Source organism: Ostrinia nubilalis, chromosome 22, assembly GCF_963855985.1.
Source record: "Ostrinia nubilalis chromosome 22, ilOstNubi1.1, whole genome shotgun sequence".
Taxonomy (NCBI): domain Eukaryota; kingdom Metazoa; phylum Arthropoda; class Insecta; order Lepidoptera; family Crambidae; genus Ostrinia; species Ostrinia nubilalis.
In genome coordinates this window covers 5195893-5267981 of record NC_087109.1, presented here as the reverse complement: position 1 = coordinate 5267981, position 72089 = coordinate 5195893, and the positions used below count along the sequence as shown (strand labels likewise).

The following is a 72089-nucleotide window of genomic DNA, read 5'->3' as shown; positions in this document are numbered from 1 at the left end:
GCAGCACAGGACCGGTCGTTGTGGAAAACCTTGGGGGCAACTTTGTGCAGCACTGGACTGCACTATTTTTCTATAATCAAAAATGTCAACTTTCTACCTATCACAGTATAGGCTGCTGACCGACGATAATAAAAAAAATCCCAATCGTTGGTACCTATAGAATGGGTAGGTACAGAACCTTATAAAATTTGTTTAAGTTGACTAGCTTTTGCCCGCGGCTTCACCCGCGTGAAATTCCGTTTGTCACAGATCGTCATAAATTATAGCCTATATATTATTCTGGGTTATAAAAAATAATACTGTAAAGTTTCATCAAAATCCGTTCAGTAGTTTTTGCGTGAAAGAGTAACAAACATCCAGACAAACATTCGCATTTATAATATTAGTAGGATATTTTTCGACATGTGAATACATATTAACATTTAAATACGGCACGTGTAAAACAAAAAAGGTATGGTTACAGATGATGGTAGATCAAGCTAAACCCTGCACCTTATGCAGTTGTATTAAGTCTCATTTTGCTACGAAAACGTATTTGATCAGATTTATTTTATCTGTCCAGTTTTTACTTTAGTAAGCTCTCTAATGAGGGTGGCCATTATTCCGCCCGTAAATATGAAACCCGGTGTTTACGTTCTTTGCTGTGAACTGACTGCGTCTTCAATTAAGACTACCTTGCTATTGCTGTTCGATTTTCGACCTAATTGTTGTGGATATTAGACTGAATGGGAACGAAGAAAATGAATATAGTTAATGCGGTCATTGGAACAAAATGATAGGAGAGAAAACGATGTTTTTTGGGCGTAAACTTTGTTAGCATTAATTACCTATACCTTTGAAACAAAATCGAGATTTTCAAATAGATTTCATTTCCTGAATGCTCATTTGAAAAAAGTTATTCAGATATCCATGTAAAGTAGCAATAAAAATTAAAACCCTTACTAATAAAGAAAAGTTAACGACTTTTCAAGAGGAAACTGCTATTATTATCCCTGCTCGATGGACTGACGACCTTAACAAAAGAGCAGACAGTGTGCTTTATAGCACTCCTAAGTGATGAATGATGATGATGAAAACGGATTATCTATACTAATATTATAAAGAGGAAAGATTTGTACCTATTTTTGTATGTTTGTAATGAATAGGCTCAAAAAGTACTGGGCCGATTTAAAAAATTCTTTCACCATTCGAAAGCTACATTATCCACGAGTAACATAGGCTAAATTTTATTTTGGAAAAACATAGGGTTATACATACTTATTTACGCCCGTATTCACAAACATTTCTATTAGGTCTCACAATGTGCTGTGCGTTCTATTAGTTGCTTAACTTAAGCAAGCATTGTTTGTGAATACGTGTGTTAGTATTTAGGCAAGTAGGGACACCTACTGCGAAAGTACCTACTGCGGAAATTCTTAGCTAAAAATTCCAAGTATAAATTGAAAACCCAACAAAATAGGAAAAATATTTTGTCCTCTGATTACTATTGTTTCTTTCAATAGCACTGTACATTGTGAAATGATTTTTGCCTGCCCTCCAGCCCGCGGCGATTCAAAGAATTCCCTCTAATTTCATGAAAGAGAAATCTTTCACGAATTCCGAATGAAAAGGCAAGTATTTTCAAACGCTCTACATTTCTGTGCCAACTTTTTCAGGAATGTAAAAGCAAAGCTTTGAGTCGTTTTTAAGCTCTGCTGTGCGTTATTAATGTTGTATTTAGTTTCGTTAGCATTTTTGGTGAGTAAAGCTGGTTTTTTAAATTCAATCGTAATCCGTCCATCATCTGTTTTATCTGCGGTTATCGATGTTTTTACATTTTCATATTGTTTATAAGACTATTTATTAAACAATAACGGTCGTAAGTCGATATGGTCAATTGGTCAATTATTGTTTTTTTTTTTTTAATCTTTGGACAATTTCACACAGCGCCAGCTAGCCCCAAAGTAAGCAACTTAATGCTTGTGTTATGGGTGCTAGCTTAACGGATATACTACTTATATACTTTTTTTTTTATGAAACATCTATGCAGCAAAAATGGTCAAAATGTACTCAGGTAACTACTTTGTAACTTTAAAGCGCTCTATAAGATTTGTGCCAAATGAAAATGCTTAAAGATCACGAACACTTCAATGGTTAATTTAATTTTTAATGTAAGCGACAACAGTCAAATGATGTTGGTGTCAGATTGGCCGAATCGAGGTCCTAGAAATGCGGGCTATAACCCTGCCACCGTTCGACTGTTGTGGTTAACCCATTCGTAACACAAGCATACGTTTAACTTAGCTGAAAAAGTTAACGATATTATGAGTAACGTATGCAAATATTATTTTAAAAAATCCGATACCTTGCTCTCCTCGCACTGTGGCACCAACTTGCTAATGTTATAAAAAAATTAACGCATTAAACACAACAATATAAATATGAATTATATTCCTTTTCTCGCAAGACTAGCCCAGGACCATACTTTTCAGTAACGAGCGGCGTTCATTCTGGAGTCGTGCGATAGAGACTATAAATAAACGGTAATACACTTTAGCGTGCGTGATGGATACTGGGCAGCGGAGATTGTCGATTGATCACAGAATAGACCCTCGTTTTTCTTTATAAAGGGCGGCATACGTGCCGTGGTGTTATTTATTAATACACAAGTATATAGCGACAATGATAAAACTCGGGTTTCAAGAAACAGAGGAATACCTAGTTTGGAAACTTACATACTAATAATCTTAAAATTATTTTTGTGGTGGTGGTGGTGGTGGTGGAAACCATAGATACCTGGGTATTTCTCATCGCCACGGTTCTCATCGTCACCTTCGTGGCGAATTTCATTTCTAACTTATTTCAACTTTTTGTAAACAAAAATTGTAGCGCTTGATGTGAAGATTGTATTCTCAGTAAATCAGTCAAATAGTGAATCTCGTTTGGAAGCTTTAACGTTTTGAATTTTTTGATGCCACGAAAGTGATTCTGTACTTCACAGCAATATTTTTTTCAAACTTTACAACTATATGTATATGACTCTTAAGTGTTTATAAAACATATATTTTGTCTTATTTTCATAGATAAATAGCAATAACATAATATAAATAGGTACCTACTTAAATACAAGATAAAATTTTACCGATTACGTCACCTACTAAGTTACAAGATTCTACGCAATTGGTTTTAAGGGTGACACTGGTGGCATTCTGAAATGCTAAAGAAGCAAAAAACGGATTATCAGTACCTCAATAAAAATATATTTTTTATTTAGGCCAGAGGGCCTCGTATTTTTGTTGTACAACTTTTAACTCAAACTTCAGATTAAATTTATCTTACAAACAGAAACACAGTCACATATACAGACATACATACAGTCATACAGACAGACAACAAAAATACGAGGCCCTTATTTATTTATTGATGTACTGATTACTACTTACCACGTATAATTTATTAGTTATTAAAATATTGTAAAAACATAAACACCAGTCACTATATTTTAAAATAAACCAAAGCAAGAAATCACTTTCGTGGCCTAAAATCACCTTCGTGTATAAAACACCACGAAGGTGATGCCACGAAGGTGATGAAAATTTTAGTTTTTTATGAATTATCCTTAAATTTGAATTTAACGGTGCAAGTTGAATACTACACAAACAAGTCTAACATGTTGAGTTTTCAATGGCAAAGTTTCAATTAAATTGTTTAAATTTTAGAGGAAGAAAATATTGTTCAAGCAAGCGACGGTATATCTATGGATAATCACAAAAAGTTACGTATTTTTTTCGCGGAACGACGATCGACCTACCTCACCTCCCCAATGGTCGAAGCGCGACTGACGTTAACCGAATAGAACGCTGTAATTGGTTGCTGGTGTTCGGTTTAACGGCAATCTTGTATTATTACTCAAAATTTTAGGTACCTAAAATCGTGTGACCAACGTATTTCGCTTTCTCAATTCAAAATAATTGTAAGAAGATATTTTTTTGACTGTTGTGTGGAAAGTATATTTTATTACGATGATTTTAGTATATGCTACACACAAATTGAATGAAAATTGTGAATGCAGTAACCAAATGTTTCATTGCAACCGAAGGTGTGACACGATGAGAATGCGAAAAATGACCCCGTTTTTTATCGTTCCATGTGATTTTTTCGTATTATTTTTGCTTCTATTACGATAAAATTTATTTTGTATGTAGCTAAATAGATATTTTATCATCTGATTTCAAAGTTATTGTTCTAACTTATACCGTTTATGAACTATTATCGTGTGACCATCAAGTTTGAGTGTAAATGAGAAGTACCCACCTACTAATATGTGTTATTTGTAAGCATTCACAACATTATTCTTCTTGTCGTGTTGACAACATAAAACCTACACAGTGTCAGCCGAAAACTCCGCTACAAGAGTAGCGTTGTCAGTAGCCTTCATTAAGTCTTCCTGCATGCAGTTGTTTGGGCACGCAGGGCACGACATCATGTGCTTCGTCGAATGGGGAACAAAACCACACTTACACTCCGAGCTATCCAAGAATCCCCTCTTGAACACATTCACAACATTCAAATCAAATATTTATACACACATCATGGAGTTGAACCTCCGACCTCTATAGATCCGGTTTCCGGAGAGGAGATGTAATAACCAATCAGATTTGTTTATTTCCACACCACCTCTCCGCTCAGTTTTGGTTCGGAAATCGGTTTGGTTATGGACACATATTTCTCCTCTCCGCTTTAATGGAAACCGGGCCGATTCTCAACCACTATACAAAAACGGCCGTCACTTTAAAAAAATGTCTGCATAAAATGGATCGTAACCTAATATAATCTATGAACAATAATTTTTTTCCGAAGTGTGCCAGAAATCAAATCAAACTTTGCTTGCCATCTATTTTCTTGCATCCCACACCCCGATTCATGGTTGAGTAGGGCCGTAGTCAGTTGAGCAGGGCCGTAGTCAGCTGAGGAGAGCCGTAGTCAGTTGAGGAGGGCCGTAGTCAGCTGAGGAGAGCCGTAGTCAGTTGAGGAGGGCCGTAGTCAGCTGAGGAGAGCCGTAGTCAGTTGAGGAGGGCCGTAGTCAGTTGAGGAGGGCCATAGTCAGTTAAGCAGGACTGTAGACGGTTGAGCAGGGCCGTAGTCAGTTGAGCAGGGCCGTAGTCAGCTGAGTAGGGCCGTAGTCAGTTGAGCAGGGTCGTAGTTAGTTGAGGAGGGCCTTAGTCAGTTGAGCAGGGTCGTAGTTAGTTGAGCAGGGCCGTAGTCAGTTGAGCAGGGCCTTAGTTAGTTGAGCAGGACCGTACTCAATACTCAATTATTAAGACCCACTTATATTTTATCTCAATATTATCACTGTGGCGCAGAACTATCAGAGCATACCCATTTCAAAACAGTTCAAGACGTGAACCAGTGAATAGCAAGTTAGTTTTAAAAGAAATATTCTTGATATCTGCACCCTTCACCCTTGAGCTTAAGAGCCCTTGTTACGTCCCTGTAGGGTCACATAAGGAACCTCAATTTGTAAAGTGAACCTCACAATAAATAAAACTTTCATGGAAATACGTATGTAGCACGAGTAAGCCACTTTTTCATGATGGAATAGACACCGTCTACACAGTAGATCATATACAGGGTGTCCCAGAATGGGAGGTAGCTCTACTAATGTACTATCCCTAAAAAATATGAAAAAAAACTTTGAGTTCGGATTTTCTTTTAAATAAAGTGCTTGTACGAGCACACTCGACATTTTATATTTCGCCGACACCGCATTTTACCGTCAACGCTTAACTCAATTGTTGTAATATTTTTCAGTGCAATAAACACGCTCATCGGTGACGGACACTTTCATTTAACATTCCGCTCCCGAACAACTTATCCTATTTGTACTCAACTACTACATTCTAACTTAACTACATCAACATACTACTACTTACCACCAAGTGTAAGGGAACTATCCCCTACATTTCTCTAAACTCGAAATGTAGTCATTATTTTCAAAATTTTTTTTACAGATAAACGAAGCGTACAGTTAATATTAGTAAGAAAAAAGTACAAATAAACTCCAAACGCAGCAATTATACCCAGATACTTAGGCAAAGCTGATTTATTTTCAATTAAAAAAAAATTGTGTCCTTATGCGCTTTTTAGGGATAGTACATTAGTAGAGCTACCTCCCATCAGTTTGATTCACCCATTCTAGGACACCCTGTATACTATGCCGTCTATCCCCAGGCGATCTTCTGAAATACAATTCTAAGAATATTCCTACATCGCTTCTGAAATGGATGTTTATATATTGAAGTACCTAAGTAATGGAGATGTTTATTTGATAGGTACTAATACCTAAATGTCTGTCTTTTAGAAACATTACGGTAATTAGCTCTAGGCGTTTTGATCTAATTAGGTAGGTAATTAACTGTTGAAGGATCGATCACCGACGATCTGAGGGCTTAGTGTGAGTTTACATCAAACATGCTCATTAGTGAGTGCGTCAAAAATGACATTAAACTAAAATTTTCATACATTTTGTTATGTAAACTCACACTCAGCCCACTGGTGAAGGTTGCGGGAGGTGCCTGGATGCGAGCGGCGCAGGACCGGTCTTTGTGGAAAAGCTTGGGGGATGGGAGGCCTTGGTCCAGCAGTGGACGTCTTTCGGCTGAAACGAACGAAGGTAATAACTAGAATAGCTGATTTAAATTGTTTATCGTAACTACTGACTTTACCTTAACTGAATTGGCGGTTAATAAGTAAAAAAAAAATGATCCGTTTCAAATATTTAGGTTAAGTAATACAGTATTCTTAACACACATTTCTTTATAAGACGTCAGTCCGGTGCGTGTTTCGGAACGAAGCTCAAGTCTTGATTCAATTTCAGACAGACTGAGGCTGCCTACTGACTAAATTTCAAAATTCCGACACGATGGATTGTCAGGATTTGGTTGGAGACAATACAAGATGGACATTTTCTAATTATGACTGGGATTTCATCGTCTGCTCAAAGTTCTGAGCGTTGTTTTGTAACAGACCTGAGACTTCTGATGATAAGATTTCAAAGTACTTTTTGTCCATTTTATAGCACACAATGGTTCTAAACCGAGACAATCGGAGTCAAAGGTGCGGATTTTCCTTAAAACAAAGCCCTATTCTGTATTGTCAGCCTTTTTCCATTGATCTGCTTCCGACAATTATTGTCAAAGATCTGAAGTCGCCATTAGCATCAAACGATATCTAAGGCCCAGAATACACCTTTATTTAATAAAACTAGTTAAAAATAAATCATCATCATCATCTCAGCCACAGGACGTCCACTGCTGAACATAGGCCTCCCACAATGCTTTCCATGTTGCCCGGTTGGTAGCGGCCTGCGTCCAGCAAAATAAAAATATAATAACTAATATAAATTGATAATGGAAGACGTAGTGTGGGCAAACCTCACTTGGTGGACCGAAAATCTGGTGAAGGTCGCGGGAAGTACCTGGATACGGGCAGCGCAAGATCAGATGTTGTGGAAATTTGTTCCACCAGGTGGCACTTACCATCAGGTGGGATACAGGCCAAGAGCTTCCTCGTTGTGGATAAAAAAATCGATTAAAGATTGATATAAAATGAACTAGTTTTTTTTTCAAAATAAAAATTGTATCACTGGGCGGACTTGTACTGGTTATCAAAAATAACTTCAAATCATTATTAGGCACGTAAACAAAATGCGCACCTAAATATATTTTTATATGTCTCATTAAATGAAATGAAAGAAATTATATTTACTGACTACAACTCTCACGAGCCTTGTACATCTGCTTATTAGAAATCTAATAAATAACATGTTGATAGTCTACCTCTTTTTTTATAAAATTAATGGAAAATAACAAAAAAGTTTTAGTTAATATAATTTATTTGCAACTATTATATCGAATCACATGAATAGTTCAATCGTCAAACATTTAATTTAAGTGTTAACTTAATTAGACAATCATAATATGTAACTACTAATACAGTCAGTTCTAAAAAGGTGACAGTAGGTACAACATTATAACTTAATTTGGAAGAACTTATTACTTATTAAGATGGTTTGACAAACTTGAGTTTTAACACGAAAAGGAATAAAGAATAAATCCCTATACTTCCTTTGATAGGAGTTAATACATAAATTGTATCATGGATCGAAAGAAAAGAACTAATTTTAGTCCATCTGTGCATTATAGACATGTCTTTGTTTTAAAGCAAAATAAAAATAGTTAAAACACACATAATTGTTTGCATGTTTGATTGAACGCGCTAATCTCAGGTCCGATTTAAAAGAATGTTTTTGTTGCATAGTCCATTTATCGAGGAAATCTTTAGGCTATGTAACATCATCCTAAAGCCAATAGGGGTGGAGCAGTAAAGAAAACTGTTGCAAAAACGAGAAATTAATATAATTCGAACTATTTTCACACGTACGAAGTCGCGGGCACAGTTACAAATCGGCTAGTTACAAATAAACTACATCATGATAAAAATGTAACCTCGCGTTAACCAAGAAATCCATAAAAGTAAATCCCATCTTAGCAACTGTCAGACCCACATCGTCTTGTAAGCTGCGATGTTGACTGTACTTAGGTAAGTATACATTTTTATTCATTCTTATCTAACTGGTGTGGCGTGTAAATAGCCACACCAGGAATAAAAAAATTGCGGGGAAGAAAGATGATGCGGGGGTCGGCTGGTGACTCCAAACAACTCAAAAATACAGCTGCATAAAACGGAAACCACCAACCTGCGGATCAGGAGACGGAGACCAGGCTTCGAGGGTCGACCCGTCGATATTTCTTGCGGTTTTGATTATTTCAATATCTTCAGCAAATATTCAGCGGATTTTTCTCATTGACTTCGTTGACAGACGTTCCAAGACAACATAGAGTTTTTTCTTCTTAATTTCTATAGAGGTTTTCCGCGAAGGTTGGCTCCTGCGAAGGTGCTGGCCCCGAATCCGATAAACAGATTAGTGGGAAACCATCTCATGCAGCTAGATAATTTGAGAGTTGGAGCCACCGAAGAAAAGGAAGAGAAGAAAGTTGGACATAGGCCCAACCATGCTCCCCGCCTTGAAGTTCATTAGGACTTCAATAAAGAAATTTTAATAAGAAAAGAAAGAAAAGGGGGAACATGACGTATTATTGCAATTTGCTAAGTATAAACAAAAACTTCAAAATACATCCAGGAAACCGTAAAGAATCAATTCCCTAAAGAAAACAAAATGTATAAAGTCCTCACATCGAAGAGCTTTAAAGTATTTAAATTAATGCATAATAATAATGCGAATAATATTCAAGAAATAAAATTAAAATTATAATTTTAAATTGAAACAAGGCAATAAATGAGTAGTTAATGTAATAAATACATGCGTTATAAGTTGTTATTGTGTAGGTAACGGATATAATTTAGTTACTGGGCGCTTATAGACACCAGTACTGGTTCTAACAGAAGCGACTCTGACCACACCATCGGAACCGGGAAAAACTTCGGTAATTACACCAAGTACCCAATGCAAAGGCGGTACATTATCATTGCCTATTATTACAACCGTACCTAGTTCGATTGAACGTTCAGGTGTGCACCATTTCTGACGAACTTGCAGCGTGTGCAAATATTCGAGGCGCCATTTATTCCAATATGATAAAACAAGCTGGTCTAAAAGTTTCTTGCGGTTGGTTAAAGTTAATTTTTCATCTTTCAGTTCTGTTGAAGGCAAGTAACGCAAAGGAGTGGACATTAAAAAATGTGCTGGTGTCAAGACGTCCGGATGTGGATCAGCTGATATCGCTACAAGCGGTCGAGAATTTAAAATGCATTCAATTTGCACAAGAACTGTTAGAAGTTCTTCATAAGTAAAAAGTTGTTTACCTACAACACGGTACATATGCGTTTTTATACTTTTTATATTAGATTCCCATATACCACCAAAGTGTGGGGCGCGGGGAGGGATCATTTTCCACTCTATGCGATGATCAATTAGCATTCGCTTAATCTCATCTTGAAATTCAGTATTATTTAATACGTTATATATTTCGTCGAGCTGGGCTTTAGCACCGACGAAATTGGTGCCATTATCTGAATACATAACAGATACTGGACCGCGGCGAGATATAAATCTTTTAAAGGCGGAAAGAAACGCATCTGTGCTAAGATTAGAAACTAATTCTATATGAATAGCTTTCGTAACTAGACAAATAAAAAGACATATGTACGCCTTTTGAGAATGTTGTCCCCTTCGTCTAGTGGGAATGAAGCTAATAGGACCTGCAAAATCAGTACCAGTATGTACGAAAGCTTTAGCATCTTGAATGCGAAATGCGGGTAAATCTGCCATTTTGGGAGATGGATGCTGCGGGTTCAAGCGGAAACAAACATTACATTGTCTACAGCGGGCGCGTATAATAGATCTGGCATTTAATATCCAATAGCGTTGACGAAGAATAGACATGAGCAATCCAGGTCCAGTATGACAATTAGCGGTATGATAATGATCGATAAGAAGTTCGACGACGCGGTCACGTTTGGGTAGAAGTGCAGGATGTTTGGCTTCATAGGGAAGGTCTGATTTAGACAGTCTTCCTCCAATGCGAATTACACCGTGAGGGTCTAAGAAAAGTGATAAGCCACGGAGATGCTTCGAAGGCAACTCACCAGCCTTTAACAATTCAATTTCTTTGTTAAAATGAACGCTCTGAATGCTTTTGAGTATAAAAATCTCCGACGCATTTCTATTGGCTACGAGCTCATTACTCGGCAACCTTTTTGTGAATTTCAGAATATAATAAAACGTGTTTAGAAGCTTATTCCAGGAATTAACGTGGTTCGATATTTGATCAATTAAGGGAGGCTCAGAAGGAGCAGCAACAATAAGCGTATTGCTTTTATCTTTAAACTCTGGCAGAGTTTCACTCTCTAATGGAGTAAATATATCGATAGGCCATTCATTGACAGGTCTTTGAAGCCAGACAGGACCATCCCACCATAATGAATGAGAAATCAGCTGAGAAGGTAACATCCCTCTAGATATACAATCACTGGGGTTCTCTTTGCCCGACACGTGATGAAAACAATGAGGCGGTAAATTTTCTTGGATTTTGGCTACTCTGTTACTAACGAAAATAGACCATCTATGAGGAGACGAATGTATCCAAGAAAGTGCTATCGTGGAGTCAGAAAAAGCATAGATTCCTACAATTGGAATGCGCTCGGATATTCTCTCTTGGACTACTCGCACAAGTTTCGAGAGAAGTAAAGCAGCGACGAGTTCCAAGCGTGCTAGCGTTTGGATTTTACTTGGTGAGACTTTAGACTTAGCACATAGGAGCCTGACAACAATATTACCTGCAGGGTCAGTTATGTGTAAATATATACAGGAACCATAGCCATTGAGACTAGCATCGCAGAAAGCAACAATGTTTACTGCGCAATCCAAGTTAACACCTATATGACGCGGAATACTCATGGTGGAAAGAGCGGGCAAATCTAAAAGAAAAGCAGCAAAACGATTTTGAATGGATTCCGGAGGTACTTCATCCCAGTCTATCTTGCTTAACCAAAGTTCCTTAACCAAAATCTTGGCAAACAGGACGACGGGAGCAACTAAGCCGAGAACGTCAAATAAGCGAGCAACCAGAGAAAGAATACTGCGTTTTGTACATTTACTGTCGACTGCGACAGTAGTGAAGGAAAAATTGTCATCAGCAGGTTCCCAGGACAATCCCAGTATTTTAAAATTATTATTACCTGTATCAGAGAAACTGACAGGTGAGCGGTGTGAGTCTGGAAGAGCCTCAAGCAGTGCGGGAGAATTACTTGTCCATTTGATAAGATCAAAGGACCCTAACTTGAACAAATCAATTAAATCGCGGGATAAATTAATTGCGGTCGGTACATCGGGTAACGAATAGACAAAGTCGTCCATGAAAAATTGAGTATTTACTACTTTAGCAGCATCAGGGAAGCGGTCGCTATGGTCGTGCGCTAACTTGCGTATCGTACGCATAGCTATATAAGGACTTGGTTTGAGTCCAAAGGGTAGACTACTAAATTGATAAGTGCGTATAGATTCTTGAGGATCGAAACGGAAGAGAATTTTCAAATATTTGCGATGGTGTTCATTCACACTTACGCGAAGAAACATTTGTTTTACATCAGCAGTGACTGCAACAGGAAATATTCTGAAGTCTATTAGCAGTAAGAATAGGTCAGACTGTAAGTTCGGCCCAACGTAAAGAATATCGTTAAGTGACAAACCAGATTGAGTTTTACAGCTGGCGTCCAACACGGCGCGAGCGCTGTCCTTTCCCGCTTTAAATACAGCGTGGTGCGGAATGTAGTAACCCTCATCTGAGTCTGCCTCGGGGGCTTCAGATAAATAACCTTGTTGAATATATTCATTTATGGTTTTATTATAGTTTTGACGTAAGCCATCCACTTTGTCAAACTTTCGTTCAAGCATTTGAAAACGTCTATAAGCTACGGAACGGGAATCTCCCAATACAGATGGGTCTTTGCAGAACGGTAAGTCGACACTAAAGTGTTTATCCTGGTAAATCACCGAGGAGGTAAAAATGTTTTCGCATTCTGCCTCATCTGGGCTAAGAAAGCTTTTAGAAGGAACCTCTTCTAATTCAAAGAATTTATGTAAACTTGATTCTATTTCAGTGTGCGGAAGTGCGGTAAAAAATGCAGTTGAGTGCGTCGGCAATTGACTAGAGCGAGCCGGTACGTCACCCATAAGCACATAGCCAAAACTAGTAAGTATAGCAGTAGGCGCGCGTGAACCTGATTCCACCTTATTCCCCAAATAAATATAAGGGAATAATTGAACACCCAATACTACATCAATTTCACTAGGAATGTTCCAGGATAAATCAGCAAGCGGTAAGTTATTGAGGTAAGTCATATCCTCTGTTATATCAACATAATTCGCGGGAAGACGATCTGTGATGCAGTCGATCACAAGAGCGTAAATATGATATTTATTATTCGGATCAGTACGAGATTCGATATCAAAATAAGTAAAACCATGAACAGGTCTCGAAGACTTGCCAACGCCTTGCAGGTAAGAGTCATGCAATTTATTAACGGGCAAGTTCAATTTATTACAACAATCTAAAGTTATCAAATGATTTTGTGAACCATTGTCAATCAAACAGCGTACAATCTGTTTATTTTTATTAGCGCGGTGCGTTGCAAATACTTGAGCGGTAGATAATAATATGGTAGAACTCGGTCTCACCTCCGAAGTGAGAGTAATAGAAGCATCATTCATATTTCGTTGAGTTGGAGTAGTACTACTGCACTTCTCTGTGCACTGTGGCGCGGTGTTTACGGCCGACATTGTTTGTGACGCGGCAGAAGTAGCGGGCGAATATTTCCGCGGTGCGGGTACGTCAAAATGAAGCAGCGAATGATGTTGCTTGCCACAGTTATTGCAAGTGTGTTGTGAATTGCATTTACTTGCAGTATGAGAAACACTAAGACAGTTAACGCAACCGCCCTTAGATTTTATAAATTCGAAGCGTTTTTGCGGGTTAAAATTGTCTCGAAATTGAGAACAAGAATACAACCTATGGTCAGCTTTGCATAGAATACACTGACTGGTCGTTTGAGTTCGCGGGTGTGGATCGTTACTAGAAACGAAAGACTTATAAGTGTTATTATTTTGCGGCGCGTCCCGATTATTATTATAATAATTATTTTTACGGGGCTCAGAGGCAGCGGTAGTGTTGGAACTACTATTATTGCGAGTTCTCTCTAATATTTTAACGCGGTCTTGAATAAAAGATATGAACTGATCACACGTAGGTATTTCTTTATCACCTACAGAAATCTCGAAACTCTGAAGCGTTTGAGAATCAATTTTCCTCAAACTACATTGCAAAATAATAAAATCTGCTAAGTTTTCAATATCTAATTGTTTGAGAGCTGCAATAGATGAAGATAACTTCTCAACAAATGGATTAAGACTCGCAGTGGTACCTACACATGTTTTAATGTCCAGGATGTTATTGACGTAGTGAACACCTAGACTACGCTTATCTTGGTACTTTTTGACGAGACTATCCCACAAGATATTATAAGTATCGCCGGTAGGAACGATACCTGCGGTCATTTTTAGGGCGCTGTGTGTCAATTTACTTATCAAATATTGCACACGTTGTGAATCCGTCAGCTGTTTATTAGAATGTACGTTAGTGCGGAAGATTTCATAGAAAATAGGCCAATTTTCAGCCTTGCCGTCGAACGAAGGCAGTTCGATTGGTGGCAGTTTAATTTGAAAGCAACCATTTTGCGTATTACTAGAAGGCGATTTCAATAACAACTTACTGCGCGCGTATTTAACGCTTGAATATAAATCTTCAAACGCGCTGAGCGAATTATAAGTTACGGTAAAATTGGGGTTAATTTCAAGTTGAATTTCGTTTATTTCATCCAGTATGTGTTCAAACTTTTCATGTAATTCAGAAATGCTTTCTGATTCCTCTAAAAACTTCTGATTCAATCTTGAATCAAAATTGGAAATATTCTTCGATGAATTGAATAAAGTATTTATTCTTTCGAATATTGATTCTTTTTTGGAAAGCAATAATTTTAATTTCGAATTTAATTTCGTATTTGCCATGATGACAAAACAGCAAAATACTATGAAAAAATTAGTGCGAAAATAAACAAATTGCAGAAAAATATGGCCGGCGGTGTATGAACGTCACGTTATTTGAAACGAAAATAAATTTAAATTATGCGGGTTAATTATTTGAAAAATAAATAAGCTGGAATATCCAGGTTCGAAAGGACCAACAAATGGTGTGGCGTGTAAATAGCCACACCAGGAATAAAAAAATTGCGGGGAAGAAAGATGATGCGGGGGTCGGCTGGTGACTCCAAACAACTCAAAAATACAGCTGCATAAAACGGAAACCACCAACCTGCGGATCAGGAGACGGAGACCAGGCTTCGAGGGTCGACCCGTCGATATTTCTTGCGGTTTTGATTATTTCAATATCTTCAGCAAATATTCAGCGGATTTTTCTCATTGACTTCGTTGACAGACGTTCCAAGACAACATAGAGTTTTTTCTTCTTAATTTCTATAGAGGTTTTCCGCGATGGTTGGCTCCTGCGAAGGTGCTGGCCCCGAATCCGATAAACAGATTAGTGGGAAACCATCTCATGCAGCTAGATAATTTGAGAGTTGGAGCCACCGAAGAAAAGGAAGAGAAGAAAGTTGGACATAGGCCCAACCACTAACTGTAGCACTTAACCGCTGAATAAATTTTGGTGGATTTTGTTCTAGAGACAGAGGCCCTGGATGTTGAGACTAAATCTAAATAACCTTTAGATTTCTTGCATAATGTGAGAATTTCGATTGATGCTTTTGGTAAATAGAAATTTTGGTCGCAGAAACCCGAGCGGAAAAACGCGAGCAAAAGCTAGGTTTTATAAACTTCTACCTTGTGTAACTTTACTTAAAATAGTTGGATTTCCTTCAGACTTGGAATCAAAGTACCTATTAAAAAGATTTCTATAATGGAAAATTTTAGAAAGAGATATATTTTTAAAGACATCCTTTAGGGCAAGGGAAATTCGTTACATTTGAAGTAAGGAAGAAGTTCAGTAATAAAATATGAGGTTGTATTAAACTAGCGTTGTTTTTGAACCCGCTGGGAATTCGAGATTTAACTCGAGTAAAATATTGTCATTTTAGTATCATTGGAACAAAATGTAGACAGTTTTGTTTCAAGTAATCATACTTACTTGCCCAATGTAATTACGAGTATGTATTGCTAAATACTCGATTCGTGAACATGTTGAAACGATTTTAATCTTTCGGGTTCCATTTCAATTAAAATCAAGGCTAAGCTGTAAGTAACTCATATTAAAAGTCAGTTTAAATCGTGTTTCTCTATCTTATCTGTTGAAACGAGAGAAAAATTCTCAAAAAACCAAAGACATGTTTACAATACATTCTATTACGATTTACAATAACTGTTAGAGAAGACAAACACTTCATTAAGTAGGTACAATAAACAAGTAGGTAGTCTTTAAATAAGTCTTCAAGAATCCTAATACAAAACCTCATTACAAAACGTTAGTATTATAAACTTGTTACATTTCAAAAATAAATTTCTAAATAGTAAAGAAACGAACAAAAAATTACATTTTCAAAATAAACAGATATTGATTCATATCGTTTAACATTTCGTTTTCGCAAATAAATAACTTCTGATGTTACAATTTTTTAAGCAAAGCGAAATATTATTTCGTTCACTCTCAATTTTTCCCGTTTGATATCCGATTACTCATCTCCAAATATTTATCTAGCTTGACCGAAAATAATTGAAGTAGAGACATGACTCAATATTTATTGAGGAAAACGTAAAAAATATAGAGTCAAAAAGTCAGATTTTACGGATTGAATGATCTTCAGAATTTTCAGGGCTCTTTCAGATTTTTTTTCTCTTTTAAGCTTCTTGTACGTAAAGACTTCTTTATAGAAATATATAAAAGGTTTTCATAATAAAAATGTGTCACAGTTACCTTAATTAACTTCAAGTAAATAAAAAAAAAGTACACGTAAGTAATATTATTAGAACTTTTTATTTGTCTACAAAACGCGCGTTTCGTAGTTAGGTAGTACGTGGGTTACGAACTCACAAAAACGTCACGCGGTGAAAAAGCGCTCTGAAAAATTCCTTTCTCCTGAAGTCAATATGGGGCTAACTCTAGAATCAAGAAAAAATAAATCCTGAAATTCAATAGTGAAAATAATCCATCAAAAAGTAGACATAGTTTTTATTAATTCTTTACAAGTTAGGGGTTACATGAGCAAACCTGTGGAAGTCGATTTATTCTTAATTTAAAAAATTTAAACAAGATATACATTTTTGTGCATCCTACCACGTTTTGCGTAAACATATCTATGTTAATTAATAGTACAAAAATATTTGTACGTCGCTAATATTTAGGAGAAGTCGAATAGTCCTTAGGGTTACAGACATACAAAAATCAAGCGGCAAATATAATTTTATTCAAAAACAGCATGAAGATGGAACTAGAATGCTCTTTCAAAGCGGCTGTCAACCTTTGTCGTGAGAGATTTACAGAAATAATAATTCTTTTTTTCGGTGACAGACTCTAGAAATAAACAATTGAAAGTCGCAGACTCCTTGAAAATCTGACCTTTCTTTTTTCTTTTCTTTATAATGGCCATCGCAATATTTCACTTATTTTTTTAACAACCTCCTTAGAAACTAAATTGAGATTTATGTATCGTACTTTTTTCAATTGGTCGTTTGTCATTTGTTTTTACCTGACTGCGCCAGAAGGAGGATTATTAAGATAGGGTTGCCTTTTGACTCTCTAACCCTGAGGATATTTTTTCTATTAAAATATGTAAGTAGGTAAATTAGCGGAAGATGTATAACAAGTAAACAAGTATTATAGAAGTATGTACACCTTTCTAAAATACTTTAAAGCTCGATCTCCCCTTTTGGGGTAATTAGGGCTTGTGCATGATTCATTTTTTATTAAAATCAATGTAAAAAAAAATGTAAAAAAATTACACAAATACTTATTTTTTTTGATAAAAAAACATTTAAAAGAAATAAAAACTGCAAATCTAATTTATTTCTTTGTAAAAGTTGTTTAGTTCAAAATATGTAAATTAATTACACTTAATTTAAGTGGAATTTCACACAAACCCTAAAACCTTTGTTCCTATCTAAAACTTAGAGACTTTCTCTCGGTAACAACATTTTAGAGGTAAGTACTACAGAAAATACACAAGTATCAAGAAGACCACACGAAGAGAAAATTAAAAGGACAATACACAAAAAATTAGAAACTTTTCAAGTACAGTACCCGGCAACAAATATTGCACATCGACCTTTGGAAAGAGAATCGGTTAATTTCGGCTTGTAGAGCGTTATCTCTGTCGCACACTACCTATATGATTGACAAAACGTCATTGACAAAACATTATTCAATGAAAATATTGTCCGAATTCTTAGTATTTCTCTTCGACAAATACTTTAACACATTGTTCAAGACTATAAAAAGTTTTTAGCAATTTAATTCACAAAATCAATTGCACACATTTAAAATAAAGTTTGTTTACACTTTGACAAAACGTCATTGTCAGTCATTGTTCAAGTGCGACAGTAATAACGCTCTACGAAACCGAAATTAGCCGATTGTCTCTTTCTAAAGGTCGATGTGCAATATTTATCGCCGGGTATTGTATACAAAGTACTATTTTTCTTTAAGCCTCGTCAACACTAGGTTCACTACACATTTCGCATTTTTAATCGAATACAGTCATAACTCGAAAAATCGTATCATGTAGTTCCTTATTGAAAAAAATACAATTTAAAAATAAGTTGTTGTAATTCTTTTTTATCGGAGCTGCAATTTGGTTCCCGGTTTTATTTTTACTTTTGCAACATTGACTTTTTCTGTACTTATTTATTGCTGTCCTAATATCAACGAGGCTTAAAATTAGAAATATATACATGATGTCCCTTTAATTTTATCAAATACTTAACCTAATCTCTATTAGAAGAACTTGTTACAAATCGCTAACAATAAAAGATTTTTATTTGCGTCATCGAAAAAACATTTTTTTATCAATCAATAATGGAAGGTCATAATAAATCATTACTTAATTCTGTGGTAAAGTGGAGCAGTGTTTAATGACACAGACAGGGTGAAATACCTACATGTCCTTAAATTTAGATTATAAATTATAACTTAAATTTAACTCAAACAATTAGTTAACAGTCAGTTTAAATTATCCGCATATGGACTCAAACCGCAGACCTTTGTTAAACTTGTTCCAAACTTCCAAATAATGTTCATTGAGATTAATATGACTTGGCCAATTTGCGACCTTTGACCCTCGAAGCCAGAGGATTACAACTAACAAATAGATAGAACAGTTTATAAAGTGGCGGTTAAACTTCCGATCGAACGATAGGTCTAAAAGTAGGTTAGGGGGCTCACAGACGAAACAACTGTTTGCTTGCGACTTTATTCGGCGACAGTCACCGATAATAACTGACGACAAATATTCAAATTAGACGACTGTCGCCGATGCATCGCGACTCTCGAAGAGTGGCGGTCACTACCGTTTAGTTTAGTCAGAGTGTCGACATGTTGTGACAGCGAGAGCCACGAGTAGGAGACAGTCGCCTACAGTCGCTGACCGTCGCCTACCACCATCTCAAGCAGTCGCCGATATAATGTCGCTCGTCTGTGAGCTCTCTAACAGTGCCTACTAAGTCGATAAATCCTTTAATCCCAAAGCTTTGAATCGGTGCTATCCGTTTCTAACTTCAGATAGTACCTACTTGAGGGTGAATAGAAGAGATGAGTACATCAAATTGAATTCGAAATTTTAGTTTAGAAGTAGATAGGTATGATGAATAGAGAAAATGATAAATCAATTTATAAATAATCCATTTCATTACTTTCTGATTGAATTATACTATTTCGGAAGTAAAAACACTCATGTTGTAAAATCGCATCAATCTTTTTTTACGACAAAAATATTTAAAAAAGACTGTTTTGACTTTTGAGTGACTTATGCCTGTTTTCACCATCCATCCCTAATTTTTAAGTGACCCCAATGAAAACAAAATTCTTGTTATAATATATTATTACCATAGGGATCTCTTAAAAATTAGGGATAGATGGTGAAAGCGGGCATAAAATTATTTTTTTAATGACGCAAATAAAATATGAAACCAACACTCATGTAAAAGTCGTAGAAATTTCTTCATTAGAAAAATATAATTAGTATATCTAATAGTAACACGTAGTATGTTAAGGTATACCTATAACCAGTTTATACACTGAACAAGCGTTTTTATATTATGTCCTAAGCTATGATAATACTGACACATAGTATTACTAACAAGTCATATAATTGTACTTAATAATAATTAATTATGTTTTGGAAGATGTTACAATGAAAACAAGTTAACGGTATTACAGTAGGTACAATGCAGCATAGCACATCTCGCTAAATAGTATTGCATCTTATCTGTATTGTAATAGGTGTGATTTTTCAGTCAGAAGAAAAAATAAGATTCAACAACTGGTTTCTACAAACATCGTATACATGTATTATGAGCTATTAAAGTGAAAAATAAAATTAAGTTTAAAATTAAATATACTTTTCAGTACCTACGAAGTACGAGTGCTTTAAGAACGGGTGCTATTACAGAAGTCTTTACAAACCTCAAACGTTGAAAGACAAGAAAAATATATTCTCTACTACTACAAAAACTTGATAAAGTTTAACGAAAAAAAATAAACAAAGAGCGCAAATATATTTTTTTCATAAGCCACATTCCTTATTTTTTTAAGAACTTAGAATAAAGAATTGTAATTTTATCAGTTCCACGAAATCTCTAGTTGTGTCTTTTTGCGTTAAGACAACAGAAAAACAATAGAAGGTCAGCAATAATATTTTTCTTTGCGATATGAAAACATGAAATTCCATGAATGAGCTGTAAAAAATTTTTGATAACTGTTTTTGTAACGAACAGTAACATGACAAGCTGATATTTTTTAATTGTGAATTATGAAGGACTTAAGTAAAGTAGTAGATAATTGAACGAATTACAATAATAATATCGTTTGAAATCTTTTAAGAAAAAACAGGTAGTAATTCAAAATGCGTTACGAAAATTGTATGAATAAAGTATCAACATAACTGCCATTAAGCACAAGCCCGTCATTAGAGCCAGCAATAAAAACCATAGACTTGTATTTTTATGGGTATTTTCTCTTTCATTCTTTTACAAAGTATAGTAATTGCCGAAAATCTAAATATTTCATACAATTTTGAGCGATTGTATTTTGCAAACTGCTAATTTAAACTTTAACAACCATACTTATAAAAAGTTACACAAGCGATTAACAGTTGTTTAAATTGACATTTCCATCGTCACTTTAGACAAGTGTTCAACACGCGAATAACTTTTAAAAGTATAGGGGGGTTTATAGAATTGGGTTAAAAACCTTTTTCAAGAATAAAACAATTGAAAAACGTGAAAAGAATCTCTATCAAATATTTCACATCACGTGTTTCAGACAAAGGACACGAAAATTGCTGGCAATTGGTCGAATCAGTTCGTATATTTCCTGATTGCTTTACCTATTGTTATTACAGCATTTCACAAATAAACAATGAATAAATTCCGCACACGTTCTGTTAATAAAACAACTGAAATGCAGATTGGAAATGCTTTAGCCTTTTACAGACAAGCTCGTCATACAATGTAGGTAGAGAAAGAAGGTCTGTGGTTTTTTATAAAGCCCGGTCTGTGAGCACGTAGAATTTTGTCCAATGACCCCTAGCTACCCATCCTTATCGCTCGCGCGTAATTATATTGCTGTCGCGACTGTGCAACGGGCAGCCGCAGTGAGTGTGCAAGCGCGACAACAACATAATTACGCGCGAGCGATAAGGATGGGTAACTTGGGGAAATTGGACAAAATTCTACGTGCTCGCAGACCAGACTATAGTTGCCAATCCAATGATATTAGCATCTCTACCTAATCTGTGAATGTCAGTTAACTTTCCTCGGGACAAATTTGACCTTCACTGGTTGGGTTTTTATTGGCGGTCAAGCTGTAGATCCTGGCTACACAGGGGTTGGAGCGGTGGGAACGAGAGGTGGGAATAGTCCCGTAGTCCCGTATAGCTGTTAACTTTTTCTTCAATTTATTACGAGTATGTTGTACTCCGCCCAATAGAACATGGGCGGGAAAAGTAAGGTTACTGATTCAACAGACAAGATTATTAAATTGATTTACTTTTGTAGTTAATAGATAGGTAGATTCGCTATTATTGTTCACTGAACATATGAATTGAAAAGATGTAAGAGAAAAAATTTAAACAAAATAAAACAGTGTGCTTAATGTTATTTTGATTATTTTCTTCATATAAATTTTAACGGTCCTTCTGTCCTTTCGTTTTTCAATTATGTATTAATATAACTTGCGTGTTTTCATGGCTTTTTCATTTGAATGTACGTGGAATAAAATCACAGGAGTTTTCCTCAACTGACGACCTTAATTGTTTTTTTACCAAAACATTTGTAAACAAAAGAAAAATATATTTAAAATTCCAGCTAAAGTACTTAGTGAAATTAAAAGTATGATCATTAATTAATTAAAAAGTTAATTTGTTTCTTGCCATGCTAACAAAAATATAAAGTTTCAAAAAATTATACTAAATTTTATCAAGTGTTAGATGAATAACATTCAACTAGTAGTAAAGCTTATTTTCATTAAAAAATATTAAAGAAACTAGTAGGGGAAAATCAAAGTGTTTTGTGTCGTAGAAGATACTTATTGATATGACATTAAGACACAAGATAGTTTTATCACTGTCAGAGGAGATAGATCGTTCCATCTACGAAGACGCGCCCCACCATTCTTCCGCTAATGTTTGAGTGTTATCGGTACACGCTAAAATTATCCATGAGTGCACACGCACACTACAATAATGACGCTCGGATTGCTCGGATCAAGCTTCCCGCACCCTACACTTCCCTCGACCAAAAATTGGTGGGGCGCGTCTTCGTGGATGACACGATCTATAGAGAAGGTAAGTGTGTCAATAAAAACTATTTTTAAATCATGACTAGAAAAATAGGAAGGAGTTCTTAACATTAAATAGATTTACACCATATTTTCCATACATTTAAAGTTCATAATCCTTGCTGAGAAAGTTTATAATAAAACGAGTTACCAGGAGCTCAGAAGTTTATAGGACGTGTAGGTTCTCGCAGGACTTTGATTTGGAGATGTCATTGATGCAAATCTTTTGGAGCAGCTCCCTGGCGATGCTTAGAGAGATGTGGGTGCGGGAGCTGGCCAGCTTCGAAGGTTTTGCTTCTTGCTGCACAAGAAATAAGACTCAAATTACAATGGCAACGAATTAAAAAGTTCAGATTGCTATGCAAATTTGACGAGGACAGAAATATTGAATGGAAATGTGAGAAGGTACGTTTTTAACTTCAATTGGATTTCGTTCGACTTGGAATTTATGATATAATATCTATTTGACAAACGGAATTATTTTTATGGTAATCACTAAGGCTGATATACTGACGGGGCCTGCGGTAGCGGTATTAAAAAGTATTAACCAATCTTGATCTTTTTTTGTTTGCTTTGCCAGCGTTTTCCACTAACCACGCCAGTGTAAAAGCATCTAAGTATAACGTACTTATTTATAATAATATAGATAAATATAGCCATCAAATACTCGTTATTTTAAGAAAAACTTTAACTCAACTTCAACTTTTTTTAACAATTAAAAACAAAAGACAATCGATTTATTCTTTTAAAAGTTTGGTAGCCTAAGGCTGGGTTGCACCATCTTACTCTAACTTTGACAAACGTCAAAAACCTGTCAAACTCCATACAAAATACACCGGTTATCGTAATAGTTACGGTCAAAGTTAGGTGGTGCAACTCAGCCTAAGAAAATTTTGAGTTGACATATTTTTGTAGGCTACCAAAAAACAAAAGAGGATCGGCTCATTCTTTTTTCTGGAACCCGGCGAGTATCTTTTTCAGTTTGCACATGCTCGGCGACCTGACCTGTTTGCCCTGCTTCTTCGCTTGCTTCTTCTCCCGACTTTCCTTGAGGCGGATCTGCTTCAAGATGCCGACTAGCAGCTCGTCCACGTTGTGCTGGATGCCGGACGAGGTCTCGATGAACTTGCTGTCTTTTGTCGTGGCCAGCGCTTTGCCCTCTGTTGGACAAAATATAAAGATTAGATCGCTGGAAATATGCAGGTATATCTTGCATCACTAGAGTTTGTTCCCACGAACACATCCCGTTTTTGCAGGAACTGTTTTTTGTAGGATCCCGTTTAGTAGTAGACGTGTTTTAATATTAACAATATTAACGTCCACACGAATATCCCGTTAGCAGCGTCCCACAAAAAATGGATCCGTTTGAATTTGTAATTTGAATTTCAAACACGCATGTTCAAACGACAGTCCAGTTGTGAGACTGGACCACACAAATCTGGATTCCCGTGAAACAAAGCCCTTACGCTACATTTTTTCGTGCAACATAAACAGTCATATAACGTTATAAATAAAACCTCTTTGTATAAAAACACTGCTTTCTTTTACTGGCCACTTTTTATTTTTTAATTTGGAATTTAATTTAAATAAAAATAAAAAGTAAAAAAACTAAAACCCAACTACGTCAAAAAACGACGCTGAAAAAGCGTAGTCACACGTTACATATATACCTACCTACCGTAGCACTTTGACAACGTGTGACTACGCCTTTCCAAACATGAAAATTACTATGCAACTACATTAGCAACTTTGTTCAGTTCAGTATTCTGAAAATCTTGTTTTATACTTTTTCAGCGTCGTTTTTTGACGTAGTTGGGTTTTAGTTTTTTTACTTTTTATTTTTATTTGTACTATTTTGGTGTTAAAGTGTATTTGTGGCGCATAATATTAACAAAAGTTAAATTGATGAACTAATAAGTAGTAAGGAAGCTACGAACGAAAAGATGTGAATTATATGCAATCAGCCCATGAATACAGGTAAAGTCACAAGCAAATGCTAGTAATATATATATATTCAAAATGTAGAAGTAAAGCGCTTTCAAATGATACCAAACACGGCATATTTATCTTAACTTTATTTTTTTACTCTGTATGTTTTGTCCGCTAGAGGACGCCACATTAGATTTTGTGAAATCCCATATAGCCTATAACCAGCGGACAATTAAGACGCTTCTAATGATAGGTCAGTTGTCGAATTCTGATAAGTAGTTTAGAAGTTACGAGGGAACACATGAACATACATACATACATACATACATACATACATACATACATACATAGCCTGTCAAAGTCATAACCCTCCTTTTGCTTTGCCGTAGTCGGGTAAAAAGAGATCCCCGTTGCAAAATATGTTAGCAAAATGTTTTCAATAAACGTAGGTATATCTCTGCGTTAACTTCGCCCAGTTTGTATTGAAATAGTTTAGCTGTCATGGTTTTGCGGTAAAGGTGCGCTACCGACGTTGTTATTGCATCCTGGAAAATTAATATTGAAATACCTACCATATTTTAGTCGAGTTTGACTAATCCTGATTATTATGAGTTGAATATTCTGAGCTATATTTCCCTAAGGCTGGTTTTAGTGTCACGCGGACCGTCCGGTGCGGACCCGCTCCGCACGGCCAATCTGTATGAACTTCTAGGGAGCGTTTTAGAGTAATGCGGTCCGGAGGAACCGCTCCGCTCCCTAGCAGTTCATACAGATCGGCAGTACGGAGCGAATCGCACTGACAGTCCGCGTGACACTAAAACCAGCCTAAGCTAGCTGATTACGAGTAGTCCCATTTGACGTATAGCTTGGAATGAGTGAGTTGAAGAGTCCAATTCAAATCAGTACTGTGTAATGACTATGCTCAATTGCTCACATGCTATTGGCAAAATTCAACCATACATTATATCGCCATAAGGACGAAAAAGAGTTGAAAGAGTTCTTCAAGAACTACAACCAAGGCCATCTATAGATGGCCAGCACCAAACCATATGCCCGTATTCACAAACATTACTATGAGGTCTCACAGTGTGCGTGGACGCACAATCGGAGAGTTCTTTTCAACGCTGTGCGTTCGATTTGCTGCTTCACTTAAGCAAGCATCATTTGTGAATACGGGCGATAAAGCTATTACTTGTTGGAATAGCGTCAGTGACATGACAACCCTCAGCAGCTGATAAATTGGGTCGACTTACATCTATCTCAATGGAAGAGGATCGGAATTTGTTTTGACTCATTTATATGCGTATGCGTCATGTTCTGCCTATTATTTGGTAGAAAAAGTCTCACAGAACTCACCATTAGTAGTGAACTGCCTTTTTTTTTTTTTTTTTTTCGACTGGAAAGCCCTAGCCAGGTCAAGCGCCATCTATGGGTGTGTCAGCATTTAATCTTATCAAGATGATGCTCAGTCGCAGTGGCGTCTGTGACATGAAAACCCTCGGTAGCTACCGGTTTGTGTCAACTTATGTCTTTATCTAAAAGCATCACTTCTTCTCCCATATGGCTAACTTAATAAAACTTAGATAAATCGTAAACAAACTCACCATTGGTCGTGACCTGCCTAGCCCTGGCCAGGTCAGCCTTGTTCCCCACCAGCACGACAGTCCGGTCTGCCGTGAACGACTCGCGTGCCAAATACGAGAGTAGTTCGTTAGCGCGCACGAAGGAACTGCGCGCGACCACAGAGTAGACCACCACGCATGCGTGAGGCTCGTACGTTGAGAGGCAGTTCTCCACCTGTGGAAGATGATCAATGTTGTCAGATGTTCTGATGAATAGGCGATAGTAGTTAGGTACTACATCAGACTAATACATTTTTGTTGTCTAGTACCTATAGTACAAGCTTTTCTTAGATTGGGACTAGAGGCGCAGTGTAAAATGTCTAAGGATTATTATTTTATTAGTTGCAAAATCGCACCTAATACAACTGAGTTATTAAGATGCAAGGTTTTAGCTTGATGTAGAGTTGTCTGTCAGTTAACAATACTCAATTTAATTCGATCCCTATGTAAAACGGGACTATTCGTTCCCACCGCTGCAACTCCTGTGTAGCCAGGATCTGCAGCTTGAGTTAAGGAATTATTAATGAAATCAAGCGTCTGGAGGCAGTTAACGTGGGATTGGCCGTAGTGGAAAATCTTAGGGAGGCCTTAGTCCAGCATTAGACGTCTAGGTTAAAAATGCAAGGGAAAGTCCAAATTTGATTGGAGACATTAGTACCAACATTATAACTCAATGGGAGACATTGGTCTTTTATATTTAGCAAAGGATTGCAAAATTATTAATTAATTTGTAGACGATGACGTCACGACTAAGCACAATAAATAAACTTCTCTAGTGCCAGACAACCGCAGCTTAAGAATAAACAACGCAAACTTTGCTTAAGTGTATCGCTCCCCTACTAAGTCGCGGTCTCAGCTCTGAAACATGTCTACCTTATCGGTTATTGGGTGTACAATAAGTGCTACCTCTATTACTTCAAGCTTGTTATTCAGGCTTTAGATATAATAGTATTATGAATCAGAAGCGGGGTTGATTTTTTAAAAAGAACAATTTTAATCACAAAATCGACCGTTTATTCAAAGAAAACCTAAACACAATATATGAAACCCTAAACACAATATATGAAACCCTAAACACGATTATTGCCACTAGAATACGTCCGTCACGTCCAAATGCCTCCGCAAAAGTGAGCGCGCGCCGAGCCAGCGCTCTTCAGGTGCCCCTTCTCATGGTTCGATGTTACGTCACGGTGGCGTGATGCTAGGCCCCGCCTCCTGGTCCGTTTTCTCTAATACGGCCTCTCCTGACGGCGAGTCGTCCTCGACCGCCTGATCCTGGACAGATGACTCTTCGCAGTCTTGGGAAGTACCGGGATCGCTGTCATCTGTAAAACAACACCATTTTAACACCTTTTTTTTTTAACCAGGTGTCTAGATACCTAAACTTCATAACAATTATCAGCTTCAAGTCACAAATGTAAGCGTGCACTCATACATTCGTGACCAAAACATGAACATTGTCATCTAATAGGTAGAAGTAGATGTATGCAAAATGAAATTATAAAACAGCAATCGAGCAAAAAGAAACAGAAAAAAAAGAGATGGTATTCCCCATAGCAAAGCTATGCCAGCCAATCATAGGCTGCCAGCACACGTCATAGGTAGCTGCCATAAGGCAAGCGCACATGGCTGCTAAAATAATTACGAAGCACACGCCATAGGTAGCTGCCATAGGGCAAGCGCACGTGGCTACCAAAACACACAGCACACGCCATAGGTAGCTGCCATAGGGCAAGCGCACGTGGCTATCAAAACACAGCACACGCCATAGGTAGCTGCCATAGGGCAAGCGCACGTGGCTATCAAAACACAGCACACGCCATAGGTAGCTGCCATAGGGCAAGCGCACGTGGCTAAGCGACTCACCATCCGTGAAGAAAGCCGCACACGTATCCGGCGTCCATTCGCCGCGCCACAAAGTCATGTGTTCCGCAGCTGCCTGCGTCTTCTTGCCGTAGGATCCGGCTAGAAGCTCCAGCTCATAGCGATGGTGCGGAAGCTGCTAGATGACCTTGTAGGGACCCCTCATGCCGGAGTCCAATTTGCCGGAACTCTGCGAACTTTTCCCAACGAATACAAAATCGCCAAGGGCAAAGATACGCGGCTGCCTTCGCCCTTCGTTGACACGTCGGTCTTGATGAGCCTGATTTGCTTCTAAAAGCTCTGAAGCTCGTTGTCGCCTCAATGTCATCAAAGCTTCTCGGTTAGCATGGGAATTTTCTAGGGCTACATCCCTCACAAGAGCCCTCAAGATAGGTGTGGTGGCTTCGACACCAATGAGCAGTTGAAGAGGTGATGTCTGAGTTGTGGCTTGTTTGGTGATGTTTAGAGTTAACTGGACTTTCCACAGAGCATCAGACCAGTTACGACCCTTGCTATTTACCTCAACACGCAACATATTTAAGACGGAACGGCAATATCGCTCGGCTTGGCCGTTTTCTTGGTGCATTTCTGGCGTGATTAAATGTGTGGCACACCCCAGCCCAGAAACCCAATTTTGAAACCCAGAACTTTCAAACATCCTACCGCGGTCAGTTACGATTAAAGAAGGTGTACCAAATAATGAAATAGCGTTTGTGAATACGCGTTTTAATTCGTCAGTATCCTGCCTATATAAAGGGTACAACAAGCAAAATTTTGAAAAGGCATCTACCAAAACCAAGACGTACTTAAACCCATTTGATTCAGGTAGCGGACCCAATACGTCCATATGAACAGTTGAAAAGGGACTTTCAGGTTTGGTCCAAGATTCTATGGGCTGATGAGGAGCCCGGGGAACTTTTTTATGTGATAGACAAACCACGCAATGGCTTACGTACTTCTTAACGAATTGTCTTAGACCAGGGAACCAGAAATGACGGAGAATCAAGTTGACAGTTTTATCCATGCCGATATGTTCGTGATCGTCGTGAAAGACGCGTAGAAGACTTAGTCTATGCCCTTTTGGGATAAAACAAAGTAGACGCGACTCTTCGCCTGTAAGACTGTACTTGTAGTACAAAAGATTGTTTTTAACAACATATCGAGATGGATCCAACTGGCCGTCTCTTAACTTTTCCATCATTTCTTGTGTTTCGGAGTCAGCTGTTTGTGCAATCTGAGCCCAGTTATTAGGTCGACGAATGTGCGACACACTCACCGGGTTACGGCTTAGAAAGTCGGCATGCTGCATTAGAGCACCCTTCCGGTATTCAATGGTGAAACGGAAGTCTTGCAAGTAGACCCACCAACGAGCCACCCGCGGTACAAGATCTTTTTTTCGCTCAGTTAATTTCAGTGAGTTACAATCCGTCACTATCTTAAAGTCAATGCCAATAAGATAGTGGCGAAAATGTTGCAATGATTTTACAATGGCCAAAGTCTCGAGCTCATAGCTATGATATCGAGACTCTGCACCATGCGTTGCTCTACTGAAATAACCGACAACACGCTTCCGTTTACCGTCATGCTCCTGCAGCAATACCGCGCCATAACCGATGGCACTAGCGTCAGTGTGAAGTTCAATGGGCAATTTTGGGTCAAATATCGCGAGTACAGGTTCTTCCGTTAAGCAAGTAATGATTTTATCACGTGCTGCATCTTGTTCTTTGCCCCAGATAAACGGTTGTCCCTTTTTAGTAAGTTTTGCAATGCAAGCTGTCTTAACTGCGTAATTAGAAATATACCGCCTAAAATAACCGGCCAGACCCAAAAATTGCCGCACTTGCCTGACATTTTCTGGTTTTGGGGACTTTACTAAAGCTTCCACCTTCCTAGGGCTCGGCCGTACCTGCCCTTGACTAATAAGCCGGCCTAAATACTCAACTTCTGTCTTTAGGAATGTGCACTTTTTCAAGTTTATTGAAAAACCCGCATTTGTGAGGCAAACGAGCACTTGACGCAATAAGTCTAGTCCTTCTTCTATCGAATCTGATAGAATTAGGACATCATCAATATAATTGAGGACCTTCCCAGTCTCCGTCAAGTGTTTTAGAGTCTTAGATATGATCCTCTGGTAAACCACCGGTGCATTAGTCAAACCATAGGGCATTTTTAAATATTCAAAATGACCCTCTGGTGTGACGAAGGCTGTTTTTCTGACGGATTCATCATCTTTAAGAGGCACCTGATGGAAACCAGTGGCCATATCAAGACTGGTGAAGAATTTACTATTGCCCAATCTATCGATATGGTCATCTATCAACGGTAGAGGGAATCTGTCTTTTACGGTAACTGCATTTAAGGCGCGATAGTCTACGCACATCCTGTCAGACCCGTCCTTTTTTTTGACGAGTATGATAGGACTTGCGTATTCAGACTGCGATTCCCGAATAATTCCTTTACTCAACAGATCATTTATTATGTCACGAACTCTCAATTTTTCGTCAGCAGAAAGCTTATAGGGGCGATAATGTATGGGGACATCACTATTTAGCTTTATCTCCATGCTACCCGTATTAACAGTTGACGTAGCTGTTCCAGTAACAAAATATTCAGAAAACTCATTAATCAGCGAAATCAAACGATCTTTTTCTTCACCTAACAATGGCGTATTTACAACGTTGGTATCTATTTTACTTATGTGATGTACCCGAGGTACACTATCCACCCTTATTAACCGTTGTGCGTTATTAGTTCGTGTGTAGACCACCCCTTTACGATCTAAGACGTCTGTTCCTAATAGTATGGGTGCGCTGATACAATTTGACGGCACAACAAACAAATCCACCTCTACAGATATCTCGGGGAACTCCATAACTTTAGTCACATAGCAAGTGGATTCTATTTCTTGGCTACCTATTCCTCGCATTAAACGGTATGTAGGAACTTTATTACAGCTTAGATGTTTGAGAACCGCTTCAGAAATCAAGGAAATATTAGAGCCGCTATCAATCAATACGTCTACGGGTACCTTATCAATTACCGCCGTCATTGCATTGCTGCATCGGGGGTCGTTTGACAAAAATTTACATTGGTCGAATCTGGGCCCTTAGAATCCACTCGCTGTTTGGCAAAACATTTATCGATAGTATGCCCTGTCTTGTTACAGTAGGTACATGACAAGGGAGCTTTATTAGACGCTACAGGAGCCGCAACAAATTTTTTAGTTTCCGTTTTTTGCCTTTTAGAACAATGTGATTTCGCATGGCCGATATCACCGCAGTTATAACACTTAATGTTCGATTTTGCACTCTTATGTTTACGGGGATCAGATTGACCTACATTCAAATTCAACCCACGAACGTTATTGCGGGTATTTGGAAAATCATTTTTAGGCTTTGTATAAACGGAAAAGAATTCTACTAATTCGCTGTGTAACAATTTAGCATTCGACGCAGTGGCTTTTACCTGCGGGTCCGTAATACCGCGAATGATTATAGCCGTTTTCAGGTCATCGGATAACCCTTTTACGATATTCAGACGCAGCAGCGACTTACGAGCGTAATCGGCGTATGAAGCAAAACTATCTGAGTTCGTATTCATTACGTCGTACAAAATATTCGCGACGTCAATGTTTCGCGGACAGAGTGATCGGAACTCTAATTTAAAATTGGACCATGTACGGTCATGGGAAACCCAATCGTTGAGCCAGGTGCGCGCATCTCCTTTGAGGCAACCACCGATGCGCGACAGGCACTCGCGATCATCCCAACGATTAAGTTCACGTCCTCGATCTACCTCCGCGCACCAAACATCGAAGTCGTGAACGTTGGGGTCGAAATTCGAAATGTAATAGTGACTTGGTTTGGCTTGTATTATCGAATTTAATGCGCTCACAATCTTATTTGTCGTTTCGCAAACGGGCTCAACGGACGAAGTAGTTTTGTCTTTAGAAACCGGTAAAGGTGGGGTGTGGCATTCACGCGCTGGACGTGACGGTTCAGATATACATTCAGAGGTAGAAAGTCTATTCTCAATCGCATTCAATCTCAGAAGAATCGTATCAAGTGCCTGATTACGGGGGCTATCGCGGTCCTTACGCGAATCGTCGCAACGCCGCCTATGAGAGCTACGATGAGGGCGATCGCGATCTTTACGTGATCTACTACGATGTCTACGCGAGCCCTCCGCTCTTGAGTTAGATCGTGACGATCGACCTGACATTATAAAAATCAAAACGGGTACTTACAAGTTATGAAAAAATATTCAACACTGCACTGCTTTAAAATAATTGAACGAAACACTTAAAATTTCAAATCAACAAAAAAAATGAAGGTACTCACAAATAGTCGAAAACGAGCAAAAATACCGATAGCGAGCGAGGCTCCGTGCGAGTCCTATCCCACTTCTGATATTATGAATCAGAAGCGGGGTTGATTTTTTAAAAAGAACAATTTTAATCACAAAATCGACCGTTTATTCAAAGAAAACCTAAACACAATATATGAAACCCTAAACACAATATATGAAACCCTAAACACGATTATTGCCACTAGAATACGTCCGTCACGTCCAAATGCCTCCGCAAAAGTGAGCGCGCGCCGAGCCAGCGCTCTTCAGGTGCCCCTTCTCATGGTTCGATGTTACGTCACGGTGGCGTGATGCTAGGCCCCGCCTCCTGGTCCGTTTTCTCTAATAATAGGATATACAGGGTGTTCCATTAAACTATGAACCGTATTAAGAGTCCGTAGTACATAATGCATATTTTATGTATTGTTCATTATACTATAGTAAGTTCCAGATTCTCCCATAAGGCATCGTAATATAGGTTCCAAATTATCTCATAAGGTAACTAGGTACGATTTAATTTTTCTATGTGGCAGGCATCCTGGATATTATTCCCCTTAATAATTATGCTTTAGTTGAATGTTACGACTCAATATTATTAAGTTTAATTTCTTAATGTGTCCTTTAAGTTTTTTTTTTATGCATAACAAGGCAGGTATTTGACCACAATCGCACCTGATGTTAAGTGGGATGCAGTCTAGGATGCAACGCAAACAGCTACATAAGCTGCATTATATTGACTTGAACACGATACTTTTCCAAATAAAATAAAAAACCTACACTACCTCAAATAACAATATTTCCAGTTAAATGTCTACCAGACTTACGTCGGTCGGTACCACTTAATATGTACTCGTACTTTCTTCCATCGAACACATACTACAAGAAAAACCACTCTTGAAAATAAAATCCCAGTTTTTCTAACTGTACTGTAACAACAAACCTCACTCTACCCCCCGCGTGCCAAACAATTACAAATGAACTTAAACTTCATCGTGGTATAATACAATAACAAACGAACTCTTTACGATTAAACTTCACCGCGGTATCATGAAAGTGTGTTAATGAGAAAATATAATCTTCTCTTCATAATGCCCCAGGGAATAAAATATGAGAATAAAATTAAAGATAAATGTTAGTGCAAGAAACACGCAGTTTGTGAATGTTTTATAGATGTTCGTTCTTTCGTTTCAGCCAAATGACGTACACTGCTGGACAAAGGCCTTCCCCAAAGATTTCCGCAATGACCAGTTTAAAAGTATTAAAAGTATAACTATAGAGAAACCGTTAGTCACAGGATTTTTTTTTCTTGGGACTCATTTATCCACCTCTATGGTGTTATTTCTACAAAACGTCGACTTTAATAGTATGTAAAATAATAGTTATATCGTAAAATGCCACTTAACCTACCTCATTTTGTTGTCGTTGGCCTTTGATTGATGTGTTTTGAAACCTCTGACCATTTGTCAAGCTTTTCATAAGGTTGACCTTGGTCAATATTTGTAGACACAGTCAAACACATCAGACTTTACATTTTTGTTGCAAAACAGCCCGTATTACAACCAGATAAGACTTCACTGTGTTTAGATTGATGTGCTGTCGTCCGTTCTTATTTGACAGTTCTACGCGACATCAACATAAATGTAAGCACTATGGCATCTTATTATTGTGATAATAATATGATTATAAAAAAAATGTAGGTATAATAATAATAAAGTACTTAGACTAGACTAGACTAGATCCAGCATGTGCACCACTTTCACTTTTGTCTTGTCGATTATGTTGCGATTAAAACGGCCTCTGCGTGTTGGATCTGTATCCTCACGCAAGCCTTATAAAGGAGCCTTAAAAACTCTTCAAATTAAAGAAGATAATGCTCCGGCAGGAGAATAAATGATGATGAGACTTACCGACATCTCAGTGCTGGGGTGATCTATGAAGATTAACTCCTAACTCTTAAGATTAGAGAGGATCATGCTCCTGCAGTGCAGACTAAATGACCGAATGATGATGATGATGATGACACTAACCGACATCTCAGTGCTGGGGTGGTCTATGAAGACCAGCTCCGACTCTTCACCGTCTAGCAGCACCGACACCGACTTCTCTCCAAACTCGTCATCTGCAACAAAAGTCGTCTTAGCTGATAGTTATGAAGAAAAGAAGAAAAAGAAAAGGGACAAAATCATACAAATTATTTAAAAAAAATACTAAAAAAGGCAACTTGCTCAGCAAAATGCTTAAATTGCACGACCCTAGTCTTCAGTAGAATATACAAGAGCGAAGGGCACAATGATATGTGTAGGTACTATTATATGTGTGTGAATGGGTGTTGAACAAGGTATAAAAAATCTGTGCTCGTGCTCAAATACAAAACTAAATAACTTTTTGTATAGGACCAACACTGTAACCTTTAAAAGAAATCCATTATTATTATGTATCCTTCAAATATCGGTAAGTGCCTTTCGTAGTAGCAAAATTTTTAGTAAAGTAGGTTTTTAGTGCTCGTGCCACAAAACGGCCTTTAGAAATATTTAAATCTAAATAATTCTATTAGAATCTGCAGCATTTCGTGTGCAATTTTGTGTCTCGTGTGTGATTTTAAATTCAAATCTTTCAAAAATATATTTTCAGGAATCGATAAAGATGAACTTGACTTGGTGAACTATAGTAATTTACGTTTAACATACCTACTTACTTATATTACGGTTAATTAATTATTTTAGTTAACTATCAAAGTTACATAGTTGAATAGCAGACAGTTCATAAAGATCAGCTAGCATCTATTGTAAATGTCTTAAAAGATACTAAAAACTTTATCATTTAAAAGTAACATAACAATTATTAACTAACTCTATTAATAACCACTTAGCATTTTAGTTTTCTTTTACTTATACTTAGTTTAGATAACAAACTTATGGATGCGTGGTCTAATGAAACCCACTCCGCGCCCACACGTTTGCTTAAGCATATAAGACAGCGGTTCCCAACCTTATTTTAATAAGGGGATTAGCCCCACAAAAACAGGAGCCTCTGAAGTTTCGGTCTGAATGAAGTCGGTTAAAAACTTATAATTTCGTAACTAAGCTTTAAAGATAGTCATCAGTCTTTCACATCACCAACTTTAGGCACTGGCCCGTTTATTGTCCGTAAGCAGTGGTAGGGTTTATACTGGGACTTGTAAAAGTGCTTTTAAAAGCCTACTTGCAAAAAAAGGAGTTTTTATGAGTTTATTTTTTGTTTTTAATAAAAGCTACCATACACACATGCTTAGAGCTTGCGAAAAAATAATTATATTTGACTGAAATTACGAACCAATATTTTTTAAGAAGCAAAGTTTATCTGGTTTAAAGTATTTCTCTTTTTACAATATTTTTGCTTATATCCTATGGGTCTTACAGGTGGGATACTCATACAGTAAAGTTGAGAGCCACTGGCCCAAGTGATTGATGGAGGAACTTTGTGATAAATTAATTTGGCGTAAGTATATTGATAAATACATAACTGTGTCTAGCCTCTGCTGCGGTAATGTTAATTAGTTATGATTAGCAAATGGTGGAACTAATTGCATGGGTGTGATGAGCACGTAATTAAATTAGTATAATAATAGAGACAAATATCGTAAGATACACAGTAAACTAGGTAGGTATCTAGTAAAATACATTAAACTAGATAGGTAAGGTCTTTTTGTTGTGGTTCTTTTCGACTATTTTAGTTTTTTTCAATACAATTTCTTCTGTAAACATACCTACTTGTATTATGTATAATCGTCTCAGATACCTAATTTAAAAATAAATTCTTACTAAGCATATTTTCAATTATTCGAAGTATTTCTGTTGAAATTGTCAAAGTATTATGAAAGTCCAAAAATAAACCGTCCATAGAGACAAATTACACAGAATGTAGAGTAGGACAAAGAATGACCCAAACCATCAATGATGGCATAAATCAATCAGAATTAAATTACCCACAATTAAAAAAATGGGTATGGATATACGATACGATATCTTGAATTACAATAAATCGTTTTTAGTTGTGAATGTTCTAAGTAAGACAAAATGTAAAATCTTGTATTTTCATAAATTGGTGGTCCCTTTCTATTTATTTTTTTTGGATATCCTATTATTTATAACACGAAATAAAAAATGCTTTTATAATAGTTTCTAGAGGAATGTATAAAATTTAAGTTTAAGTACGTAGTACTTATTATTATTCTGTGGTTTAAGTACTTGCACAATATTACTTCCTAATATAATTAGTAAAAGGAAAAATACATAAGGATTTATTTAAAAACTTACATCTAAAATACTGAAAGATAGAAAAGAAACAATCTAATTACGACTATGGTTACTCACAAAAACCAAACCATTCTTATAGCGTTTAAATTAAATTAAATAAAACATGCAGTGCCCTAACCTGAAAAATTAGAAAAGTTGGGTAATACGAAAAAGGTAAGTATAAATTCGAAGAAACCCTCTGAGAGCAAATTTCCCCGAAATTCCCCTAAAAAAGCTTTAATTGGTTATTTGGAATTGTTCATTATTAACGACTATTATTGGATCAAACATTTTGTGAAAATCGTCAATTAAAAAGTTTGTTTATTTTACCCTTGCGTGTAGGCTGTATTATTTTCAGCATCTTTTTCAAGAGTTTACAAACTATAGTGTCAGATTGAAGATTTTTAATTAAATATTTTTTGTACTTGCCTAATATAACTTTTAAAAATCAGAATTAGACATGCATATAAGTAAGAGTGCCTTTGTACAATGAATTTTTTCGTAAATGTATTGCCACCACTGTTATCTGTGCTATTATCCTGTTTAGAAATAAATTATCAGTTAGTAAGAGAGAGAGAGAAAGAAAGATAAATTGAAGAAAAAATCACAAAAAGGTTATAAAAAGCAAGCAGGATTGGCTAATGCAAACTTAATCCACAGAGATAAATAAATACAAACGGTTACAGATTGTTTCGCACGGGTCGCAAAAGTATTTTACTTTTATTATTTTACTTGGCAGTTAATAATAATTAAGGACGACGCACATTTGTCAACCCGGAAACGGATCGTAACTCGAGGCGGTCACTGCGATCAGTATTATTTGTGTGAAACTCCGTAACGTTAACGCCTCGCCTCGGTCGGTTGACCGCGCGGCAAATGGCAATACGGTGTTAATCCCTTTCCGGATTGATATGTGTGCTATAGCCTTTAGGAATCAGAGGTAAAGTTAAATAATATACAATATTTTTATTATTTGAGAAAAAAAATCTCGTTCATTTTGAATCCTCATTTGTTTAAACTAAAATATTTAAAAAATTTACTCTGAATTCGCAGTTATCGGAATTTACATTCAAACAATCCCGTAGTTATGCCTTTCTTGTTATTTTAATTTTCGGGTAGAAAAACAGTTGGAATATAAACATTGATGTTTTGGTAAATCCATCATATTCTATTATTCATAATACAGCTTTAGGGATAAAGGAATATTTTCGCTTCCTACAACGTCTAAAGGTGCGTTCATGCATAAGCGGAGCTTAGCGCGGGGCGTGTAGGTTCAGTGTAAGTAAACTCAATTAATAATTATGTTAATCTGGTGCACACATTGATAACTGAAAACTTTAAACTAACTTTGATTTTAATGAAGTGCCTAACTACCCTTTACTAGAATTTTGCTTAGTTAAGCAACAATCAAAATAAATATAAGTGAAGTAGTCAACAGACTCTAATACACTAAAGCTTAAGTGTGAGTGCGCCAAAAACATCGCAAGCACAGCGTTATTTCACTTATTATAATGAAATATCGATAGAATTTTAAATAAACGCGTCATGAAGTTAGCTTTACAAGTTATAGTTAGCCTTATAGTTGGTACACTCATAAGACTTACACTTGTCATTTGTATGGAATAGATTGTTGTTATTGTCATAATTATGGAAGCTTTACCGCTAAGGGGCTTATTGAAACCAACATAACACCATGCTTTATTTATTTAACTCCGCTTGTGCACGAACATTGCCTCTTATCTCCGTTGTTTCTGTGTATGTGTAATCCTAAAGTATCAGAAATTCCACGAAAGTACACCAATAAGGGCGACCGTGCGTAACAACCAAAACCTTGAACGTAGAACTTACCGCGTTTAGCTTCGCCGTACGTGAGCAAGCAAAAAGAAGTTTTGTTATTTACAAGAGAGTTAGCGTTAGCCAGCCAAACATATTAGATTAAGGTCAAGACTTTGTTAGCGAGCGGTAGCGGGTCAGGGTATTTTTTTTCAACGCTACAAAAATAATTTAATCATTATTTTCACAATTGTGTCATTAAATATCGCAGAAAACCATAGTCTGTAATAGCTACAACATGCTTCGATTCAACCAATGAGGGTTTTTGCGCTCACGAGTGGAGGCACTGGCGCTAGCGACTAATGTCGCCGCCTGTCACTTGCTTGTGGCTAAGACAGTGCTGCCAACTGGTAAGTGTTGGAGCAGTGAGGGAGGACTCGCATTTGCAATCACCAAGTTGGCGCCATTATCTTGTAAGGTCTAAGTATCACTCGCAAGTGGGACCAGCTGGTGATCACAATAATAAGGAAACCTATTTTGTTTTATCACATACGGCTGTATTATAATTAAAGCATGTCTCGGTCTCAAACTTAAGTAAATTTAAAACGCTCCCCTACCCCACCCGCTCCCGCCTCCGCTCTCACTAAGGTAAGCGCACAACAACAGCCCAAAGCGTCAGTGTAATCTATTCGCACGTTTCCCACTGTTGTTTCCTACGCCATTCATGTGAGCATGACATTTCCTCGTATCGGCCTTGGTCTTGATCCTTCACTTGGCTTGACTTGACCAAATATGCGTTATATTGTGGAAAGGTCAGGCTTGGAAAGATTGTATGAAAATTATGGACTTTTACTTATATGAAAATGCAAGTTTTTTTAGACTTAGTGTTCAAAAAGTGTAGTGGAGATTTTAAGTAGGTACTTATACTTAGTAATATTATGGATAATAAATAAAAATGGCAAGACAATTTTCATACCTGCATTGAAAACTTACATTTGAAGTTAGCTCTTTGAATTACTTGCTCGACAATTATTTGTATGCGTTAGAATATTGCGTTAAAAATATTATATCTACACATGCTTATATCTACAGCCTTACAATTAGACACTTACCCAAGAAGCTAAACAATGAAATCATGCTTGTTAGTAACATTATTTAACTAATTATTTGTAGTTATTTATTATAAGTAGTTTGATAAATGTTGATTGTGTATTGTCACCACAGATGAGTTTTAATACTTTTGAAGAAAAAATACTCCAAATTCTACCTTTTTACGCGTATTTACAAATACTACGGTTGGACATGTCCTTTGCTTCGAATATTCACTTGTCTCTACTTTCTGTTGGTCAGAAACATATTGAGGTAATAGTTAAATTGAAATTAATGTCTAAAAGATACTAAGAAAGAAAAAATATGGACACAAATATGAATACAGGGTGCCTACCATGAGTTTACATAATTACTGTGTAATTAGTGTGCTCGCTAGCGACATAACAGATTATACAGTGTCCCTAGAAGTTACTTTCGTGAACTGATAATCTTCATAGATTTTTTCGACGCTAGCGATGACGTTTAAAAACATAAAATCACAGTAAAGCTACTGGCCACATTACGAATAAAGTAGCGACGATAACTGTTACATCGCAACCAATTGCAGTGATAAGGAGTACGTCTAACTTAAATAAAAAAACATCAATGTCCCAATTTACTATCTTCCCTAACACCTACGAGTTTGTGGTTGGAGTTTAACCCAAACTGCTCATATAAATAGAGTTCAAAAGTTCCCAGCAAATTGAATTATCTAGTTGAAACATCGAACAAATTAACCTATATCTTAGAACTTAATCTAAATTGAGCCACATTTAGTGGCGCACGCACTTTTGGGAACCATTAATCGACAGGAAGAAAAGTGGTTAAAGGATTATATACTTTGACGGCTATCGTTTAAAATCGATAGTTGTTTAAATGGATAAACGCAGTAAGTTGTCGGTTAAAGTATCGTTAGGTTAAAGTAAATACAGCACCGCATCAAATTAAACATTTGCGACCTGTAAAACCAAAAGATGTAAGTTTATCTACCAGTAAGTAAGTAAGTGAGTAATCATTTATTTGCTGCATACAGTTACAACAATTCCATATTAATATTCATTCATAATCTAGAAAAGGAAAATGTTAAAGTAATAATCTCATAGTGGTGAATGATCCTTTTAATAACTTAAGACACTATACTTCTATTTTGGTTAATGATTAATCTAATTTTGAAACTTCATTCATATACATAGCAGTTAAGTAAATATTCCGACTGTCAAAAGTATACATATTACTAAAGTTTCAGAAGAAAAGTTATTATTATTCTCGTACCTTCCAAATCCCACGGGCGTAAATCCGAAAGTGTAATTATTGCAATTAATTAACGCGGGATGAAATAGAACTAATTTATCAGCAGTATTAATTAATTTCGGAGTCGTTTGTACTATCCCTATCCCCTTTTACCGGGTTTGTGGTGAGCTCGTATGTACGTGTCAAATATAGTACCTGAAGAACAGCCAGTCATTATAAATAAGATTTTCACTTAACAGTTTTGCTAAATTCTCTTTCTTTTTTCTTAAATGTCTCAGGTGGGAATTGAATTAACCAGCCTTCGCATGGACTGAGCATCACTGGGCTAAGGCACAACTTGTTGCTTTTGAACAAAATGGATTTTACTGTAGTAAATAAGTTACAAAGATAATTACATTACAAATGAAAAAATCCCAGGAGCCTATTTTTGATATCTCGAATGAGATTAATGTCATGTCAATCGCTTAATTGGTATTAGTGCTATTAATATATTTGTGTGCCTAACTACTAATAGCACCTTCTCAGCCAAAAGACGTCCATTGCTGAACAAATGCCAAAACAATTTCAGCAGCGACCGTTCCTACACTGCTCGCATCCAGGCGCTTCCCGCAACCTTCAATAGTTATCAAATGTGCTGTCTGTACTATTTTGTCTGTACCAAAACTACATATAATAATACTATGCGGTTTCGTTTCACGTAACTCGCCTGTTATTAATATCCCATGAGCTCCCTTTGTGATGCCTTTCTTGCTGTAATATTTCTTTGTGTTCACTCTGTATGTAATGAGATATGTAATTACACCCTGTATTTTCTCAGTACTTTTTGTAGTTTTATTTGTAAGATAAAGATATTGGTTATCTTTGGAACTACTAAAATCTATACTAATGTTATAAATGCGAAAGTAACTCTGTCTGCCTGTCTTGCTTAGCCACTGAACCGATTTTGATGAAATTTGGCAGATATAGTTTGAGTCCCGGAAAAGGACATAGGATAGTTTTTGTCCCGGTTTTTGAAACAGGGAAGCGCGCGATAAAGTTTTTCTGTGACAGACAAAATTCATTTCAGAAAGCTACTTAGTAATTATTATATTCAACTGAAACTCAGCTTCTTTTCTTACTTATTTTTTTTAAGTTTCAGTTAATACACTAGTGACTTGAAAAAGTATTAAGCAGCGAATTTTTTAAGTGACTTTTAACTTTTGTCTTTACATCTTTGAGAAAAAATTTGGGCTACAAATCGTCAGGGAAGTTCTAACAGTGCGTAAGTCATTTTTTGACGGTTTTAACATTTTGATGCCATTGGATGAAGAAAGACCGCGTGTTATTCCCACTAATCTCCTGTAAAATGCACATTTTTGACTTACGTACTGTTACAATTTCACTGACGAAATGCAAAACTCCTAATAATTAATTTCAGCAGCTCAATACAGAGCTTACACAACTAATCTGTGTTCCTTTCAGCGATTTCAGAGGTATGTGTGATTCGTAATTTGCTACATTATCTAGAAACAATGGCCCTAGGCTTAAGAATCTGAAACCTCCGCAAAGACAAAGCCTTACCTATATACGTCACAACGTGCGTAATTATATCGGGGTTGATGCCTCCGGCAATGACGTCTCTTCCTCCGCCCATTGACAGTGAACGCCTTATCATTTGTGAGACGAAATGCGTCACACGTTTTGATATAAAGCCTAGATATAAACTCTGTGCTGTGTCGCGCATTAACCAAAGCAGATATTTGTATTTATATTTATTTATTATTTATTTTATTTTACTTGTTGTATATTTGTTCAGGTTTTCAATAATGTAACAGGAAGGCGCTCGATGCAGGCCGCTACCAACCGGGCTATGTGGAAATCATTGGGGGAGCCCTTTGTTCAGCAGTGGACGTCCTATGGCTGAAATTATCATGATGATGATGTAGGTTCAGGATTGAAAAAAATCGACGTTTCTTTTCCCTCATTCATTTAAGATCTCAATATATTATTTTAATACGTAGAAGTTCTTTTTTGTTGTAAAAAAATTATACTAGTCTCTCTAGACAAGTTACAAAAGATGACGGTTGTAATTACCAAATCGTTCGCTCCGCCGTTTTATTAATAAATGTACTTGTAAACTTGAAGGGATTACGAATAATAACTGTCAAGTAACTTGTCTAGAGGGGCAGAAGTTATAAAATGAATTCCGTGTAGACGTAGAATAGTAACTCTTTACGTTAAAAGAAATTCAAAATTAAACCAAGAATCTCAAACGCATTGCTGCGCATATGAGCCATAAAAACATTTTTTTGTAAAGTTAAATTCTGAATAGACATATTGGCAAGTAGTACAACGTAGTGACGTCAGTTCGCGCTGTGCAATTGACGGCTAAGTGCCCTGTCATTTGCGGCGGATACACGCTATGACGCGGTCCCGAACCTTACAGGGTTGTCACTAACGCATTCACAAACATTACTATGAGGTCTCACAGTGCGCGTGGACGCACAGGGTGACAAATGAACCAATCACAGAGCTTTTATTCAACGTTGTGCGTTCGATTTGCTGTTTCACTTAAGCAAGTATCGTTTGTGAATACGGGTGTAAGTTGATGTTAGATGATACCGTTTGAGAGAACAAGTGTAGGTACTCGTATTATAATGAGTAAGAGCATAATAAATGATCGGTGTGATGGAGACTGAATGACGTGATAATGATCCGGGAGCCCATTTTGTTCTATCAGCAAATTTTGCTTTTGCTTTTTGGTCACGCGACCTGTCAAAGCGCAGAATAATACTCCAGATAATAAATTGACGGGGTGAGTGGACAAAGGTGTTATCTGACAAAACTGAAGAATCGACTTTTTTGCATTAGCATAGGTTTTAAGTGATGATAAAATCGACTAATGAGCTCAAAACACGCAATTTTGTTACGTGTCAAACCTGAACAAAGGTGTAATCTGACAAGCATTCATACATTTCAGGATTCAAATGTGGTATGAGCAGATTAACATTTTCAAACACTCATAACTCATTTTGTTAGTTAAGACCTTTGTCCATTCACCCCTTCAATTTTGAGACAATAATATGTGTAAAAATTCATAACCATCTAAAACCTCCTCAAAAGGATATTATAAGAATATAGGTGTGACATAACGTCTTATTCACAGTGTGACATAAGACATTACACATTCAAAGTGATAAAATATTTATCTATTCAGTGTCACTGAAGAATATCCATCGTCATCGAAACTGTTTTTCCGTGTAAAAAGCCCATGTTTTTCCTTAACGTTTTTCGCAAGGAATTTAGTAGTAAAGTCGGAAAGCAATTATGGTAGTGACAGCCCTGGCAGCCTTAAATCACAGGCGCTCGAGCCCATTCGGTGGCAACCATGGGACTATTATTGTATAGCACACTACACTTTTTGCTAGATATATTTGAACTCAGCGGTGTATTGGCTTTAGAGCAGTTTCATATGAGTCAATATTTATTGAAGCTTCTCGCCGCGTATCTATAAAAGCGAAAGGTCATTGACTTACTCACTCATCACGAAATCTCAGAAACTACAAGTGCTAGGAGTCTCAAATTTTGTATGGGGGTACCTTTTAGACCGTAGGTGCTCACTAAGACGGGATTTTACAAAATTCAGCAGCTAAGGGGGTAAGATGGGGTCCTCGCGTAGCACGCGTACGTAGTCGCGAGCAGCCGCTACTAATGTACCTATATTGTCATTTTTTTTATGTGACAGGAGGCAAACGAGCAGACGGATCACCTGATGGTAAGTGATTACAGTCGCCCATAGACACCCGCAGACCCAGGGGCGTTACAGGTGCGTTGCCGAACTTTAAGGTTGAAAACTTGCAGATGAATAGAAAGCCTTTTTCTGACTTTTCTACTTTATTTATTATCACAAGCATTCACATCACTATGAGATTCATTGGATTTCCACTAAAACCTCCATCTCCTATTTTACAGTCATTCAAGTTTTTTCGTGACAAAAGAGAATCCTTTTATACAGGGTGTTAGGTAAACCTAACCTGTAGATAGAACCTATCTCTACGTAACCAACCTCTGTATGTGTATTTTTATCATAAAAAAACGTGCAGATATAGGTGATTGGCGCTGCGCTACGCCGTAGCAAGACTACTTGCTACTATACTTTGCTACGGCGTAGCAACTACGTTACTACGTACCTACTGTAAAAACGAGTGATTTTATTTGTATTTGTGTACCTACTCGTATAGTATTTAGTGTTATTTGTACATAATGAAATTGGATAAACCTTGTTCTTCCTAATATAAATAAGTTCTGTTCCATTTGGATGAAATCTATCTAAATGGCAATTTTGAGTTACCTCAATGACCCCAAGAAAGTTCCATCAGAGTTACTGAGTTCGAAGACATTTTGCCGAGTTACCCGTCTCTAGTCCTAAAAGTTAATTTAAAAGATCGGCACTACGCTGCGCTGAAGCAAAGTAGAAAAAGTAGATTCATATTTATTAGTAAGTATAATATGCAGCTCCATTTTGATGCACAAGTAAATAAATACAAATCTTTGTGTTACACTATAGTACAATTTTGAGTTATACTTGTTGCAATTCACGAAGGCGAGTGAGCTTTACTTATCTACATGTGTGGTGGCTCGCTACTGTTCATTTTCAAAAGTTTTGATAGACATTACACTATTGTTATGTGCATGTACACGTACACACACAAGTAAAGCTCACTCGCCTTCGTGAGTTGCAAGAACTATACCTGAAAGTTCATCAGAGTTACGCAAGAGTTTTTGCCGAGTTACCCGTCTCTAGTCTCTAGAAAAAAGTTGATTTAAAAGATCGCGTTTCTACCGACCCGACATTCAACCACCGAGTTAATCCGATAATCTAACTCGATTTCCAAGTTTAACTTATTCCCCGATAGTAGGTAACCTGTTTTCATTTTGTGTCCACGCAAATTGCGTACTAATCGAGTTTATTTTAACGTCGCGGTGATGAGGGTCTGTTTTTTAGACTTTAACGCGAATTAATATTCCATTTCAAAGATTGAGTTTGGAGCAACTATAATATCTCACTATTTCGATGCCTCTAGCTCTAGGGGATTAAAATTGACCTTTAGATATTTTGATGGCTTATTCCCAAAGGTCCGTCGTTCTTTTCCCACCGAGTCCATGAAATTTTAACATATTATACTAAGTAAATGCGTTCCTCGGATCTCAAGTCGGCCGGTCCGACCCCTTCGCCGTTTGGATATCGTGGCTTCAAAATCGCAATTAAAGTAGCAATTTAACTAAGACGAAACTTCAAAATCACTGCATCGGTTATTTGAAATAAAATAAAATATTTAAAATTCTACTGTTTGACACATTTGCGCTAGCAAGGCTCTATCGAAATCATATTTTACCAATAATTTTGTTACGAAAATTGAGTTGAAGTACGCAACATTCTGCTTCCATTTCCCTCAAAGTTCTTACAACTAAATTTTAACCTAGTACCTAGTCCCTGGTAAAACTACTCATGTTATGAACTATTAACTACATCAAATTCCTCGCCTACCGCAGACAAAACTTCATGCAATCTAACCACTTTGTTCTGCAGCGTTTAACAAAGTGAATAATGAAGCAAAGGCATGCCTGCAAAGTCACTTAAAGTATGGTATTTCAGTGATAAAAAGTAGTAGAAGTGTATATTTTTAGTCCAACTTTGGAAAGTGGGTACCTACTTTTACTATCGCTTGAAATATTATGCAAAGAAGGTACTTATTAAGTTTAAGTACCGTGATACCATTTCTGAGTTTATTATTCAAAATCAGTCTTTTAAAAACCTTAATGTTATTTGTGCTTGATTAGTTATCTTTATTTTCTGTGTGTAACACTATACTATTCCACCTACCTAAAATGACGACATTATTCATACCTCATGCAATAGAATAATCAAAGACATACCCAAACTGGCGTCATACGTGTTCATGTACTCTGACGTCATGAACTGCGACACTAGCGCCGTCTTCCCGACGCCGGCGTCGCCCAACAACACCACTCGGTACTTTGGGATCTGAAACAAGACAATCATTAAAATGTTGTTCATACTGGCCTGGGCAGACGAGGAGCTTTTATCTACAGAAGACACTCTTTGTACCTTTTTTAAGGGGATTTGACTTTTCGTGGACCATCGTCTGCACATGGCTTAGGCACTGGACATTTCTACTCTAAGCGCACCAATTTTCAAACGCACCAAATGTATCGCACCAAATTTTTTGCTTAAAACGCATCATTAGGTTTGTAAAAATATATTAATCCTATTTATTATAATGATAACTAAAAAAGTATACCTACATGTAGAACTCTTTAACATATCATTGATTTACCATAGAAAAAAGGTTGTTCAGTTTCCGGGAAGGTTTCTAGGGAACTTTCCCAATTTTTCTTTTCAACTTTCTTGGAATATTTCAACACAACTTAAAATCTTTTTTCAAATAATAAAAAGAAAGAAGCGGATTGATTCAATTTTGAAATATTTATTTTTTACGACCACAAATAAATATCTGCCAGTTTCACTCTTAAACCAGTCCACAAACTAGCACAATAAATTAGGTACACAACATTAAATACGTTACCTTAGTTCACCATCAATATTGGCCCGAAATTTATTTATTTGTAATTAGGTATAAGTACAAACAAATAGTTGGAAGACTGATGAAAATATACATTTCACGAGATAAATGATTGCATTTTCCAGCTCGCTCTCTAGTTATGTCCCTAATTACGAAACAAATTCCACATACCGCTTCATTTCACTAATTAGATACTAAGTACCTATTTAAAAAATCATTTATTTCACTTTGTAAATCAATCCGCTTCACCGCAAAATCATGAAATGAAATCGTATGAGTCGAAATATACTCGTAGTTTCAGTTAACAACGCTGATATTTATAGAGCTTATTATTTATTTATGAATGCTGCTGACAACGCCACTCTTATAGCGGAGTTTTGGGCAGACACTGTGCAGGTTTGTTGTCGACACGATAAGAAGAAGAAGAATAGAGCGTTTGCTAGTATCTAGTTGTGACTTCATCATCATCATCATCATTTCAGCCATAGGACGTCCACTGCTGAACATAGGCCTCCAAACATAGTTGTGACTTAATAATAGTAAAATAAAAGAGGACCTTAAATGTGATACATAGTATTAATAGGTATTAATACTATGTATATCCATTTTATTGGCATGGAGCACATCTCAGACAAAAGTCCGACAACATTTTCGAAAAATGAGCCCATCAAGTTTCGAAAAGCACTTTCAGTTTTTTAGGCAGTTAGTTCGTTTGAGAGACTCTAGGGAAATGACCTGTTACGCACACGCGGTATGAAAAAAGAGAGCAGAAAGATGGGTATTTGGGTATTTACCTGTAAATACCTTTTACCCGTGGGTGCCGAACTGCGATGTTTGAGCTCCATCGCGAGCAAGTTCGGTGAAAAGTTTTTAATATTCTAAGCTAGGGTTGTCAATAAATAATTATTATTATTTACGGGATTGCTACCTTAATATTGAGTTTCCGATATTTCGGCACTGCATACTGTTGCAAGCGCCATGGTCACGGAGTAATTGAGGATACTTGCGGGTGAGATTTCTTAGTTTAAATTTATTAAAAGCTTTTATTTTTTTATTTCCCTCGGAAACGTTAAAAGAGTTTCATTATTTGATTTTAAGTAAATCTTATAGTTTTGGGACTACCTACTAATTTGAGTTTTACGCTCGTGTGTTAACTTTTAAACAAATATTAATGCAGAAGACTAATAATCCAACTAAGAATCTTTATAAACAACGAAAAATTTTGTCATTTTATTTTACAATGAGTGACTCTAAGAAAAAACATTAATGTAAGTCAAATATAAAGTAATTCCAAATGTGCAAAAAAAGTTGCGGGTAGAAAATACCTAGTTACTCAATAATATTCAAATAAAGACAACTTAGACAACCCTATCCGAACTGTAAGACAAAACTCTTTGTACAACAAACTTTTTAAGTGGAGCGAAGGTATTGAACATCGCTATACGCGTAACGAATATTCGATGTAAACTAACGAATAATATACGTGTATGTACAGTTAATGACACGTCAGTCTATACATTTTTGTTGCATTAGACTTAGGCTGAGTTGCACCAACTTACTTTCACCGTAACTTTAACAATAACCGGAGCTTTTTGTATGGAGTTTGACAGATTTTTGACGTTTGTTAAAGTCAAAGTTCGTTCGTACGTTCGTTTCAGCCGAAAGACAACCACTGCTGGACAAAGGCCTCCCCCAAGGATTTCCACAAACACCGGTCCTGCGCCGCTCGCATACAGGCACCTCCCACAACCTTCACCAGTTCGTCGGTCCACCTAGTGGGAGGCCTGCCCACGCCATGTCTTCCGGTTCGTGGTCGCCAGTTCGCCACTCAAGAAAGTCAAAGTAAGATTTATTTATTTATTTATTTTCCACACTTATAACTATCATTACAGGTTGACGCCTAATGCGATAGTATAACATACTTTGTTAAATAATGCTTAATCTAAACTTATATCTATAACCATATTCTAATAATCTTAACAATAACAAATCACGTATAGAGCAGCTATTGTGAACTCATTTAGAGAGCAAGCAAATAAATCAATTCGATCCGCTAACGTATTAATAAGGCGCATGGCGCGAGTGAGCGGTGCCTCCCGCAGCAGGAGCGTGTGCCTGTACTTGGTTTCGTGTGGTGACCAAACAACCGAGTTACATTCGAGGTGACTTCTAACTAACGCGTTATAAAGTGCGACGATGGCTCCGATGTTCTTAAACCCCTGAGATCTGCGTAGTATAAAGCCTAAATTGCGATAAGCTTTTTTGCAAATTTTGGTGACGTGATCTTTGAATGTCAAACTCGAAGTAAGCTGGACACCCAGAGAAGATGGTGCAACTCAGCCTTAGCCTCTACGACATGTACTTTAGATGCCACGTGTTTGTCCTTACAACCCGATTGAGCTAACTGCGCACCTCGCTGGAATGCGACTCTCCTTGTGTGCGTATTCACCCCGTCCGTACCAGAACGTCGATGTGACGGCACGGCTGCCAGGTGCGCAGTAAACGGACCGGGTTGTGTGCTTTCGTCTGTACATTATGTAGGACTACCATCATCATCATCGTCTCAGCCATAGGACGTCCACTGCTGAACATAGGCCTCCCCCAATGCTTTCGATGTTGCCCGGTTGGTAGCGGCCTGCGTCCAGCGCCTTCGTCGATCCACATAGTATGCAGAACTGACAGCCGATGGGGCAGCGAGGTTCTGGAGTGGAGGCCGCGTACCGGAATACACCCACAAGGTGGACCGACGACAGGTTTACCAGCTAGTTATTAAATTCACATTAACAATTACATAAGCGAGGCGATGCTATCATAATGGTAGTTTAATACTTACTTGGTGAGTGTGTTTAGATTAAGTTTAATTATAACACTGCTCCAGTGTTGTTATAATTAATTTAGTCTAGAAATTAGCACGTCACTACATAACTAATACCTACTCAACCTACTGCCACGCAATCTTTGGATTTGACGTCTAAATTATAATGAGTCTAAACTATAATAAGATCAGTGTGTAATTAATTTAATAAACTTAAACAAGCCTAAAATAAGTGTACAATAATAGCTGAACTATGTAATACCGAATATTCTTGTCAGAAATAATAATAAAGGTTTCTTGTCTTTTCTTATTTAAATATTTTCATAAATTATGACAAATTAAAACATGATCTTCTCTTTTAAAACCGATAGCCCCGTTGGGATTTGAACCAACAACATTTTGGCCGTCAGGTGGTGACACCATAAAAATAATTTGTTTAAGAATTTTATAGTTCTTTTAAGTAGAAGAAAACATTATAGATTCTGGAGGCCACGTAAATGGCAAGCGCAGCGTGGGATATCCACCCACAATGTGGACAGACGATCTAGTAAAGATTAGGTGGAAGGCGTTGGATACAGTACGCTTCCAGCTGGCCTATCTGGAGATGATTGTGGGAGGTCTATCTTTAGCTGTCGACGTCCAATCAAAATCGAATTCAGTACTTAGGCTTAGGTATTTTTCCAGGTCAGTCCCAAATTTAGCTTGCCCTACCACCACTTCGGGACAACATAATAATTATGGACTGGCGCTGAGAAGAAGACGTGTCGGAAGAAACTTTTTTTTTCATGCATCAGTCTAGGATGGTACATAATATCTGCCCTGTAAGTGCCTATTCACTCTCGCCTTGAAAAAGCCCGGATTATAGTGTTCAGGAAAGACAGCTGCAGGCAGCGTCTAGACAGCTTCTTTTTCAATTAATAGAAACAGGAAATACATTAAACAAGATATGACTTAAATGATAATCATGATGATTTGATAGATTACCTGGTCAAGATCGTCTTCGTCCGGCGTGGTGAGGCTCGCGGAGTCCACAGGCCGGTAGCCCGAGCAGCAGGACCCGTCGAAAGGCGACCGGTCCGACGCCCTGTGGAGTACATGTCATCATCAGTCACAGATCACTGAAACTAAAGGCAGCTGTGACAAAGGGGCGGGGCCGGTGTCGCAGCAATATGCCCAAAAACAGAACACATTGCTCGTGAAAGCAATGCAGCGACGTCATAATATAAACAGCTTACATTGCTTGCATAGTACTAAAGATTATTCGAACGTTAATTACTGATACCACAGTGGATAACGAACACATATTTTGATTTCTTTGAGTGTGTGAATTTCTGATACGACACTGACTTTCGAACTCAGCGCATTAGCTGGCATCTCTCTATGTCATCGTTATTTTAGTCTTTACAACAGGAGCTACTCTCTAATTTACCAGAGGCAAATGGAGCATGGGCCTTATTTACTAAGTACCTACGCTTTGCGCATTTGCCCACTTTTTATCCACAATGAGGAAGCTACTGATTTGCATTTTACCTGATGTAAAGTGATGATCAGACAGATGGTGGAAGCGAGCTTCACGCGATATCCTCAACTACAGAGGAACTGGCTATGCTGCTAACATTGATGATGTAGTGACAAATTTAGTTAGGCAAAATGGTGGTAGCTAGCCAGACGGACTTGAATTAGCCTTACTTACCACCGCCCAAACCGAGCAGAAAACTTTGCCCCTACTGAGAATTGAACACAGAACCTCTGGGTCTGAGTCAGGTGGTCTTACCACTAAGCCACAGAGGCGGTTACAGTTTTAGAACTTTTCGTAAAGTAATATCACCTTCACATAATTAGCATCTGCAGCAGTCTTATTTCTTTCAGTCTCTTTATGATCTATAAAAAGTACCAATAAAATTTATGGGCAGATCAATTCCCCATCAAGTCATGTCAAGCCCTCCCAGCGTGTGGCCTGCATGACGCAGACAGTACCCTTTAGTAGGGTTGCCATTCGTACGGGTTTCCCCGGATTTATCCTAGTAGGGCGTCCGGGCGGGGTTTCATTTATAGTCCGGGCTAAAAATTTCATTCTTAAAATAACCTGTTGACGTGTCCGGGGGCTCTAAAACCCCGGAGGTTTTCACGCGTCTTGTGCTTGTTACCAGATTTTAGAGATGGCAACCCTATCTTTATGTCGCGTAAAGTGTGTAATTTATCATTTATAGACGCTAACGTTTTATGCCATTCGGATAACTTGCAATTTCACTTTAAATTGGTTTATTTATGTTGTTTTAGCCGACAGGAAAATGATTTTAGAGACTTCATAAGTCTAATTGAAATGGAAGATTTTTAGTGATTTACCCTGTTTCATTTCGCGCCATTTCTGTCTTAAGAACAGGTTTTTCATAAAAACTCTTGTTTCATTAATTCATTTTAACCACTGGCAGTCAGTACAATACTGGACATTGAAATTACTATCTTCTAAAGGTCGTGGGTCCAAAAGTTGGAAGTTATCCTATAGGTACTACCAGTCCATCAAACTGGGATACGTCCTACGTCTTTTTGAGATAAGAAATAGCTAGGTACAGTGGTCAGAACCTACACTGACCGCCACCGCTCACGCCCGTATTCACAAACATTACTATGAGGTCTCACAGTGCGCGTGGACGTACAGGGTGACACACGAACCAATCACAGAGTTCTATTCAACGCTGTGCGTTCGATTTGCTGCTTCACTTAAGCGAACATGGTTTGTGAATACGGGCGTTACTCATCCTACTTAATATTATAAATGCGAAAGTTTGTGTGGATGTTTGTTGCTCTTTCACGCAAAAACTACTGAACGGATTTTGTTGAAACTTCACAGTATTATTTTTTATAACCCCTATAATTTATGACGATATGTGACAAACTAAATTTCACGCGGGTAAAGCCGCGGGCAAAAGCTAGTATACTATAATAATAATTTAGACAAGGATGTTGCAAGAACTCTATTTAAAATTATTTAAGTACCAAATTTTCCAGCACTTTACCACTGAAGAATCAAACCCAAGACGAGTGACATAATTAATTTATTTGCAGACACAAATATATTTTAGGCACGTCGATTAATCAGCTTCGCCCTAAGGAAGTCAAGGGAGCCAGGGGGATCGATCGGGGGTGAACGACCCGAAATCGCCAAGGTACAAGCCAAGGACTTGGCAAATGGCATATATCAATCTTAATAGCCCGCCAAGTCTGTGCTTCTTTCGCCAAAACTTGAGTTAAGTTAGACAGTCATTTGAAAAGTTGTGTTGTTTTTTGTTTCAGTAAGGCTCGAGAGGTAATTAATAGAGTAGAATAGATATCTTTTGTTTGTTTCTTTTCAACTGACGGCCGATGGGGCAGCAAATTTCTGGAGTGGAGGCCATGAACCGGAAAGCGTAGCGTAGGACGTCCACCCACAAGGTGGACCGACGACCTCATAAAGTTAGCACGAAGGCGCTGGATGCAGGCCGCCACCAACCGGCCATTGTGGAAATCATTGGGGGAGGCCTATGTTCAGCAGTGGACATCCTATCATCCTATGGCTGAAATGATGATAATGATGATTGTTTCGGTCCATGTGATGTGTAAGTATTAAGAGTAATTACGTATTATGCTCTTATAAACTGTCAAATTCATGATATATCAAACATTTTACATTATCGCAAGCAAATCTATTTACTTGTCAATCATGTTAGTTAGGTATACCTAACTGTTTCTGTTGTTAGTTTCAAGAAAACCTTTGTTAGTATGGTCTATTGTTTTCATATAGGTAAGCAAGTAATATCGGTTTTCAAGCTACGGCCTTCTCTATGATGAGACACTGAATATCTTAATAACATAGAATAATAATTAGTGTATTATCATATCAATTCTTGCATAGTAGGTACTACTTATTACACAATTTCTTTATGAACACAATTACGCCTGAATTTACAGATTTACGAAATGACAACTGATTAGATTTTCCACATAGTATACAGGGTGTGAGGTAAATGGGTTTTCATTAGTGATGGGCCGACTATGGTCTTTGCCGACTAACCGACTAGCCGACTAATCGGTTTTCAAATTGCCGATTAGTCGGCCGACTAATCGGCAATGCCGATCATTCTAATAACTACTTGTCCGAAGAATAATATCTAGATTTCTCAAAGGAATAAGAATATCTAGATTTCTTAAGAGATATACATATAACTTCTTAAGAAATAAGATTTCTTTAATATGAGAAAAAATGAAAAGCAACATTACAATCACCTAACAGTATCTAAGGTAGATGTCATAATTTTCGACGGCGGAGGGGTCAGGGGAGGTGACAATATGATCGCCCCCTGCTGGGCTAGGATGCGCGCGGTGATATTCTTATCGACGTCAAAATGTATGGAAAAAATTGATAAAATGGCGTGATAACCGCTTATTGCGGCGCGCATCCTAGGCCCACTGATTCCTCTCCACCCTCCACGGTGATGGTAGCGAGCTGAGGGCGTAGGGGTTCACCCACCTGCATTGCACGGACTACCACCACCGTCGGATAGGCAGGGCCCGCCATACAGGTGGGCAATTGCCGGGACGGACTGCGATAGTTGATGGCCTTGTCCGGATTCCCATAGTTCTTTACACTAAGGCGATCGACGGAGCTCAGGGGTTATTTATGTGGGTATTCCTCATCCTTCCGATGAGAATGAGAGGAGCCCCACATAATCTACCACTTCCCCGCAGGGTAGGTATGCCATTCCATGCATTTTTTTCCCCGAAAGAAAGTGTCATAATTTTTATTACACATTTGTGATGATTTCCTGGTATTTTAACTAATCTTAACTAGGTTTTGTATGAATTTAGACTGACTGTCAAAATTTTGAATCAGGTGAAACCACTTTTGACTGATTTTTGCAGTCAAACGTGGATTAGATAAACGCCCTTGGTCTACCTCATAATCATCTTGGTGATTGAGTTTTATTTCATTCACACATTTAATTTTGTAATGCGCCGATTATAATCGGCATATTTTGCCGAATAGTCGTCACTAGTCGGCCGACTACAAATGATGCCGAATAGTCGGCTTTCCCGACTAGTCGGCGACTAGTCGGCCCATCTCTAGTTTTCATACAAAATAAAATTTATGAAATCAGATTTGTATGAAAATTTAAATAATTAAAATGATGATATCAATTTTTTGACTTCACCATACCATTTATATGCATATTTTATGTTAACATGGGCTAGTGTCGGCTTATAAATACATTTACCTAACACCCTGTATATAAGTTAATATCATATCAACTTCGAAAAAAACAATCGTTTGAATAATCAGATTCCTGAAATTAGAACTGATTAAATGATTTTTTAGACTTGAACCCCTAGGGGTAGGGAATGTACGGAACCCCTTGTCCAAATCAGCCAAAAATCGTAGGATTTTATTCCGCACTCACGCAAGCGCGTCACGCAACGCGGCGATCACTCACAAATCTGCTAATCTGATACGAGTACAACACCAGCCATTTTGGATTTGTTACACTCCGAATTACGAAACGACGCTGAAATGTCGACTTAGATTGATGCTTTTGATTGGTTTATTTTCAATAGTTATACCAATAATAATGCATGATCAGAAACATACAAACAGCAACTTTTTGTATAAAAATAACTTGAAAAACTAAAAAAATCCACTGCTTTATTTATTTTTCGGTTAGTTGATACAATTTGGTCGATTCTAGGGGTAGTATTGTTTTTGATGTTGATGCAAAAAAACGAGCACCATAATCACTTTCTTTTCGAGATCGAATCAGAAATGAGGAGATCCGTAAACGAACCAAAGTCGCTGACATAGCCCGACGTATTAGCAAGCTGAAGTGGCAATGGGCAGGGCACATAGTACGCAGAACTGACGGCCGATGGGGCAGAAAGGTTCTGGAATGGAGGCCGCGTACCGGAAAACGCAGCGTGGGACGTCCACCTACAAGGTGGACCGACGACATCGTAAAGGTAGCAGGGAAGCGCTGGACGCAGGCCGCTACCAATCGATCAACATGGAAAGCATTGGGGGAGGCCTATGTTCAGCAGTGGACGTCCTGTGGCTGAAATGATGATGATGATGATGATAATCACTTTTAGAATCGGACAGGTATACTTATTTAAATGCTGTATTTATCATTTCCCTACAGATGAGACAGTTAATTTGAATTTTAAAAAATCCATTAGAATTTCAATATTTCTGTCGAATAAAACGAAGCTTACGACTTGATTCAAACTTCAAACTTAATCATTCAAGCATTATTGGTTGAATTTCAATATTAAGACAATTCAAAGATTAGAATCCACTATTGAATTTACATTCATACGTGAGTGTATTTCAGAGTAGGGACAGACAATCGCTCGTATGAATATTGTAACGCTTTGAGCCACATCACTCAAACTTAGAGTCTAAGACAAACTAACTATTAACAATTGGTCCCGAAGGTCTAATTGGCTTAATGATTCTGCAGGGGAGTAAGAAATAACTGAGATAGGTGCAGTAAGATCAGTATTGTTTAGTGTGCAGTAGTTGTTGCAGGAAGTTAGGCCAAATGGTGAAAAATTACTGTCCATTTCATATAAATAGTTACGTAACAAATAGGGTCATGTCGCCTATTTTTGTCCAAACGACGGATCACTCTTAAAAGAGGACAATAAGTAAACTATTGACAATATCTTGCTGAAACTTAACTACTTGTGAGCAAGCGAAATCGATTCGGTAATTTTCTTGACAACTTGGTAGAGTTCGCAAATTAGCTCTAATTAATACAATCATACCTACTTTTACCTATGTATCAAACTACAATAAATTTTCACATTTTTCAAAGTGATAACAAAATAGTCAGCTTGTTTAATAAATTGAAATTGATTGACATCTTAAAATTCAATCTAACTAAAGAGCCAACTGGACAAGTTGAGGCATCGTGCGCCCCGCGAATGGCACGCATTAACGTGAGTGTACCTTTATAATTTTCATTATTAGATTAGTATACATGGCAGAAGCAAATGAATGAAGCTCGTATTCGTCTAACCAAATTAGTCGCCAACGTACTCCTGGATGATACAACCCAAACATGTCAGGAGACGTATTCTGGAAACATTCAAGTTCATACTCGCATACGAATTTGCTCCAATTGCGTTATCGGTATTTTATTTATGAATAATTTTATCTGTAAGACTAAATGGAAGTAATTTGAATTATGACATAAATACTAAATTACTTTTTGCCTTTAGTTTACCTTTAAGATAGACACAAAAAGAAATAAAGTCTATCAAATCAATTGCGTAGGTACTCGTATGTTTAGGTAGAGGTCAAATAACATTTAGATTTTTAAAAATTAGTGCTTACCTACCCATTGAATTTAGGTACTTCCTAATCAAAAAGGTAACTAGAATTGTTCCATTTCGTATACGATTCAGAAGTCGAATGCTTCCAAAATAAGTCCTTTGTACTTTCGTCTCCATCCAAACAAATCGCAGGCGACTCTAATCAGCTAAGGCAAGATTGGAGTGAATTCCTTTCGACAGAAATCTAATTTGGTTTTTTCATTACTCCTCTAACGTAATGTAACTTGCGTAAAAGGAGTTAATGTTATTTATTTTTATTTTATTTATTAGGACAACCAACAAGACAAACACGCATACATGGAATTACTATACCTAACTAATAGTGCTTAGAACTAAGTGTTGTCTTAATTAAAAAAATAGTAGGTAGGTAGGTAGTTATATGTTTCTAATTAGGATTTCTAATCGTCAATTATCTTAGCAAGTTAAAGTCAAAATAAAGCTGCTTGCAGAACAAATTAATTTCAGTACGATAAATTAAAGTTAGATACTTTTTAAAATTCGTAGATATATTTTAAAATTTCCTACATTATTCACACACTTTAGCCACATCTTATTACAACTTAATGTCATAGTTTCTTGGCATAAGCTTATAAATTAAAGCTCAATAAAAATGAGCAAATCTATCTTTCTACAGCGCTCTTCCTATACAAGGTGCCCTGTGACGCTCTACCTTTGGGCTTCAGCTTGACACATTTTTTGGGACACCCTGTATAACTCGCCACTAGCCGCCCCTACGTTATTATAATTGTATTAGTATGACGAAGATAAAGACCAGCAAATGTCCTATTTTTCCAACACGTTTCGCGTCACCCCAGACAAAACACAAATGACTCGGCGCCTTACAAGGCTCATTAAGAACGCTTCATACTAAATAATAATAATACATTTTACATGCTTTCAACAAATTAATGCGATACCCAAAATGTGTTTAAACCTGTTATTATCCCCATAATGTACTGTGCCTTAAATAAATTAATAATGTATTCAAATTATCTTAGTAAGCATTTTCCTGTTCAGTCACATAAACAGATCACATGTCCCAAATTTAGGCTTCCTTACCTCACTCGGGAGAAGACGAGGCTGATGCTGCTTAATTTATTATCTTTCAGGAAGGCACTTTCTTTCTTTATATTGAGTGTAATTTATTAAACTTGAAGTCAGAGGTGACTTTAATCCGGTGACTGAGTTTATTGCGGCGCTTCTTCTCGGCAGTTGCCACAACACAACTATATCTGTCTCAAAATACTGGTAAGACTTAAAAATATTACGTGAAAGACAAAAGCAACGCTGAAACTTTTTCCAACACTGAAACTCGGCTTGGGGAACACTGAAAAACTAGCGTATTGGTGGTCTTTGTCACCGTAGGCTACGGCATTTGCCGAGTCAGGTCCCATTGCAATGGGCATCGAATCAACTTAGGCATTGCTTCATTTCCTCTTCCTTATGTTTTAATATGCTACTTTTGCCTTTTTATGTACCTTATTGGCTTTGTGTGATGTTCGTTGCAATTAATGTTTTTCCTTTTAATTTTTGTATTGATACCGGTAAAATTATGTTTTTTATGTTTAAGTAACCGAATACAGACAAAATGCGGTACCTGTATTATTTTTAAGAAATGGCATATTATGTACGCTCAGTATGAATCGTTCCTAAATACGACCCCAAGTTTGGTGAATGATGACCCGCTCGCGTGTGCGACACGAGGATACAACTTCTTTTGTTTACTATACCAAGGAATGTGGCTACGCCCTGTGATAGGAAAACGAAACACCTGGAGGTTTTCATGCCAATATGCTTTCATCACAGACTCCGAACAAAGCTTGTGAAGTTATGATATCATTGCATGCTAGGCATATATTTTATTTAAGTAGAGAAATATTTAGATGCATTTTGTAGGCTGGTTTTAGTGTCACGCGGACTGTCAGTACGGATCGCTCCGCACAGCCAATTTGTATGAACTGCTAGGGAGTGTAGCGGTTCCTCCGGACCGCAATACTCTAAAACGCTCCCTAGAAGTTCATACAGATTGGCCGTGCGGAGCGGGTCCGCACCGGACGGTCCGCGTGACACTAAAACCAGCCGTAGTAGTACTACTAGTAAGTATCTTGTCGCCAGTCTGGTATCAAATATTTCTTCTTTTCTCTTTCTTAAGAAAGGGGAATAAATATTCTGTACATTTAAAACTAGAATATTGCTGTGTGTGACAGGAGATCGCGCCCGTTATTCGACTTTCGTATTTATCTCCTGTCTCAGCCAGGCTCGCAAACAAAAGCTTATATGCCTAAAGTAGCGTTAAACTGTCCGAAGATATTATTAACATCAGTGTGCTTTTGGTAGAGTTGACAGAGGTGTAAGCCTAACATCGAGCTATAGCGCCGAATGGTATTGGTAGAATGTAGAACCCGGCGTCAAAGCGTCCTAACGCCACGTCAGAGCGATACGTTTTACTAGCATTGGCGCCTGTGTTTGATATGAAACTATCCACATTCTACCAACCAACACAATACGGCGCTATAGCGCGTCATGCTAGCGCTCTTGAGCGCGCTAGTACGCGTTCTATTTAGCTATCTTTGTAGGTTTACTATATCTTACCTGCTATTGGTGGAGTTGACGGAGGTGTTGGACCGGCTGCGGCGGTTGCAGATGGAGTCGCCGCAGTTGACGACACCGCCCTTGGTCGTGATGCTGAAGGTGCGCAGCCGGTACAGGTCGTCGGAGATGCGAGGATTGTACGGCTTCTCGGGTAGAGAGCAGACGCGAGGGCGCGAGTGCTCGACCACTGCGGAATAAGGTTGGTATTAGATTTGTATTGTGTGGACCGACGACCTCATAAAGGTACGGGACTATTCCTACCTCTCGTTCCCCAGGTTCTAGAGCTTGACGGCTAATAAAAACCCAACCAATGAAGGTCAAGTTTGTCCCGGGGGAAAGTTAAACTGTCATTGGACCCACAACGATATTAATCAGAAGAACATAGGAGTTCGAAGTTAAGGTTCGACTTTTTCTACTCATAAAGGTAGCAGGAAGGCACCCGCCTCTACAACCGATGCGAACCATAACGTGACCACGACCGCTCTGCCAAGAGCGTAACGAATAAGAATTAGAGAATCAAACCCAGGACATCCGGGTTGAACGAAGCCAACCTACCTTTAGTAACCCAAGACTCGTACAATATTATTTTATTTAACCAGGTGCTCACCTAGCCTAGTAACTGTTACTAACTACGATATTAAAACAAAATAGTACTATTATCCATTTTCAGGTATAAGTCAATTTACTTTTCTAATTACTACCACTTAAGTAACATCAAATTAAACGTTAATTTCAACTATAGCTGATGCTATCAAAACATTCGATTAATTTATTAAAGGAATGTCGTATCAAGATATCGTCGTAGACAGACTTATCTAGTTACCAAGTCTGTCTGTAGTTAATTAAATAGAAGCCTAAGGCTGGGTTGCACCATCTTACTTTAACTTTGACAAACGTCAAAAATCTGTCAAACTCCATACAAAAAGCACCGGTTATTGTCATAGTTACCGTCAAAGTTAGGTGGTGCAACTCAGCCTAATTGTGTAACTGAATATCTATAGCAATTGATTTTATTTAGTCCATCTTACTTTAACTTTGACAAAAGTCAAAAATCTCTCAAACTCCATACAAAAAGCACCGGTTATTGTTATTGTTAGGGTTAAAATAAGGTGGTGCAACTCAGCCTTAATGTTTAAATTAATAAACAGTAAAAATAAGAAAATTAAACCAAATAACGCACCTAGCCTGTCACTGAGCCTAACTTAACTTACGAGTACTTACGATCATAATATAATTTATTAAGAAAACTTCCATAAAATACCTACGAAGTTTTCCCATCCAAAAGTTCGCCAAATGGTTTTAGTCAGAGCTTAAAGTTAGAAATATCGTCTAATGCCCCACCTGTACCTACGAGTAGGTACATGGAAATGCCATTTAATAAATTAACCTACTAAATACATAAATTTTATTAACCTTAAATATATTCCCAGCCTGTCAAATACAGTCTATCAAAAAGGTATCCTTCGTAAAAGGTCGGCATAATTTATAATTTTAGGGACATCCATCAAAGGGCCAAAATTCGTGACATACCTACCTAGAAGAGCTTCCAAAATTCTTGGAAGTAGAATCAAATGGCGAATCAGTATTAATCCATGAAACGAAAACGTTGCTTGAAAGATTCCTGAAATAAATAACTTTACATCGACTGTCTTAGGCATATATTCAGACTAGCGGCCGCCCGCGACTTCGTACGCGTGGATCCCGTTGTACCTCCATAGGGGTTGAATTTTGCAAAATCCCGTCTTAGTGAGCACCTACTTTCTGGACTCCTAGCACTTGTAGTTTCTGAGATTTCGTGATGAGTGAGTCAGTCAATCTGAAATTTTTCCAAAATGGAATTGTTTGTTGCAAAATCTTTCTGTATAAGACGCCAGTTTAGCTTAATGTGCTGTCGTCTGTATCTTGTTTATTGGAGCGTAAATTTGAGGGTGAGAGTGACGCTCAACAGGTAGGTATCGCTATAGGCACAGTCGGATACGCAAGATGAAACGTCTGCGACAAGACTGGCCCAATAGATATAATCCAGATGAGAAAAATTTCTTACACTGTGGCGACGCTGGGCCACAGCTTTTTGAAAATCAAAGCAAAACTATACTAAATTCATAAGGTCATTTATACCACCGCGCGTCGGCTAACTCGCTGGCGAGCAAATTCAAAGACCTTGGCGGGTCAGGTGGGTTTGGCCTGCCATTCTACGGTGTACGCCAGTAGAAACTGGAAATTTTTGTAAGAAATAAAGCGAAAAACGTTTACTTAGCTCTATCCATTATTAACCCATCTTTGATTGCAAAATGAAGGAAGTTGACCGTTGTTTAGTAATACGGAACTTACTGTTATGAAACGTATAGCATGCTATTATTATGTATTTATCCATAATTTATTTATTTATTCATGAATTGAACGGTAGTACCAATTACACTATTCAAACAAGACAGACAGACAGCAGTCTGCTATCTGCCATCATATCTTGTGGGAGTGTGATATTTGGAAACATGAACGTGATATAATGCTTAACACAATACAACATACATCTGTTTCCGCAATTTATTACACCGATCTTGTCGCGACAAGAAAAAAATTCCGTGCTTTTAAGCGATTTTGTGAAAAATATTATTGGCAGGTAGTTGCTAATTGCTCATAAGATAGGCCCCCTTAATTTAATTTATTGTCCGTGGTGCATAATCTTTTCTTAAAGGTTTTAAACTTTTGTTTGTCACCTGTCATCCGCTTTGCAATGGAGGGAAGTCGAACCTTAATTTCGAACTCCTCCTATGTTCTTCTGATTAATTTCGTTGCGGGTCCAATGACAGTTTAACTTTCCCCCGGGACAAACTTGACCTTCATTGGTTGGGTTTTTGTGGCGGTCAACCTGTAGATCCTGGCTATACAGGAGTTGCAGTGGTGGGAACGAGAGGTGGGAATAGTCCCGTTTTTATTCAAAAAAGACGTAACAAAGTTCAGAATGACATTTAAGTACTTATAAACAATTTAACTTAACTTAATTTAGGAAAAGTACATAAATCAGATGCGATTATTTTGTAACAGTACCTATACTACTTCAGACCGTACATTTCGGTTTTAATAAAAATCTTCAGATTCGTCTACACTCGCGAGCTCAAGTATGGAATCACCCAATTTGTTCCGAGCGATCGTAAGAACAAAATGACTGATAGAAGATAAATAAAATTTAAGTGGTACTATTTTAAATGTAATATTATGTACTTATATTGATACCAAGATATACAAATAGCTAGTCATTCAGTTCTTTTGATCGCTCGGATTCCATACTTTTGCTATTTAGTACAATAGTTTTCGACTTAGTCAGAAGCTCCATTAAATACCTAAATGTAGGTACTATTGACTATTTATTAAGGTAAACAAAATTAATGAACATCAAATTTCCAATAGGTAAAGTAATTTATGTAAATTACTTTTAGCGAGAATTTCTGAAGTTTCACAGCATTTTCCAATAAAGACTTTCATTCAACTTTAAATTTAAAACCATAGTTATTAATGAAACTTCTTTCATACTTCGTGATTGTAATTTCAAATTGCGTCGCTACAAACTTTCTTGGGGTAATATTTTTGAAGCGTTCGACTCAAAAGTTTAATTCGTGCACGACAACTAATGATTTCTTCACGAATAATTAAGGCCTTTATAAATACACAAACCAGTCTCGTTATGAAAATGAAATTTTGGACTAAAGTTAGTTTGGAATAAAGAAATTGAAATAAAAACTGAAGACTTATCATAAAGTATTTTCAGAAAATTTGTATTGGTGATGCAAAATCCAAAAAACTGCACGCAGGAAGATTTAATTAATGCTACTGACAACGCACTCTTGTAGAAGAGTTTTGGGCTGATACTGTGTAGGTTTGTTGTCGACAGGACAAGAAGAAGAAAGTCAATTGCTCACTGACTTCTATTGGTAGAATTCAAAATACGATTTTGTTCGAAAAGTCGTTAAAGGATCTACAAGTATGCTGTCATGCATAAAGTCTCTAGGGATTCGCATGCGATTTTGAGTCGAGTGCTTCAAAAATACGTCCCCAACTTTAAAAAAATATGAAAGCATGTTCAGCTATTGATTCTTGGGACAAAGTGTTTACAACTTCCTAAGCGATCAAGTTTTTTAACCTCTTAGCGCCTGTTGCTCGAAAAGAACGATAAAAGAATTCAGAAGAATCGACGACAATGAAAACAAACACGTTATTGTTAAAAACCTATCAAACATTTTGAATAATGATGCTATTCAGTTAAAGAATGTTCGATCGCTTTGAAAAATGGAGGAAATAATAAAAGTCAGAACGTAAACGCCAAATAGAAAAGGCTATCTTATATTTATAAGCCAAAATTGCCAGCTTTCATGTTAACATACAACAAATTTCTGGGCTAGCTCGCTCTACTATACATCGCATCTGCATTACTTGATAGAGATTAATAATCAAGATTACATTTTTAAAAGTTGCTACCATTTTGCTTCGAAATTGAAATACGAGTCAAATAATAATTCAGTTGGATCTAGCCACTACAAACTGACCGAAAAGATTTAAATACTTTCTCGGTCTTTAGTCTTACAAAATTAACTGACATTTCTTCCGCAATCAGCCCTTTTTTTCCGCGTGACAACATAATTTCCAAATTTCCTAAGGTTCCAAAGGGTTAATACTTTGAAATTGGATACTTCTTCATTATGCTGCCCGTCGATCGTCTGTTTGCTCACATCCCGGCGCCGTAGGAACAAAGTCTTAATTATTTAAGACTAGCGACCCGCCCCGGTTTCGCACTGGTACTAAGTACAGTCACGGAATGAAAAGGTTCGTCAGTTTTCAAATTGATTCCTTCAACGAATCGCGAGCACATATTACCTTTTGAAACTATGTTACAGAATAATCTCGAGTTAGAGAAAATAATCTTTAAGTTGTTTGACGATTTATCTTGTCAAGAGATTATTGTGATTGATAAACTAAAACCTTCTTGTTGGTTCATCCTGCCATTATTATTTCTATTAAATAAAAAAAAACTATTGTCAATTGGTCAATGTCATCATTGCATTGCACTGATGGGATAGAAAAATAAACAAGCAAAACCTTATTCGTTAGGAAACGTCATATTTATTTAAATGTTAGCAGCACTGTTTCGTGCACTGTTATGTTGGCAGGTTTGACTCTTACAGTACCTAGCGCAAGCGAAAACCGACACTAAGGTGACGAACCTTTTCATTCCGCGACTGTACATAATAAACCTTCCTTTTGAATCACTCTATCTATTTAAAAAAACGCATCAAAATTCGTTGCGTATTTTTAAAGATCTAAGCATACATAGGGACAGACAGCGGAAAGTGACTTTGTTATTAGCTATGTAGTGACTAGCTGCCCGCCCCGGCTTCGCACGAGTATTAGGTAATTAACATAATAAGCCTATGTTAATCAAAGAATTTGGATTCTAATGGTGAAGGAATTTTCGAAATCGGTTCAGGTGTTTCGGAGCCTATTCAATACAAACACACAAATATAAAAATAAAAATATTTCCTCTATAAAATATTAGTAGTAAGTACAGCTGTGACTTCGACTTCATACGCGTGAAAATCGTTTAAATAATGTTTCCTGTTTTCCCCAACATTTTTCATTGGTGCTCGTAGTGTGTGTGATGGTATACCGCCTATAGTCTTCCCTAATAAATGGGCTATCCAACACAAAAAGAGTTTTTTCAAATTGGACCAGTATTTCCAGTGATTAGCACATTTAACCAAACACACAAACAAATTCTTCAGCCGTTTAATATTAGTAAGTATAGAACGAGTAAACTCCAAAATTCAAGCTTAAATTCACTAGAATTTAGGCGTAATACTTAGGTACTAATGTTATACAGGCAACATTTTACACTCGAAAATAATAAGGATTGACAGTTTTGTAAGTTCGCCAAGTTATTCTTAGGCTAGACGTGATTTTCTGACAGATTCTCTGAAGATTTCCCGTAAAGCAATATCTACCTATACTTATAATAAATCTGTAGAAAGGTCAATTCTGTACATGAAATATATTTTCAAAATAACTATCAGGGGCTGATAAGTGATCGATACTGATGCCAAAAATGCAATCAGTAAAATTTTTGTCTGTCTGTCTGTCTGTCTGTCTGTCTGTCTGTCTGTCTGTCTGTCTGTCTGTATGTTCCTTATAGAAACAATAACTACTCGACGGATTTTAACGAAACTTGGTACAATTATTCTTCATACTCCTGGGCAGGTTATAGTATACTTAGGAATTCCCACAGGAACAGCAATTAGCGGGAAAATCCTTTTGTATGAAAAATCTAAACCGCTTAAGTTAGACGCTTGAAATTTGGCATGCAGGTACCTTAGTAAACTTAAAGCTTAGTTACAACAGGATATTGCATAATTCCCACGGGAACAGGAGTTAGCGGGAAAAAACATTTGTATGAAAAAATCTAAACCGCGTAAGATAGATGAAGGGGGTAAAACGGGATCCACGCATACGAAGTCGCGGGCGGCCGCTAGTAAATAATATAATAGATAATATTGTTCATGAAGGAGTAATGTTTGAGTATTTCAGTTTTAATAATTGGTACTATTAAAATGTTGTAATATAGGTGCTAAAATATTTGAAATACCTCTAAAATTCTATCTGTGTGCTTGTTCATTTCAAGGCTAAATCTCTAATTAAATCTAATTTTGAAGAATTTTGGTACAGACATAGACTAGGCATTTTATTACAAAAACTAGAAAAAAATATTGAAGGTGAAAAGATTACAAAGGGAAAAACCATAATTAGGTACTGAAGTTAGGTACACATGAAAATTAACGCAGTTAAAAAAAATCTGAAAAAAGATAGATGTGAAACAGCAAACGGGACTATTCCCACCTCTCGTTCCCACCACTGCAACTCCTGTGTAGCCAGGATCTACAGCTTGACCGCCACAAAAACCCAACCAATGAAGGTCAAGTTTGTCCCGGGGGAAAGTTAAACTGTCATTGGACCCGCAACGAAATTAATCAGAAGAACATAGGAGGAGTTCGAAATTAAGGTTCGACTTCCCTCCATTGCAAAGCGGATGACAGGTGACAAACAAAGGTTTAAAACCTTTAAGAAAAGATTATGCACCACGGACAATAAATTAAATTAAGGGGGCCTATCTTATGAGCAATTAGCAACTACCTGCCAATAATATTTTTCACAAAATCGCTTAAAAGCACGGAAATTTTTCCTTGTCGCGACAAGATCGGTGTAATAAATTGCGGAAACAGATGTATGTTGTATTGAATTAAGCATTATATCACGTTCATGTTTCCAAAGATCACACTCCCACAAGATATGATGGGCAGACTGCTCATGACTGACATCATCAGTGGAACACTCGCAAAAAGGAGACGGAACTAGTTTGAATTCGTGAAGTTTATGTTTAAAGTTGCCATGTCCCGTGAGGAACTGCGACGAGCAATGGTCGATTTCTAACCATCGCCTAGTTAGACGTTCGCGTACATTCGGGAAGAATTTATATAAGTGACGTCCTTTGACTGACGTATCCCATCTTTTTTGCCATTCATTAAGTAAATCTTCTTCAACGACTTCTCGGGAATCAAATAATCGACTTATTTTAGAACGATCGCGGCTATTTAAGAAATCGGAGGTTATATTTTCCCTTGATGCGAAGTACATAGCCGCACGCTTTTGTACCTCTAAGTCGACCGGCAGTACACCAGCCAGGACTGGCAGAGCCTCCGTGCTCACAGTTCTGTAAGCTTTGCAAAGAAAAATCAATGCAAGGCGTTGACTTTGGAGTAGTTTCCGTCGAGCGGCTCCTATAGTAGCTCTGTCAGCCCAAACTGGTGAACCATAGCAAATGGAGCTTAAATAAGTGGCCGAATATATTACTCGGAGGATTTTAAACGTTAGACCCCACGTCGAGGTTGAAATGTGACTTAAGGCATAAAAGTTCTTTTTAGCTTTTTCACCGATCTGTTTAATGTGATCGACAAAACTAAAGTTTTTCTCTAAAATTAGTCCGAGATAGCAAACAGATTCCCGTTTTTTAACAGTTATTTCATTGAATTTAATGCGAGGCAAAACTTTAAGATTACCTTTTAATAGAAGCTGATAAGTTTTGTGAGGGGCAAACTGCAAACGATTTCTGTCTCCCCATTGAGATATTAAATTCAAGCATGTATCCGCTAGATTTTCAAGCTTTGATCTAGTGTCAGCCTCTATTAAAAGGAGACCGTCATCAGCGTACCCGGTTAACGAACAGCCTTCGGGTAATGGTAATGCTAGAAAATCATCGAAACCCAAATTCCAAAGGTAGGGCCCTAGGACCGATCCTTGGGGACAGCCGCGCGTGAGCACCTTTGATTCAGCATGATGGCCGAGTTTTAATTTAGTTGTACCGTTACAAAAGTATGAGTGCAGTAGTGAATATATATTACTATAGCATCCACGAACTTTCAGTTTTAAGAGCAGGATCGGCCACCAAGCATTGTCGAAGGCACCTGAAATATCGAGGAATATTCCTACAACGTACTTTGCCACCGAGGACGTCACTTTTGATGTGAAACAGCAGTAAAAAGTAAGTGTTAAGTACTTTTATCTCTTTAATTCTAATAAAAATAATATTTACTTTTATTTGATTTTGAGCTGCGGGAATTCTCTAAAAGTTAAATTGCGTTGTTACTTACAACCTTTCCATTAATTAATGTCACTTAAAACACGTTTTGATCTGAAGTTCCTATCACTGGAAACTTTTGGGGCACTCTCCTTGTAATCGCTATTCAATTTCCATTAAACGACGTCAGTAATTTCATCAGTTAATTGAGTTCAAGTGCCTATTGATTTTAACACACAATATCGAGGGGCAGAGAACTTTGTCGTGTATGAAATACTAGATTTATCCTGCGACTTTGTGCGCCTTGCTTTTGATAAATAGAGTAGAGTCTTAAAGAGCTTTTAATTTGTTGAATTGCAATAAGTAGTTAAATCAATTAACAGGACAGAATCTATCAGGTTGTTATTACTAAGGGCTGATTTTTCAATCGACGGATAACTTTTAAATGAAGAGTAAAATTGTCATTTTGTCATTTTTTCTATACTGAAATTGTCAAGTTGCCAAACTTATTCTTCAGTAAAATGATAACCAGTGATTGAAAAATCAGCAAATACAAAACATTTCAGCAAAAGCACGTATTTTAGGAACACTCATGTAGGTCCTGAAATACTTGTTTTTGCTTGCGGTTTGGTCCGTCTGTGAAGATTTCTATAAAGACAAATTGTTATTTTTTTAACGATTCATTAATATTTATTTTTGATATGCAACAGCACATCAAGGTAAACCCTGGGATACCTTATGTAATAGAATGCTATTTTGCTACAAAAATGGATTGACATGTACTCAGGACTATTCTCACCTCTCTTTACCACCGCTGCAAGCCTCCTCCTGTGAAGCCAAGATCTACTTGACCGTCAATAAAAACCCAACCAGTGAAGGTCAAGTTTGTCCCGAGGGAAAGTTAAACTGTCATTGGACCCGCAACGAAATTAATCAGAAGAACATAGGAGGCGTTCGAAGTTAAGGTTCGACTTCCCTCCATTGCAAAGCGGGTGACAGGATTGACATGTACTACCTACTGTCGGGGTACAAGCTGTAACTTGTAAAGTTTCAAAGTCAGTTATTGCGTGAAGTATTCGTGAACAAATACCCCATCTATCCACAAACTTTCTAGTTTATATTAGTAGATGACTAAAGTTCAGAACTTCGAACTCGACGTAACCAAGACCTCGTCAACATTGTTTACCGCAAATAACAGAGATTGAAATTTTCTGTGTCCATGTTAATTTCAATGCTAAGGGTCAGTTTTATTAGTTCCAGATAGATTTCTAACAAATAAAGTTGAGTTTAGTGACTGTTTTCAGATATCTCTATCCGGGACTAGTGACACTAAAACTGTAGTTTATCTGACAGATAAGTTATTTAACCTTTATCAGTGAGTTGTAAATTGGCCCTTAATTTTTTAACGGTTTAAAATTTAGTGACACTAAATTTTTACTTGATGTGAATTTGACTGATTGATCTAATTCTTCACTGCATAATAATATCCAAATTTTGCATTCATTGTGATTTTGAATTTATTTCCATAAGCATTTTAAGGGTTACTTATGTGTCACGGTCATAAAGACCGTTTTCATCATCAATCCCTAATTTTTAAGTTATCCCAAATAAAAAATAATGAAAATATGAAAACAAAATTCCTGTTATGTCTTACCATCGAGGTCATTTATAAAATAGGGATTGATGGTGAAAACGGGCATTAATTTCATACCATAATCAAGTTACTAAAGACTGAAAAGATGTCCCCTGTGGAATTTGAACTTAATGCCTTTAGTATAAGCTACCAAATTGAGAAAGTACATTTTGTATACAACGCTGACCTACTGCTCTCACCTATACTATGGTACAGTACTTTCACGCGTAACCTAGTTACCGAGCGAACACTTAATTACTGTGTTGCCAGCTAGCAAAATGAGTATCAACGCTGGTAATGTCATCACTGAGCGTCGAGGTATGATGTAAGATTTTATAGAAAAAAAAAAGAATTTCATTTTTCAAAAATATTGGCATTGATAGGTACTGCGCACTAAACTGTGAATATATTAAGTACTTCACGATGTACGGACGACAGCACATCAACCTAAACACAGTGGCGTCTTATCTCGTTGTAATACAGGCTATTTTGCAAAAAAATGTATAGGTTTATGTGCTGTAAACTGTAGACAGAATAAAACTGTAACTTTTTAAGAAAAGTGCGTAGCAGTAAACACATCGCAAAGTTAAAAAATAAATGAAACTAACATAAACTCACCTGGTAATTCCAAAAAGTTGGACGTCCGCCTCTGCCGTCCACGCATCGTATTTTGAAAGTTCAACGGCCCGATATCCTCTACGGAGTCACAATTCGACATCGTAGACTCCCTCGACCCTCTCCTACTGGCCAGATAAGCCAGTCCACCCTTCATGGACCCTCGCCTCATAGGAGAGCACGGCCTGCTCACGCTCGTCGACCTAGTCTGTGGCGTGTCATCTGTCATATCTGTCAAATCTGACGTCGACTTCCGGCAGATGCGTGATGACGTCGTCGTGGCCTCGTCATCCGCATCATGCACCACCGCAGACGGCGTCCCCGGCATGGCATCCATCGAGTCGTCAGTATGACTTGACACTATACTCGGTGACGTCACTAGCCGCGGAGAGCTCACTGTGGAAGTAGAACCGTATATTTTCCGCGTGCGGTTCGGGGACACATATCCTGGGTTGGTGTGGATGTGCACGGGAGGCGGTTTGGGAGACCTGGACTTTTCTCTCCGGCTGTGTTTGAGAGACGTTGAGTAGTGCAGGCCAGATGGGGGATGAGGGACCCTATCGAAGTTGCAGGGACTCGACCGGCCTGAAGGATTCTGTGGGAAATTGAAGTGCCTCGGGCTCATGGGACTTCTGTGCCCGTGCGCTATGGGAGACTTCGGAGGCTGGTTGTGCTTATCATAGCTACAACCGGACTGAGGCGTGTAGTACCCAGAAGAAGAAGTGCTGGAGGTGATAGACGGACTTTTTTGGGGAAACACAAAGTGCCGGGGACTTTTGGGAGTATGGGGCTTAGGGGAGACGGGAGGATAACCTCCTGGACTGTTCACGGCCATCATTAGATTCACTCGCGAGTATCCATTTCACTTCACTTTCACCTGAAAAGAAAGAAAACACATTGTTATTCTACTCGTTAGTAAGTTGCTAATTTCAATAACAAAAGACACTCTACAAAGACGTATGTTGCCATTTAAGTCCCGAAAGCGATATCGGGAGCAAAAACGCGAATAACAAGGTTATTTTTATACAATTCTCCTTTGGTGCCGAAGCCAATTTATACAAGAAAGGTTTCGGATGTCATTTCCCTTCAGCTCGAACTGGAAATAT

At 37.5% G+C, this 72089-nt stretch overlaps 1 protein-coding gene across 1 annotated transcript; it reads right to left on the bottom strand.

Moving 5' to 3' along the window:
* Positions 1–22716: 22716 nt before the first annotated feature.
* On the bottom strand, positions 22717–71855 carry LOC135082885 (uncharacterized). Its single transcript, XM_063977647.1, has 8 exons — positions 70987–71855; positions 60118–60304; positions 51145–51244; positions 46678–46786; positions 34402–34493; positions 26147–26339; positions 23640–23773; positions 22717–22914 (listed from the first exon to the last, which is right to left on the bottom strand). The coding sequence occupies exons 1-8, from the start codon at positions 71819–71821 to the stop codon at positions 22780–22782; spliced, it is 1785 nt and encodes a 594-aa protein (XP_063833717.1). The 5' UTR covers positions 71822–71855; the 3' UTR covers positions 22717–22779.
* Positions 71856–72089: the final 234 nt, after the last annotated feature.

Coding starts and splice junctions, on each gene's coding strand:
- LOC135082885 (XM_063977647.1), bottom strand. CDS start 71,821: ATGATGGCCGTGAACAGTCCAGGAGGTTATCCTCCCGTCTCCCCTAAG. Junction 46,787..51,144: donor ACGAAGACGATCTTGACCAG/GTAATCTATCAA, acceptor GTCTTGTTTCAG/ATCCCAAAGTACCGAGTGGT. Junction 26,340..34,401: donor ACCCCAGCACTGAGATGTCG/GTTAGTGTCATC, acceptor CATCTTCCACAG/GTGGAGAACTGCCTCTCAAC.